Genomic DNA, 72,089 nt, shown 5'->3' with positions numbered 1-72,089 from the left:
TTCCGAATAGGGATCAACCCAGACCGACTACGCCCGGCCCCCATGCCACTCAAAGGTTTCACAAGTGACATTGTTCAACCAATGTGAGCCATCATTTAAAAGGCTCCTAGGACCTCAGCAACTATGGTCGACTTCCTGGTGATCAAGGCTCCCTCTTCATGTAATGTGATGCTCAAACGCCAAACCTTGAATAATTTGAAGGCAGTGACTTTCACCTACCAAGTCAAATGAAGTTCCCCATGGATTTGGAAGTATGGGAGGTTCATGGTGAGTAGGTACTTGCCCGAGAGTGCTACGCCTGAGAACTAAGGCACGAGATCAAGGATGTTGGTACGATCGGGGGAGTAGGCGAGGTATTCAGGCCACCCTTGCTGCCAATCTTGGCTGAGTGGGATGAGGAATCCATGATGAGCAAGCCCTTCGATAGGGCAAGCCAAACGAGACCTTAGAGCTGGTCTTGGCTGACCAACAAAGGCTCGAGCGAACGGTTCGAGTTGGGACCAAGCTGGCAAACTAAGGCAAGCCTTGAAGCTGCTTCTCATCAAGCACCAGGACATATTTTCCTGGAGTCAGGAGGAGATTCCTAGGATTGACAACTCTATCATCAAGCACTGTCTTAGAGTGGACTTGATTGCCCTGAAAGTCAAACAGAAGCGCTGGAGCTTCAGCACCAAGAAGTATGCAACCATAATCGAGGAGGTGGACCGTCTCCTGGCTGCAGGGTTCATCCAAGAGGCTCACTACCTCGAGTGGCTCTCCAACGTGGTCATAGTGAAGAAGGCAAGTGGGAAGTGGCAAATGTACGTCGACTTCACTGACCTAAACAAAGCTTGCTCTAAAGACAGCTTACCGCTATCGTGCAACGACTTGATCGTGGATTCATGGTTGGACACCCATTCCTCAGCTTTATGGACGTGTACTATGGGTACAACTAGATCTGGATGCGCCTAGATGACAAAGAGAATACAACCTTCATCACAAAATGAGGGCTCTATTGCTACGTGGCCATGTCGTTCAACCTAAAGAATGTTGGTGCCACCTACCAACAATTAGTCAACCATATGTTCAATAAACAAATCAATCGGAACATGGAGGTATATGTGGACGATTTGATAGTCAAGAGCAATAAGCCTGAGTAGCACTTAACGGACCAGAGATAAGCCTTTGTGGTTCTCTGACGGTACCAAATGAAGCTCATCCCATTGAAGTGCGCCTTCGGAGTGGAGTTGGGCAAATTCATGGGCTTTATGGTTTTTGAGCGTGGGATTGAGGCCAACCCGGAGAAGGTCGAAGCAATAGTAAGGATGCCTTTCCCCCGCAACCTTCACAAGGTCCAGAGGCTTGCCAACCGAGTGGCAACCTTAAACCACTTCATTGCTTGGTCGACCGAACGGTGCCTCCCATTCTTCAAGGTCCTAAGGAAGGCCTAGGAATAGGATACAGCCTGTGATGAAGCATTCACCGACCTGAAGAAATAGCTGGCCCACCCCCCACTCCTTAGTCAAACTAAGTCAGGCAGAGACTTGACCGTTTACTTGGTTGCATCGCCGCATGCCATATCCCTAGTATTGGTTTGTGAAGTGAAAGAAGGACAGCGGCCCATTTACTACATGAGCTGGGCATTCCATGGGGTTGAGTCTAGGTACCTGCAGATTGAAATGTTGGTATTCGCACTAGTAGTTGCCATAAGAAGACAAAGACCATACTTCCAAGCCCATCTGTTGAAAGTGCTCACTAACGTTCTCCTCAAGAAGATCCTACAAAAACCAAATACGTCAGGCCAGCTTGCCAAGTGGGCAATCGAGCTCAATGAATTTGATGTAGATTACCTACCCGCACGACGATCAAAGGGTAGGTGCTGACAGACTTTGTTGCAGAGTTCACCAGCTATTCCTTCTTTGTTGTAGAAATAACTGGCCCACCCCCCACTCCTTTGTCAAACTAAGTCGGGCAAGGACCTGGCAGTTATATGGTCGTGTTGCCGCATGCCATATCCCTAGTATTGGTTTGTGAAGCGAAAGAATGACAGCGGCCCGTCTACTACATGAGCCGGGCATTCCATGGGGATGAGGCTAGGTACCTACGGATTGAAATGTTGGTATTCGCACTAGTAGTTGCCATAAGAAGACAAAGACCATACTTCCATGCCCATCCATTGAAAGTGCTCACTAATGTTCTCCTCAAGAAGATCCTACAGAAACCAAATACGTCCGGCCAGCTTGCCAAGTGGGCAATCGAGCTCAGTGAATTTGACGTAGATTACTTGCCCCACACAACGATCAAAGGGTAGGTGCTGGCAGACTTTGTTGCAGAGTTCACCAGCTATCCGAGAGAAGTACAAGTTGCACCCCAGGGAAAGCCCTAGTAGGTCTACAAAGATGGCTCATCCTGCCAAGCTAATGGGGGAGTATGGGTGCATATAGTAACTGAACGTGTAGAAGAGCACAACTATGCAGTAAAGTTAGCCTTCAAAGCAACAACCAACGAAGCCGAGATAAAGCACTATTAGTAGAAATGCCAGTCACCCAACTATTAGGAGCTAAGGAAGTGAAGGTGATGGCCAACTCCTAGGTGGTCGTCAGTCAAGTGTTGGGATAGTTTTCCATGAAGGGATAAAAGGTGAAGAAATACCTCTAGCTAGTCTGCAAGGATCGTGACATCTTTCACTACTTTTAAATTAGACAAGTCCTAAGGGGAGAGAACGAAAATGTAGTATGATTGGCAAAGGCCACATCAAGACAAGAGGAGCTCCCTCTTCCCAAACACATCATGGTTAGAACGGTTGACACCCCGTCCATCGAGGTGGAGGTATCTATCACGGCCTCGGCATCTCCCAAGTGGGCTACAGATATCATGAAATTTCTGTGGGAAGGCGAACTACATGCCAACTTGGAAGAAGCACACAAAGTCAGGAAAAGGGTCACACGGTTCACCTTGTTGGAAGGGGTCTTGTACAGAAGGGGCTTCTCCAAACCTCTCCTTAGGTGCCTCTTGCCAAACGAAGCCTAGTACATTTCGACAGAGGTTCACGAGGGAATCTACAAGAACCACTCAGGTCGAAGGGCATTGGCTGAGTAACCTTACTTGCTCAAAGACGCAGAGAACTTTGCAAGGAAGTGCCCAAAATGCCAAGAGCATGCGCTAATGCCTCGCTACCCACAAGGGGACCTAACTTTGATCACCTCCCCATGGCCTTTTGTGTAGTGGGATTGGACTTGATTGACCCATTCTCGGCGGCCAGAAAAGGGGCAAAATTCATAGTCATGACAGTCAACTATTTCACAAAGTGGGTCGAAGTTGAGGCCTTGGTAACCATCACTGCTCAGGCCATCTTGAATTTCTAGTAGAAATTAATAGTTTGCCGATTTGACATTCCCTAGAGCTTCATATAAGACAATGGAAGGAAATTTGACTACTCACACTACCAAGAATGGTGCGTGGAGCTCAGGATCAAAGTCAAGTACTATCACCAGGACACTTGCAAGCCAAAGCAGGTTTTGAATGTTCCACTTTTTACTTGCTTAATTTGCAATCCAAGAAAGAATGTAAGCTCTCTCATCATGCTCATTTCAAATTCTTCCTGCATAGTCTTAATAAAAAGTTGGCACATATTTTCATTAGTAGCACCGAATATTATATCATCAATATAAATATGAATCAAAAGAATATTATCATTTTCGTATTTAATGAAAAGAGTTGTATCGATTTTTGCTCTTGAAAAACATTTTTCAATCAAGAAACCATTGAATCTCTCGTACCAAGTTCTAGGAGCTTGTTTGAGTCCATATGGTACTTTTGTGAGTTTGAAAACATGATTTGAAGAAATATGATTTTCAAAATCTAGAGGTTGCTCAACATATACCTCTTAATTTATAAAACCATTTAAGAAAGCACTTTTAACATCCATTTGAAAAAGTTTGAAATCTTTATAACAAATATATGCTAGTAGCATTCGAATAGTTTCTAATCTTGCGACTGGTGCATATATTTCATTATAATCGATTCATTCTTCTTAATTGAAACATTGGGCTATAAGTCAAGCCTTATTTCTAGTAATAACTCCAGATTCATCTTTCTTATTTCTAAAAACTCATTTTGTTCCAATAATAGTATGATTTTTAGGTATAGGAACAAGTGTCTAAACATCATTTCTTTCAAATTGATTTAGTTCTTTTTGCATAACTAGAATCCAAGATTCATCAAGAAGTGTTTCATCAATATTTTTGGGTTCAATCTGAGATAAAAAAGCAGTATGATTAGGGTTGTAAAACGGTCGGTCCGGAACGAAAAAACCGACCGGACCGATTGATTTGGTCCGGTTCGGACCGGACCGAAAAATATAGGGTTAGGGTTCGGTCCATGATTCCTTGGACCGAACTAGTTCGGTCCGGTCCACGATCCATGATTCTATGGACCGAAGTGGACTGGACCGACCGAATTAAAAATATATATTTTTATTTTATATAATTAATTATGTAATTTTCAACTAACCTATTTTCATTTATAATATAAAATTTTAAATATGTAATTACAAAATAATATTCTATTAATTAAGTAGTGTATATTATCAATTAATTATAACCAATTCACCATTAACTAATTACTAGCATCTACATTTATATCTAATTAAAGTTATTAGATAAATGTTTTGTAAAATACCTAAATTGTAAGTAAATATAAAACAATTAGTAAATTATAAATCAACTAACCTAATACGAATTCCCCATTATGTTTATATGTATATGGTATATATATTATAATTTATATATAAATATAATTTAGAATTTAGAATATGTACTATCTATGTATATATAATTTATAATATGTATCATTGACCATATAAAATTTCTTTTTAATGAGTTAATTGCATAATCTACATTAATAATTTATTTAATTTTAATTTAGTAATTTAAATAATATGTTTAATTGATTTATTTAGAAAAAAAAAGAATAAAAAAGAATAATTAGATCGGACCGAATGGACCGACCGAATGGGACCGGACCGAATGCGGATCGGACCGAACGGACCGACTAGATGTTTGGTCCGGTCTGGTCCGGAAAAATGATAGACCGAATCGGACCGGACCGAACCCGACCGGACCGAACCGTTTTCACCCCTAAGTATGATTGCAAATATTTCTAAGAGATGATCGAGTACTTACATCTCGTGAAATTCAGAATTTATTTCACTGGATGATTTTTCACAAATTTTCACTATTTGGTTGCATCTTGTATTAAATTTTAATGATCTTTTCTGATGTCTCCATGTTGAACTTCTTTTATTGTGTTCTCTTTGTTGAGATTGAGACTTTCCATATTATTTATTCCTTCTGTTTCTTCATCAATAGATTTCTTGGAGAGTAGAGAATTAGATTCATTAAATACTACATACATAGATTCTTGTACAGTTAAAACCTTTTTATTGAATACTCTATAAGTTTTACTATTAGTATAATATCCAAAAAAGATACTTTGATCAGATTTTGCATCAAATTTGCCTAAATTATCTCTATCATTCAAAATAAAATATTTGCATTCAAATACATGAAAGTAACTAATGTTGAGTTTTTTCTCATTTTAAAACTCATAGGGGGTTTTAACTAGTTTAGACTTTAGTATAATTATATTTATAACATAACATGCAGTACTTACCGTTTCGGCCCAAAAATAATTAGGCAAGTTATTTTTATTGAACACTGTTCTTATCATCTCTTAAAGAGATCTATTTTTTCTCTCTAGTACCCAATTTTGTTGAAGAGTTCGAGGAATAGAGAAATTATGAAGAAAACCATTTTTATCACAAAAATTTTCAATATTTTTATTAATAAACTCTTTTCTCCTATCATTTCAAATACTTGAAATAGTATAACCCTTTTCATTTTGAATTCTCTTGCATAATTTGGTAAATGCATTATGTGCCTCATCTTTATGAGTAAGAAAGATGACTCAAGTATATTTAGACTTGCAATTGTATTTGGTCCAAAAAGATCTATGTGTATCAATTACAGTGGTCTAGTAGTAAAAGTATATTTCTTGGTTTTAAAAGAAGTTTTTGTTTGTTTACCAAATTGGCATCATACATCACAAATTTTGTCTTTAAGAAAATTTGCCATTGGTAAACCTCTCACAAGATCATTTTTTGAAAAATTGGAAATAAGTTCCATGTTGGCATGATCTAATCTTCTATTCCATAGCCAACTAGTTTCATTTTGAACTGGAAAATAAATAGCATTTTGTGAGACAATTTCTTCAAATTTGATTGTATAAACATTGTTACTTCTAAAAACAATCAAACGAACATTGGAATCATAATCATTGAAAAAATGCACTTATCCATTTTGAAAGTAATTGTAAATCCTCTATCACATAATTGACTTATACTCAAAAGATTATATTTTAGACCTTCAACATGTAGAACATCTTCAATTATGAGAGAATATTCATTACAATTTTGAGAAAAGATTCATTACCAATGTTACCTATTCTCACGATCTTCTATTTTGAGTTGTTCTAAATGTCACGTGTCCTTTTTCTTTAGATCTAAAATCAAAGAACTTAGACTTGTCTCTTGTCATGTGTTTTGAACATCCATTATCTAAAAACCATTTATTTTTGCTTGTGGAGGACTTCATGTATACTTATAAAAATAATTAAAATAATTTTTCTCGGTATCCAAGTTCGTTGGGTCCTTCATTTATTAGTATTAGAATAAATAAGATTTTTAGGTACCTATATGGCCCTAATAGTCATTATATGCTTTCTTCTAATAGGACAAACATGATAATTATGATAATTTTTATTACAAAAATTGTAAATAGCATGTAGTATATATTAAGAACTTGAGTGATTATAATAGTATTTTTTTTTACAAAATTATTTTTATAAAAAGAATTTTGTAGGGGTGAAAACTGACCCATTTGGGGTGGTTTTCGGGCAAAACCGCCCCGACCGATGAGAGGAAAAACGGTGGACGGACCGACCGTAACCGGTCGACAGGGAGGAAAACAACCGGCCGTATCGACTCCGGCAGTTCTCTAGCGGTTTACGGTCGGTTCTAGGTTCCCCTTCGGCGGCGGCGTTCATCTGAGAGAGTAGAGAGAGAGAGAGTTGCAGAGGAGAGAGAGGGGGTTAGAAACGCAGAAACAAGGAAGAAGAAAGGAAGAAGACGATATGTAATATCTAAACGGCGCCGTTTGGTTTAATACCAGACGACGCTGTTCTAATTTTTTTCCTCACCTTATATACAAAACGACGTCGTTTGGTTTAATAACAAACGACGTCGTTTAATCTGGGTGTAAAATACAAACGTAGGATTAAAACGACGCCGTTCCACTTAGACGGAACATCGTCGTTTCATATTGATAAAATTAAAACAAAAAAGTATTATTACATCAGCTGATTCAGCGGTTTGAGCTGGCCTCAAATCACGACCGAATCGACGATAGGTAGTTTTAATAAAATGTTGCCGCTCGTCGACCAGTTCCTTGGCGATTTCGGTCAGTTCCGGCCTCCAACGGCCGGTCTGAGTCGATCACGGCCAGTTCTACGGTTTCTTGTACACCCCTAGAATTTTGAATGCTAGACTTTGATGTAGAAGAATTATTAAAGAAGTTTTTTTAATATTTGTATTTTTGTTTTGGCATGTATTCCAAGCTTGCCTAGGTACCCAAATGGCCTCAATATATGGGTCTAGGTACCCATATGGTCCTAATAGTCATTGTATGTTTTCTTCTAATAGGACAATCATGATAATTATGACAATTTCTATTGTAAAAATTGTAAATAGCATGTGATATATATGAAGAACTTAAGTGATTGTAATAGTATCTTTTTTTGACAAAATTATTTTTATGAAAAGAATTTTGAATGCTAGACTTTGATATAGAAAGATTATCAAAGAAGTTTTTATAATATTTGTATTTTTGTTTTGGCATTTATCCCAAGTTTTCCTTGTCAAAAACACATCTTTGACTACCAAGAATTTTTTCAAAATTTCTTTTTCCATTCTTAAAACTTTCAACAATATTTTTTAAATCAGTTATTTTCTTCTTCAACTCAAGATTTTCATCTTTTAAACCGATGTTTTCTTTTCTTAAAACATCAATTTCGTTTGTTAAAAAAGAATTTTTCTTTTTCAAAATAGTATAATTGGTACCTAATTTTTCAAGTTCCTCATATACTTCTTACAAAATGTTTTGCAACTCTTCATATGAAAGATATTCAATATTATCAAGATTTGTTACTTCAATGTCATTTTTAGCCATAAGACAAAAATTTGATGATTCTTCTTTACTTGCTTCACTATCTGAGATACTTGAATCATCATCTCATGTAGTTTTCATTACTTTTTTGCCCTTGTTTCGATCTTTCTTTAATAGAGGATAATCTGGCTTGATATGTTCAGGTTTATTGTATTTATAATAAATTAAATAGTCATTTTTACCTAAATGTTTCTGGAAAAACTTTTTTAATGATTTCCTTAGATGAGCTTTATTTTTTTTTAAATCTCTTAATTTTTTTTGTTGTCATTGCAACTTCTTCATCTTTGTCGTCACTTTTCTCATCTTCATCACTTTCACTTTTATGAGGAACAATTTTAATTGCAATGCTCTTCTTTGACTTTGCTTCTTCTTTTCCTCTTTTCAATGTGTACTCATGAGTGGTAAGTGACCCGATGAGTTCATTCACTACTTCTTGAGGTCTGTAGTTTCAAGAATCGTTGTCACTTTTGATTCTCAGCATTTTAATATAAAGTTGAAAATTTTTCTTACTATCTCCACCTTGGAATAAATTTTGCCGAGAGCTATCAAGTTGTTTATGATGTTAGTAAAACGAGTGTACATACTAGAAAATATTCATCACCATTCATCTTAAACATTTCATATTTATGAGTATGAATATAAATTTTTGATTCCTTGACTTGCAAAATTTCTTCATAAGTAACTTTCAAGTTATCCCAAATTTCTTTTGTTGTAGTGCAAGTCATTATTCTATTAAACTCATTTCCATTAAGAGCATTATATAATAAATTCATAGCAGTTAAATTCAATATATAAAGTCTATCGTCTTCACAATCAAATTCTTCTTCTTCCTTTTTGACCTTTACTCCATCAACCACTTTTGTTTGAATATAAGGTTCATTTACAATGCACTTCTAAATTTCTCGACCTTGAGCCTGAATGAATATTCTCACTCTAACTTTTCAGAATGAGTAATTGTCTCCACAAAAGAGTGGAGGCCGACTGTTTGATTGATTTTCACCAAATGAAGCTGCAATGTTAGCCATAAGATCTTAATTCAAAATATAGTTAATCTTATAACAGAGCCATTGCTCTGATACTAATTGTTACCAATCATAGGCAACACTTATGTCACTTAACAATTGTACCTACTAGACTAGTCAGCCACCTCTACATCGGTGCACCATCACCCATGGTCGGAGAGTCTTGCTTCGGTGACATAGTCACAAGCGAGAGTTCCCATGAGTGATCTACTTGTATAAACAGTACATATCAACTAGCTCTGATACCAATTATTGCCCAGATAACTAACACAAAAAGGAGTGTGAATTGGGTTGATTAAAAAATTAATAATTATAAGTCAAATATACAATATGAAATATAAACAAAATACGAACCAACAATAAATATAAAAAATAACGGTAAGAGAGAAGCAAACTAAGTATGTTAACGAGGTTCGGCCCTACTGCGTACGTCCTCGCCTCAAGCTACCCATTGAGGATCCTCAAATTCACTATTCAACCTCATTCAGGTGGAGATAAAAACCTATTACATTTTTGAACAACACTACTACAAAGGATCCGTGTGGAACACTCTCTACACTTACAATCACCTTACACGTGGTGATTCAACTATTTTCTGTGTAGAACACTTTCTACATGCACAAGGGTTATACACATACTTTTACTGATACAAGAGCTGATGGTGAGTAGGTTATCAGATAACACTCTTCATTAAGTGAAATAAGAACAATACAACGCAAACTATATCTCTCTCAAAATAAACAATAATTAAAACTCAATGCTTAGAGAAGCGAGATTAAAAGTTTTGAATGAATGTTGCACAACTTGCAATGATATGCGTATACTCTTGGTGTTGTGAATTTGAAAATATCAAATGATCTATTTATAGGCATATGAAACTTTATATTCAAATTTAAAAATATTCACATGTTTAATATAACATCATTCACTTTTCAAAAATTTCAAATCTAATTTTTTACTTTTCGCATATGACAAAATGAGTATTATTTACTTTTCAAAATTTTCAAACAAAATCAACTACATTTTACATAAGTCAAAAAGAGTATCAATCACTTTTGAAAATATTCAAATAAAGCATGCACATGTAAAGGATGACAATCAATCATATTTCAAAATTTTTAAATTTAATTTTCAAAATATTCATGCACATGTGGAAAATGTATTTAATGTTTTGTTATAAAATATTAATTTTGAACCTTAATCCTAATTTCTAATTTTTAAGAGATTCACAACATTATTCTATGAGATTTAATGTGAAATTGTTCCCTTCTTGCTCATGCCTGGTTCCTTAATGTACTTAACTCCATTGTGTAGACAACTTGAGTTTGAAATTTCTTTATTCTTTAAATTTGTTTGTTATCATCAAAATTCATGTATAGATATATAATTACACGAAAATTGAAACTTTGGGTTCAACACATAGTAACCACAAGCAACTGACCTGGCTCCTACCACCTCAAAGACAGTCAGGGCATGACTCACCCATGGAACATCGATTATCTGAAGAAATACTTCGCTTAGTAACGGAGAGCTTCACCCATGAATGAAAACACCATGTACTTGTAAATTTATCTAGTAAATGAAAATGCGTGGATGTTTGCCTCAAAATCTCTATCATCAAATTTGGAAAACCAACAAAGCTGAGTCCCTAGACTCATTGTAGTGTTTAGGCAGGACCTGGAGCATTTCAAACTCTACCTCATGGCCGGTCGAATACAAGTCTCTAGACTTGCCGAGCCCCGTGACAAAGAAAACTTGAGTCTCTAGACTCGCCATGAGTTAAGGCTAAGTCCTTAGATTCGCTAATCTCCCTTTCAACAAAACCGAGTCCCTAGACTCGTCGAGGAGTTGAGGCTAGGCCTGAAGCATCTCAAACTTTGCCCTCATGGCCACTCGGATACAAGTCTCTAGACTTGTTGAGCTTCGTGACCAAGAAAATTTGAGTCCCTAAACTCGCCACGGGTTAAGGCCAAGTCCTTAGACTCGCCAATCTCTTGTTCAACAAAGTCGAGTTCCTAGACTCGCTGCCGGGTTAAGGTCAAGCCTGGAGCATCTCCAACTTTGCCCTCATGGCCACTCGGATACAAGTCTCTAGACTTGCCGAGCCCCGTAACCAAGAAAATCCGAGTCCCTAGGCTGGCCATAGGTTAAGTCCAAGTCCCTAGACTCACCATAGGGTTGAGACCGGGCCCTGAGCATCTCCAACTCTGCCCCAATGGCCACTCAGATATAAATCTCTAGACTTTCCGAGCTCCTTGATCAATAAAATTCAAGTCCTTAGACTCCTTGATCTCCTGTTCAACAAAGTCATGTTCCTAGACTCGCCACTGGTTTAGGCCAAGTCCAAAGCATCCTGAGCCCCACCCTTCGGACAAAAAAGAAAAAGAAAATAAGCATTGAGTGAGAGTCAAAGAGATACACGGCAAACAAAAGGGAAGTTCTTTATACAAGTTGGCATTACAAGTCAAAAGAAATTTTTTTAGAAGGAAACAAAAGGACTACATCAAAAAGGTCTCAAAGCCCATACAATCTCGATCACTAGGAAGTAGGAGGAGCGCCCAGAGGGTATGGAGGGAACCCAAGTTTCCCAAAATTCTTGACAAGTGCATGCGCTTAGGGGTTTGGAAGAAGGGAGGACAAACTTCGAGTGTGCAGATCCGTCCCGGGATGCTCTAACAGATATTCACGTAGCCATTCGAGACCTTCCCTATAGTTGTACACCTAGGCTGCATCCCAAATGGCCCAAGTGTTCACGATCTGGAACCTAATCTCCCCTAGAGTACTTCGCGATAGTTGCCTGACTAGACTTCATGGCCGAGATCTCAAGGTCTCGAGCCATGATGTGAATTCTTGGCCCACTCGACCACAAGGGCATTAGCTTGGACCTTGGCCCACTGCTTCTATGCCCTTCAGTGCTGAATCTCCCGGTTGAGCTCAATGTGCCTAAACAACAACTTCGAGTATTACCTAACAGTTAAGGCCCACTCCCACCGAAGCTCCAAAAACCTCTTACGGGCCAAGTCCAACTCCGCCTCCCTCTTATTCAGATCCTTTGCAGCCTCAGCACGAGCATCCTTGAGGTGTCTACACTCCAATTGCCACCAGGCAATCTCCTTCTAAACCCCGACCAACTCTCGCTTCACGTCCTTCTTCTTAACCTTGTGCCTCTAGCCATCCTTTGCCAAGAGCTTATTGTGCTTCCACATGTCCTTAACCTCCTCAATCAGCCCGTTATTCTGCACGGAGAGGGTATCAAGCTTTCGGCTAGCCTGGTTGAGTTTATGGTGGCTAAGGCGAACTAGAGACTCGAGCACCCAGTTTGTTTCCTCAAGATCCCCACGCTCCTCAACAACCATGACCGCCAGTTGCTATGTGGCCTACAATGTAAGGGACCATTAGAGGCAGAAAAAAGAAAGGCTCAAAGGACAAGTGTAAGAAGCGTACTCGGGCAAAAATGGGTCATAATTTCCAAGCCTCCCACTTAATCACTTCGGCCCAGGCTTGGTTAAAACCTGGGCCAGTGGCCTGCCTCATCCTAGCCCTAGCATGAGAGAAAGGGTTGGTACCCCCCAACTGCCACAAAGTCCTCGGCACTTCCTCCACAAACGAGCTCGAGCCAAGGACCTCTAACCCTCCGACCTCCTCCAGCTGTTCAGGGACTTGCTCATCCTACTACTCGAGGATCTGCTCCTCTTGCTCAGGGGCCCGCTCCCCAACATGGGCCCTTCAGGCATTGAGGAGCTGGAAGGGGGATCTTCAGAGTTTGAGGCCCCTCGTCAGCTGCCCTGAGTGTCTCCCTCCCGCCCGGCAGGGGAGTCCACCTCTGACTCTTGCGAAGAATGCGTAGAGGATGGCCAGACTGATTCATTGTCATCACTTAGCTTCACAATAGAATGGGAACCTTGGCTGGCCTCCTCGAGACTCTCGGCCCCAGGGCCGGTAGAAGAAGAATTGGGACGTTCGGCCCCAACACTCAGGAATGCAGTATATGTGGCTTCTTCTCGGCTCCCAGCCCTAATGACTATAGGGGGCTTCGGGAGGAGTCGCTTACTTGAGCGTGTCTTTGAAAGACACAAACAAGTCCATCACCTAGGCCTCATGAGGGGTAGGGGTGATAAAGGTGTTGAAGAATGCATCTTGGAGATCACCAGCGCTGTCTTTCTCCTTGAGCAAGAACTTTGGTTAAACAGGTAGAGTGGTGGATGTGGTGCGCGACCCTTTCAAGAAGGACGTGCTCCCCAGGTTGAAGGGGTCAGAATCTCTGTGTGCATGGGATCCACCTAGCCTAGCGCAATCCCTGGACTCCCCCACTTGGTCTCAGGATTCCATGTCTTTTCCTTGGGACCCTCAATCCTTGCCTTTTGACCCCTATGAGAATGAGAGGGTCTGGATCCTCCAACTCCACCCTAAGGAGCATCTTCACCACTATGGGATCCGTCGGCCTCGCTTCTGGGAACCTCCCTAACCTCATCATGGCGCACCTTTGGTCGCTTCCCCTTGCTGCTGGAGGGACCAAAGGAAAGCTTCTAGCCCGAGACGACGGGATGTCGCCCAAGAAGTCCTAACTGATTACGTACGAGCGATTAAGCAAGGTCAAGTAGCTCCTATGTTGGCATCGGAGAGGGCCAGGTTCGTTCCCGAGTCGAGGGGATTGGTCGACACCCTGGATAGCACTATCGCTAGCATGGCTTCCTCTTGTTGAGTCAGGGTGATGGACAAGCTATTGTAAAGAGGGACAAACGACCAGATCTCCCGTATCAGGTACTCCTAGTGAACCTCCTCTCATTTGGGGTATTCCCACCATGAGACTAAAACGAAGAAGTATTTCCAAGCCCAATCTTTGATACTCGAGTGCCACTACTTGAGGTTGGCTATCTTTCAGCCAGGGACACGCACTTGGAAGAAGCATACACTCCCCTCGAGATGGTTGACGCGGTACACAGGCAAGAACTCATGAGCGGTCATATTGGGATACTCCTTGGTAGTCGAACTAAGTGCTTGCCGGTAGATAATGCAGCGATATACCAAGAGCTGCCAAGTGTTCAAATGAAACTATGTAGGGGCCAATCCCAGGAAGTTGAGGATGTCGCAGATGGGGCTACAGAGCAGGAGGTGAAGATCATTCACGAACATTAAGGGGTAAAGGGCCAGGAGTGACTCCATTCCGTTGGGATCCACGGTGTCTGTAGGAACCTCCAGGACCATCGAGGCAGGGATGTTGTATTTCATTAGAATCACTCGAAAATTGGCACTGGTGACCGATGAAACCCATTTCTTGCCGCCGAAGAACAGAGGTTTAGGAGTGGAAGAACTTTTTGGGGCTATGAAAACACTTGAGGAGTAGAGCCTCCAGAAGGCGATGGAGGAGTGAAGCTTGGGAGACAAAGGAGAAGGAAGGTGATAGGAAAGGGAGACTTAGAGGGCAAAGAAGGAAACATATCACAAAGAAAGGCTTGAGGAACAATGAGGAAGGAGACGACGAAGGAGAGCTTGAGGAACAAGAGAATACTTAGAGAAGAAAGGGACAACAATAGCAAAAAAAGAAGAAGGGGGAACCTTATATAGCCATGGGTGACTGACAGGCACATGGAAAATAAAGCGTCGTTTGACATTGATGATGCCAATGGAACAATTTGTGCATCCCAACTAACACGATTTAGCCTGGGAAAAAGAGGCCATGTCATGCACGTAGGGAGCACAAGCCAATGCATGGCTTAGGATGTGGGCCCCCCACCGGTCTAATCAACCATTGGGAAGATAGAGGGGTTGCAGGAACTAAGGCAAAACTTGCACTTATGATAGGGACAGGTGGCCTCAGGGAACTCAATTGATGCAGGTTAGCGCAGACATAAGAGGGTAGTGAAAGATGCATGGAGAACACGAACCAACCAGCAGTGCCGAACAAAAGGAGGCATTGGATCAGGCATAACCGTCGGGAATTGATGCAGCACTAGAAGCTCAAAGGCCCTCTAGCATTAATGATGAGACAAATAGTTGTGGGGTACGTATCCATGAGAGATGTGCCAAGATGCATTGAATTCCCATCATATTTTTATGATAAGAATACACGGGCTACTGTGAGAGGGGTTATTCTCGGGGCTAGCCCTAGCCCAACGGGTTCGAGCCACGAGGTATAAGGAGGTCTAGAGCTTGAGAACAAGAGAGGAATTGCACCAAAGACCCATCCAAAAAGCTCGAGTATTGAGCCCAAACTAGCCTAGGAAGCCTAGCTGCGAGGCAGCTAGAGGGCACTCCACGGTCGAGAACCACCAGACACCCAAGTGGCAAATAGGACCTTGCAAGCAAGGATGAGAACGATGCCTGTCCAAGAGCACTTGCGGCTGGACACGCCCAGGAATGGGGCATGCCTAATTAAGGACACGCCGAATTAAATACAACTCGGAGGAGGGCACGCTACAGCTATAGACTATGCCGCATTCACGCATTCATTGCTCATCGAGGACCAAACATGCAATGACGTGCTTCTAGGGGTGCTAGTAGTCGGCATGACCCTGCCTTGACACACTGTTGTCCGACGGAGGAGCTGATAGCAAGTCTAACCTGAGTACAAACTGACACCCCATGACCCCCCTATGAGGTCGAGCCTGAGTCAAGTATAAATACCCCTTGTCCTCGTTGAGGAGGGGTTGGATCTTCTTCTACACATACTTTGACACTTCATTCTCTAGATTCTACACCAAGAATACCCACTAACTTTAGCATCGGAGATGCTCCACGCCACTCTAGAGCTCTTATTTCTTCTTAGTTGCTGGTCATCAGGTTGGATTCATGTGAAACTGCTCGATCTGCGAAATACGACATTAACATATATAAAAGAGAGTCTTAATGAGCATTTATTGCAAACATAATAAAAAAGTTGAGAGAAATAATATTAAATTTTTTAAGAACTAATTTTATATATTGTTTAATTCTCTCTCTTTTCTTCTTTTTTATTTTTTATTTTTATTTTTTTACTAGCGTATCATTTTCCGGCTTTAAACGGAGTGATTTCATAGTGTATGGTGATTGAACCATGTCACGCCCACACTTAGTTCGGTTTGACCATATAAATTTAAAAGTTTCATCTTATTATCATAATTTTATCAAATCTTTGTATAAAATATAATAAATAATTTAATTTTTTTTATTTTTTTAAATTTTAAAATAATAATAATATTAAAATATAATATTAAAATTTTAATATTAAAATATCATATTCATCTTAAAACTTAAAATTTTTATTTCAAAATTCTCTAATTACCCAACCGAAGCTTAGCAGTCGCGTGCGTGACCAAACACCCCACGCAACAGCGCATCTACCCCCGCCGTCTCTCTCAAAACGACGGTTTCCATCCTCACCATCAAACCTATCATGTTTCCACTCTCTCTCTCTCTCTCCCAGGCTCCCAGCTGTAACCGCTCCACTTGTTCTTGGAGCTCCGGCTCCACGGAGCCCCAGTCTAATTGGTTATTAAAAATATATATTAGAAATTGAGCAACTATTTCTCATTTGGATCTCCAGCTTTCCTTTTCTTTGTTCGCCAGATCTCGAGCCGAGGAAATGTCCGGAAAGCCATGGGGTAACATCGGCACCTGGGCCGCCGATGCAGAGCTGGCCGAAGCGGAGGAGCGCGAGGCTGCCTCGGCGGCTGCGTCTTCTGCGGCGGAGTCTTCTTCCCATATCTTCCCCAGCCTGAAAGAATCGGTTAGCACCAAGACCAAGAAGAAGAAGACGACCTTGACCTTGTCTGAGTTCTACTCCGCGTCCTCCGGCCAGCGATCCGCAACCGAATACAGCCAAGGCTTGACCACCGACGAGATGAGCCGTCTCCCCACCGGCCCCAAACAGCGCTCCCCCGAGGAAATGCAGTACGGTAGGCTCGGAGGCGGGTTCTCTTCCTACGAGCGGTCCGGTTCTTTAACTGGTCGTGGCAGAGAGCGAGACGATGCTGATGGGTCCTGGGGAGGTGGTCCCCGGAGGTCCTATGGTGGATTTGATCAGGAACGGAGGGGTACCCCTCCGTCCAGGATTTCGGAATTCGATCAGCCGTCGAGGGCTGACGAGGTAGACAATTGGGCATTGACGAAAAAACCTATGCCTTCGCTCGATTCGGGTCGGCAGGATCGGTACGGGTCGCTTGGAGGCGGGTCTAGGGCCGATGACACTGATAATTGGGCGGTTGGGAAAAAGCCTGTTCCCTCTAGATCTTCGACATTCGGTTCAGGCTTTCGTGATTCGGCTCAGGAGGCCGATCGCTGGACTAGAGGAGGGGGAGCGTTTCGTGAGAGCGAGCGGGAACGGCCAAGATTGGTGTTGGACCCCCCTAGGGGGGATTCGGGTGTGAATGAGCCGCTGGTGGTGGCGAAGACGAATAAGCCGAACCCGTTTGGTGCCGCACGGCCTAGGGAGGAGGTTTTAGCGGAGAAAGGTTTGAACTGGAAGAAGATGGATTCGGAAATTGAGGCTAAGAAAGCGAGTACACCAACGAGTACACATTCGAGCAGGCCTTCCAGCGCGCAGTCAAGCCGGTCTGAGGGTCAGGGGCTGCAGCAGAGGGTTGATAATGTGGTGAAGCCGAGGCCAAAGGTGAATCCTTTTGGGGATGCCAAGCCTAGGGAGGTTTTGCTCGAGGAGCAAGGTAAGGATTGGAGGAAGATTGATCTTGACTTGGAGCATCGCAGCGTTGACAGGTCCGTGCGACTGCAATCTGTGTCCAATGTATTGCCAATTTTCCCGTAGAAGTTTCTTTGCTAATTATGATATATTATTTCAAGTGGTTTTGACGTAGTGACTGTTAGCGAAGCACTTAATGCTTAGGACGTTAGGTAGCATAACTTTTTAACGGTAATCGAGTGAAGTTGAATAAGATTATTTTGCTCTAAAACTCATTATCCGATGAGGCTCAAGTGTGCAAGGGTAAAGTTTGGAAGATAAGAATGTGATATATTTAATGAGGATGACTCTAAAGTTATGTTTGCAGCTACTTCGATCTTAAAAAGAAAATTAATTCTTGTATTTCTTATTTAGCTTGACCTTTTGATTCAGTTAAAACGGTTTAATTGACAAATTTGTGGCATTTCTTTGATAACTTAATATTTAGTTGTAATTGGTCTTGATATGGTAGTGAGTCTTACATAGTATTCATTAGCGTTATTATGAATTTGATGTCCTTTTAGTGTAATGATGTTAAGAAAGTTCCTTCACGTACTCTTGGGTAGTCCTTGTGTTTTTAGGATTGCGTGATTCTCGATACTCTCCCATTCCTTTATTTTTTGGCTTGCTCCACCGTTCTCATGTAAGCCAAGTTGAATTGATGAATGGCTCACCATGAGTATTCCATGTGCTGTCAATGAAGATAATTTAATTTTAAAAGTTTGATCTGCATTCCAGGTTTAATAGCTTGTTAGAATTGGTAATTGGATTTTGAACAATAGAAGGGCTTTTGAGGTTCTTTCTTTCTGTTTCTATTTTTTTTTTTCTTTTCCTTTTGTTTTGGGTGTAGTTTTGTTTGACAAGTATGTATGTTGATTTAATTGTCAATCCACAGATTTGATGAAACTAACTACAGAATTAGTGAATTGTACCTTAAGAACATCAAATGGAAGTCTTTTGGGAGTTAGTTACTTTATAAATCATGAGGCAACCTGATTTTTTTAAATGGAAAAAGGGTCCAAATATTCTTAGCTTAGAAAGAAGGGCTTTTAGGCCCGCTAGCAAGGTTGATTATATTAGAAGGGTGGTTTACAGCTATTGGATGCACAAGCGCAATCATGAAAGTAATACACTGATAGCTTATCAAACTTTGCCCGTAAGACTAGTCAAGGAAAAGATGTTTGATTAGTCAACTTTTTGTTTTTCTGTTAAGTCTATGTTTAATTTCATTATTAAACAATATTATAACTATACAACAATTTTATTGGTTCTTTTAATTAATTTATCTTTGTATCTGATTATGCCCTTATAGTTCCCAGTTCCCCTTATATACTTCTTTTCATGGTCTTGTGAGGACATAAGGCCATTTATATATTAATCTTTGCAGGGGCTTTTGTCCTCTATTTACCAGAATTTAAAGCAGAGTATGTCCTTCATTTATGGAAAATGCTTGTGTGCCCTCTCCCCATGCCCCCTCAAAGTGACCGTTGGTCACAAATTTTTTTTTTTTACTTAGTGATTAAGGAAGTGATTTTAAGTGTATTGTTATTTTTTTAAAATGTTTAAATATATTAAAAAAATCTGAAAAGAAAAATGAAAAAACAAAAAAAAAAGTGTGCATGCGGTCAAAATGAGCGGTGCACTCTGAGCGGTAGAGTAGCACCACTCTTCATTTATAGATAATTATATGTGCATCATAAGGAAAATATGCTACTTGATTTTATCAAACAATTTTCTATAGCTCCATCTCTGCCAGTTACGTTTGTGTTGTCTTCCATTTACTAGAACCCGTTTAGCTTATGCAGCTTTAGGTTTCTTTCAAGATCTCGTAAGTGGTGTATCACTTTGTCAAACTTTCCCTCTTGCTGATTTAGATTCCACTTGCTGTATGCCCACAGCTGGATGTCAATTTTTATGTGGTGCATTTCCTGTATATAATACATGACTTATGGATCTCCTATGAAGTTGTGTTTTAACTCTTAAGAGGAAAATATTGCAGGCTTGAAACAGATGAGGAAAGGAAGTTAAAAGAAGAAATAGATCACTTAAAGAAGGAACTTGAGAGAGAATCTACCATGGAAGCAAACAGTGAATCTCTACAAGGGTCTGGTGGTGATCAATCCAGTTTATGTGACATAATACTTCTCAGAGAAAGGGAATTGGAAACACTGATTCATGATTTGGATAGTAAAGTTCGATTTGGGCAGAAAGCTGTTGAAAGGCCTGGTTCCAGGCCCAGTTCTGGAGCAGGTAGGGTGGCTGGTTTTCCTGAGAGGCCACCTTCTCAATCTAGTTCAATCGAGGAAACAAGAAATATGGAATTCATGGATAGGCCTCGCTCACGGGGTGCAGGGGATGTGTGGGCAAGGCCTGCTGATGACAGAAGATCCTTTGGATCTGGCAGGGATAGAGGATTTATAGGCAACAGAGACTTGGATAGGTAAGGACATTTTAGCAGTAGCATTGCTTATGCTGATTCGATCTTTGCTTTTCCACTTTTAGCAAGTTGTTCTCTGTTCGGCTGGTGGAGTAACTTAAATGTTCAATTTTGACTCTTTGAGATGAATTTTGATGATTTTCTGAAACAAACGTTGTAAAGAATTAAAATTTCTATAAATTTACTGAAATACAATAGGAGTTCTGTAATTGGTTGTGGCAAATTAGTTGTTGCTTGTGGTGAACAGAATTTTATTTTATTTGGATAAAATGTTATCAAATGTAAAAAAAGAGTCCCAAGAGATTGAAAACTTTGGAGCAGTCAAGAAACTGATTGAGAATCATTTGCTCTCGAATTTGGAAATACCGAAATCCTTTTGCTGTTAAAGTATGGAAGCTTAGAAATGTTCAGAATTGCACGCACATTTCTGGCTTCAACATGTGTGCTTGATGTGTTTTGGAGGTAAAATATAGTTTGAAATGTCTTAAAATGCTACTAACGACAGTGAGCTTGATATTTTGGCAGGCCAAGGTCGAGGGATAGGTGGTGAACAGCAGTGTGTGGATTCATTGGATTGTAGTCTAGTTTTGACAAGCGGGAGCAAATAATATTGTCTCACATTTTTCTTGGTTTTATTCAGTTTGCTTCGGGAAGTGGAGCAGAAATTGTTGAGTATTGGCACTGGGAACTCAATGCATTTATCTGTTACATTTTGAAACTATGTAAAATTGCTTGTTTTTTTATTTCTTTCTGTTTTGAATTAGTGAGCCTGTTTTGTTCGTATGACAATTGTATTGGAAACTATGGGACTCAATAGTTTATTTTTGACAGCCACTCTGAGTGATATACAGTTAATTCTTCTAATTTTATTTTATCTTTTTAAATTTTGTGACTCAGGACTTTTGTAGTTTTGTTGTTTTACCGTAGATATTGTCTTCTATTGTAACGTATTTAGTTTCATTCGTTTTATGATACAAGGAGCTGCTGGATTTACCCTGTTGCTTACTCAGTCATACCACCCTAAATTCAAGTTAAAAAGATGACGGTTAGGACAGTGAGTTGAGATGAGATGAAAGTTGAATAAAATATTATTATAATATTATATTTTAATATTATAATTGTTTTGAGAATTGAAATGGTTGAATTGTTTATTAAAATTTGAAATATTTGTATTAATAAAATGAGATAAATTGAAATCGCTTCTAGCCGGCTTGTTTTCTGTCTTTTCCTCCTAAATTGAATCAGCTGCTACCACAAAATTAGAGTAATGTGAACTTGGCATGGTCGTATTCAGGGACAAAATTAAGGGCATTGGCATTTGGTTAGTTAAAATACAGAATTTTATCCAAAGAGTTATTTCTTTTTTTATTTTTTAATTTTTGATCTTTTAACAATTTTATCAAATGTTTATACAAAATATAATAAACAAGTATGACACTACAGAATCCGATTCTACCGACAAGGCAATTTTGCCCTTTTTTTCATACATTTGTTTTTAATATTTTAAAAAAATTCACAATATCAATAAAAAAAAAAGCCTTAACTAATAACTAAGTAAAAATAAAAATAAAAAATACTGTTGAAAGAAATGCTTGAAACACATTATCGGTATCCAAGAATTTCTCAATAAACAATTTAATTTTTTTAAATTACAAAAATAGTAATAATATTAAAAAAATAATATTTTAATAATATTTTATTCAACTTTTAACTTTTATCTTAACTCATCTCATTTTACTATCCAAACCGCACAACCTAGCCAAGCCGCCCTTCATTGCATCTCCTTTGTCTTTAAAATTCATTTCAAACATGATTTTTCATCTCTTTCCATTTTATATTTTGATTTTTTGACACGGCATTAGGATTTGATTTCTGGTTTGGCGTTGGAGATGGATTTAGAAGTTAAGCTTTTTGTGGATTAAGGATTCTAACTGGTAAGTTTGAGCTGTGGTTTGGAGTTGGATTTAGAACCTGACCGCCCTTATTCTTACCTTCCCTGGCCATACCCTTTTCAACATGTGTAGAAATGTAGCTTAAGGCTAGGATTTTGGGGATTCTAAAAATTACAAATATGCGTGAGGTTAGAATTATAGGGCTTTTACGAATGATTTATTATCTGGTCCTTTCTTTTTTTTTTTTTTTTTTGCAAGTAAATGTAAGATTTTCTTGATGGTAAAAGATATATGAAGACTTTCTGACCATATAGAAACTCTCATTTCTAATTCGTTATCAAAACATCCCCCAAAAACTCTAGTGAGAGAAGCTCCTTCTTCTCTCTAGAAACAAGGCAGTTTTCTTTCAGCCGAGGGAGGTGGGAGCCTACCTCCATCTCTCTATTTTCTGTCTATCTTAGTTTCCATTTCTGTTTTATCTTTTCCTCTGTTTGTAGCCTTTAGATTTCTATTTTCAATAAAGCGTCGGTTGGGTGGTGGTTTCGGTGGTCGAAAGCTCCACCTCCCGGTCAAGGAGCCCGAAGTCTTTCTCCATTATATCTCGCGATTGGCGGAGTGGTGGTTGCACGGTGGAGAAGGAGGGCATTGTCTACGTTTTTGGCTGTGGCATGGTGTGGTCTGAAGGGTGTTTTCTAAGTTTAACCACCATTTTATACTACATAGCTGGGCGTGGTGGAGAACAAAGAGTCTCCGGTGTGGACGGAGTCCGAGTGATTTGCCGCCAGAGGTGTTTTGGTTTGCTTGCAGGCTTAGATGTAATCCTGTGGGGTTTAAGGTGCCCTGTCTCATCCATGGAAACAGAGTGGTTTTCGGGATTCAGGCTGAGGTGCATGGGAGGTTAAGGTGAGCTTCTGGGGTGGAGTCCGAGCGTAACCCAGCGTGGAGACTCTCTTGGGTGGCGGCCGGAGTGGGGGAGATGCAGCTTTTGAGGTTTTTTATTTTCGGTTATGGTTTTGTTTCTAGAAATAAGTTATGTGCTTGGTCTCCGGTTTTGTTTCTGATTCCATTTCATCTAGCCGAAGTGGTGTATGGATGGTTTTGGTGGTGAGAAGCCGGCAACGGTGAGAAGCCCCTGTGACCTTGTTTCAAAATGATGGGCTGGCGATGGCGACGGGATGCAGAAAGTGGTTTGTTTTGGTTGGTTTGTTGTGAGAAACCCTTGTGCAGGCTACCCTTGCATGGTGCAGGCTACCTGTGCGTGGTGCAGGCTACCAGTGAGTATCCTGGGTGCTGACATGAACATTTGCACAGAAAGTGGTTGGGTAAAAGGCGAGTGAGCGTAAGGCGAGAGCATAGTGTTATAAGTTTGTTTTTATTGGTCTGTTATGGTTGTTTTAGTTAGTTTTTTTAATAAATAATTTTGAAATAGGCAAGTACCTCTCCTCTTTGAGGATGAGGGTTGTGAGTCCTCTCCTCTTATAGAGGGTGAAGGTTGGGTAGTTCCTCTCTTCCTTTGGAGGGTGAGGATGGTTTGTGTTGTTTTATCGTAGACGAGCCGAGATGAACACTTCTGTTTGACAGAGTCTCGCATCTCAGTATGGCGTCGTCATTGGAGAGTTTATAAGTTTTAGACACAGTCCGGCGCAATGAAAATTGTGTACGGGGGAGCGTACAACCGATGAGTAGTTGGCTTGTAATCGGGACTTATTACTCGTAATTATTGGTTACAGTTGTAACTTTCTTCATTCAGTAATGAATTGAAATCTATTTCCAAAAAAAAAAAAATTCTCATTTCTCCCCTTAAAAGGCCTAATAGGAGGAGTAGGGTAACTCCTTATAAAGTCCAGGATAAGTTTGTTCCTAAGCCATGTGAGATTTCTCAATATGCCCCCTGACGTGTAGGCCGGTATTTCCGATACCATCATCGTGGGTAGGTCGTAGGAACTCATCATTGGTCATAAGTTAGCCTGCTCTGATACCACATAAAAACACTCATTTCTCATCTTAAAAGGCCTAATAAGAGGATAAATGAGTATTTCTATAGCAAGACACTGATATGAAGAAACATGTGCAAAGGCATGTACCAGAGCATGTCAGACCTCGACAGTAGTTGTTAGACCAACAACTATTCTAAGAACTTCTTCAGAGAGGGTAGTAGTGAGCCATCGCTTTACAAGATGATCTGTCTTGCGCCATTTCACAAATGTTGGATTTTGCTATTCTGAATTACCATCGGCAATCAGTTGTGGTGGTGCTTGTGTTTCACCAGTCACAGAATCTTGCAAGTTGTAGCTTTCAAGGATATTTAGCATTTGTGTCTTCCATAAAAGGAAGTTTGTTGATGAAAGACGAAGTGACATAAAATTGGCCATATTTTGAGTCACAAGGTAAGGGTATTCAATGATGGTGTTGTTTATGAAAGAGTCTAAACTGGAAGCCATAGCTGCAAGGAAACAAGAATTCTCTTTATCTCCCCGTTAGCTCGATAACATGAAGACTTTATGAGAAACTCTATCTCATGGGATGAGATTAGAGGTATCATTGTATTTCCTTTTATAATAGATACATAGTGTGGCTATACAAGGTATCTACTAATTACAATAAAGCAACTAACGTATGACAGCTATCCAGTGTAACGTATACATTAAAAATATTAACAATAGACTTTCTTAAATTACAGAGATGTAATTCCATGCGTGATCTCCTTCTCATCAGTTATTAGGGATGCTTTGCTGTCAGTATATCCGACTATTCAGCACTAGATATGGATACAAGAAAATTATAAAAGCTATCCTCATTTTAAAAAAGGGTAGTTCTACGGAGACCAAAGTCTACGGATAGAATTGACAAATTATTACTATTTTTTTCCTTTAACAGTAAGCAAAAAAATTCTTAATTTTGAAGGAAAAAAAATTTAATACATTTCTTAACAGTTAAGAATATATATTTATATATATATAAGCACCAATATATATATATATAAGCACCCATTGGTGCAAATGCTTCAGTATACCTAGCATTACTCTTTAAATAATGATAGATACCTCGGAAAATAGTGAGGCAAAAAAGATTCTACTTGTCCAAGGAATGCTCCCTATGTTTAAATACCTATTATTTCCCTCCATATGCAAACACCACTTAATAAGTAAGGTATGAATTTCTACACAATGACAATATGAACGTTACCCTAAGACTTGTCCAACACTTAAATATATCAACCACTCTTCTAGGCACAACCCATGTTACACCAATCTGGTTAAAAATCTCATCCCACAAGAACCAACCTAGTCACCTCACAATGTAACATTAGATGATCCACATATTCCTTATAATTGTTACACAAGAAACACTAATTTGTAATAATGAGACCCAATTTCTTCAAATTGTCAACGGTGAGTATTCTCTCAAATGATGCAATCCAAACAAATAAAGTAATTTTAAGAGGAACCTTACATTTCCAAATACCAGTCTAGGGAAAACAATGATCATTATGAAATCTCAAAAGGGCCTAAATAGGATCACATGGAGAATTCGGTACTCCCACCAAGAGTCCAAATCATCATATCCTCCATAGCATTACCAAAAGCCAAAACATACAAAGAATAGAAAAAATCGGCAAAAGCTCCAAGTTCCATCTTGAGCTGCTCTCCAAAAAATAATATTCCATTAGATAGAGCCATTGAAATACACCAAAAGGTCAGCCACCAAAGCCTCTTTGTCGAGGACATATTTAAGAGCCTTTGCACTACACCAAACATCAAACAAAAAAAAAAAAAAAACCACCATGGCCCCTCCTAATCTCAAATCCAAAAAAGTTAGAGAATCTCTTACAACCCAAACCAATATTTTTCAATAATTCCACACTAGTAGGGGTGTAACCGGTCCAGTTTGATCTGGTTTTGGAAAAAATTTAGGACTGAATCGGTAACACTGATTTTATATTTTTTTTAAAACCGATAACGCACTGGTTACCCCCTAAACCGGTACTTCTGGTTTTACCAAGTCCAGTTTTCTAGTTTTAATATATTAAGTATATTATTATTACTAATGTATTTATAAAAAAAATATATTGAGAATTTATTAGACAATAAAATGTATTGAATATATATATTTTATATTTAAAACATATGATCAAATAAATATTCATGTTTAAGATTAAATGTTATGTTATAAATTATAATATATTATTTTATACATAATTATATATATTATAACTCGTCTGATTCGGTATTGGAAAACATAAAATCGATTCTGGACCGGATTTGACCCGTTTTTAAAATGAAGAAACCGATTCCAGACCGAACTGGTCGAAAGGTAGACCAAACTAACTAGTCTGGTTCAATCCATGCTAGTTTTCCAATTTTCTGATTTATTTTTACACCCCTACATGTGACAAGTTCTCTTCAATAGAACACCAGCCCCCCTTAAAACTCCTATATTTAAAATTGAAAACTACTCTCCACAAAGTCTATTTCTTGGTGATACATCCATAAACATTCTTGATAATTTTCCAAGAGTTTTTTATTGAAAATTCTCATTTACACATCTCAAACCACCACAAGTTACTAGAAAACAAAATTTTTCCCGACAAATGATATGGAACTTAACTTTTTCCCCAATACCTCCCCAAAGGAACAAATAGAAGAACTTCTTAATACGAGAAGCCACGAATGCATGCAGGAAAAGGAAATAGAGAAAGAAAGTATATTAGGGGGTTAGATAAAATGCTTTTGATCAAAGTTATTCTACCCTATAGAAAAATAAATTATTTTCCATCCTTTCAATCTTCTTTCAATTTTTTCAAATACCTGTCCCAAATAGATTTGGCCTTGAAGGTAGCCTCCAATGGGAGAATAAGATATTTCATAAGAAATGAAGAAACCTTACAGGCCGAAATGCTAGCCAAACACTGAACATTAACCATTGAACCCACAAGAATCATTTCGGACTTCAACAAAGTCACGTTCAAAATCGAGACAACTTCAAAACAAAGCAATAGAACCTTCAAGTATTGAATATGACCAATATCCAGCTTAGAAAAAGGCAAGGTATCATTTGCAATGAGGAGGTGAGAGATATTGACACCTCCCACTGAGAAGCTAGGGAGGAAGCAACTATCAACAGCTGCACCCAACATGTGACTAAGAGCACCCATAACAATGATGGAACGAAAAGAGAGAGGGGGTCCCATTGTCTTAGCCCCCTAGAACTATTACTTGAGATCCATTCAACAATACCGAAAAATAGGCTGTAGAAATATAATACATAATCCATAAGATCTATCTTTCTCAAAAATCACACATCCCAAGTAAGTAACACAAAAAGTTCAATTGACATTGTCATAGGCATTCTTCATATCTATTTTGCAAAACGATACCTAGCACACCTGCTTTTAGTCTACTATTTAGACATTCATTAATAGTGAGAGTAGAATCTAAGATTTGTCTTCCCTTAACAAAGCCATTATGAGGTTTGGAAATAATACTATTTATGACAATAAGATTATCTTACATACCCAATTAACAAGACTAATGGGACAAAAGTCCTTAACTTCAATTGCCCCAACCTGCTTCCGTACAAAAGCAATACAAGTCACATTAAGACTTTTTTTTGAGTTTTCCAACAAAGTGAAATTTGTAAAAAACTTTCATGATATCCTCTGTAATAACCTCCCAACAATCATGGAAGAATGCCATAGAGAATCCATTCCGGCTTGGAGCTATATCCTTAGCCATCCCACCAATCACTTGATAAACCTCAATCACCTCACATGGTCTCTCCAACCAACTAGAACTCGACTGGTCAATGGATTCAAAAGCCATACCATCAAGATTAGGTCTTCAAGGGAAATGTTTAGAAAGAAGACTTTCATAATAATTGAAAATATGACTCTCAATAACTTCATGATCTGAACAAACCTAACCATCAATATGAAGCATCTCATTAGCATTATTCCTATGGTGAGAATTAGCCACCCAATGGATGAATTTAGTGCATGTATCCCCTTCTTTTAACCAAAGGACTCGCGATCTGTTTCCATTAGATTTCTTCCATCAAAAGAACCCTATCTAGCTCAATGGTGAGAGGTCTTTTCCATAAACGCTCCTCCATAGAAAGAGGGGAGACCACTTCCCTTCACTCCAAAACCTATAAATTCTAATAAAGTAACTGTTTTTTACCATCAATATGCCCAAAGACATCTGCATTCTACATCTTCACAAATCCTTCTTCAAAACTTTGAGTTTATCAACTAAAATAAAACTCAGTATGCCCTTCAAGGGATATGAGGACCACCACGATCTCACATTCTCCACAAAGCCCTCAACTTCCAACCACACGTTTTTAAACTTGAAATATCTATTACCCTCATGAATGCCCCCACAATTTAGCACAATAGAAAAATGGTTCGAACAACCCTACGTAATCTCTTTTGGAGTATTGTAGAATAATAAGCCTCCCACGAAGAGGATACCAAAAGGGACGAAGCTCGATAATTGGACCATGTGTACGTTCCACCGGGTAGAGGTAAATATAGTAAATCTATATCAAAGATAAATTTAGAAAATTCATTCATTGCATGGCTAATCCAAACTTCTCCTGATCTTTTGTTGGGGAATCGAGTGATATCAAGATCACTACTAACACACCAAGGTAAGTTCTATAAACTACATAGACCAACTAACTCATCCTATAAGTCATTCTTATAACTGTCTGCAATGGGTCCATTTACTCCAACAAAAGGCCAAAATAAACACATCCTCCACATTCATAAAACAACAAGAAACTATATGGTTCACAATACACCTCAATATGCTCAACACCCCGTATCCCAATGAGAACACCCCCAAACTCTCCATTGGAAGCAAGGAACTCCTAACCCACATACAAACATCCCCACAAGCTTCTAATGGTGCATTTATTAATAATCTCAAGCTTATTTTTATTTTTTTGCAAACAAACAATGTCCACTTTCCATTGATGAAGAAGATCCTTAACTTGAAGACTCTTATCAAGATCATTAGGACCCTGAACATTCCAAGAAATGATTTTAGATTTCCTGGAGAACAAGCCACCCTTCCCTTAGATCTTCCTTGATCGGCAATCCCCTCTAGTGTATCATAATTAATAGAATTAGTAAGACACTTAAGCTCTCTATCTTTTATGGAAGCAGGTTTGGGAGAGAGAATACGACCCGCAATGACAATAAATAAACTCCGAATTGATCCTCAAACCCCTCACAATAGACCCCTATAAACTTCTGAATTTCCTTCACTTTTTGGATTATCTAATTCGAGGGTAAGTCAATCTAGAGGACAAAGATGACAAAGCACATAACGACACATGATCTGCCTCAGCCTCACTAGTCATCAGTTGTAAATTGAAATGATCCTATTCAATCGCAAGTTAAGGACACTAAGGCACTAATTCTTGCCCACAATCTCCCATCCCAACCTCAACACCTTTTTCTACAATAGGAACACACTGAAAGTTTGGCAAGATTAGTACTGCTATCCACCAGAGTATCCAAAAAAAAAGTACAAAAATACTCCTTACAACCTGATATTGAGATACCCTCAATAGGAGATATAGATGAAGGGGGAAACAATGACACTCAAAGTTGAGAGACCTTGGGGGCACAATTGTGTTTTCCTCTTTCTACAATATAGTCAAGACCTAAAGATAGCTCCCTAGTGTACTTTATCACATAACTCACACTTTATCACCCAACTCGCATGGCGGCAACTTTACAAAATGGGTAATAGAGATGTTACTCGATGAGGAAGAGGTCTCCTGTAACACATTCTTTAGAATCTTGTTCAGTAGTGAAACAATGTTGGAGATTAGTTCGGAAGCACTCGTCGATCAATTTTGGGCTAGGCCCTGCAACAAAGGATCGCCTAGAGATTAGTTGGGCCTTGCAGATGAAGATGTATCTCCATCAAATGGAGAGGATCCAAGTAGAGTTCTCACATGCCACACGGTCCATGTATGATTCTACGGCCTAGCCCCCACCAAATCCTTTCCTTTGCCACTACAAGTTGGCCCCTTAATAGAAGGCTTGGGAGAAAAGCCCAAAATAGTCATCCCAGAATAAGTCAATTGGCTCGAGTTAGAAGATGAGCTTACGAGCAAACCTAGACATGATCCCACTTTTAAAAAAAGACAATTGATCTTCTCCTTCACTTAGGCTGCATTTGGATGTTAAGCTGAAATGAGTTGATCTAAATTCTTTATAAATAATAGTGAATTGAGATGGTTAAGTTAGTTTTGTGTGACCTAGTTAAGATGAATTTAAGTATATTTGGATGTTAAAATGAGTTTAGATGTATTTATAGGAAGTTGTAAAATTATTGAGTCCCACCATTAATTATTAATATTCATAGCTTTGTCTCCACTTACCAGTGCCAAACCTACAAGCAAAATAAAAGAAATGAAAGTAAAAAAAAAGAGGGGGGGGGGGGGGAGATTGCACTTGCTAATGATCAAATTAATTTTCTTGATCCCACAAAAATGAAAATGTTGGTGGGAAAAGACAGGATTTTTCATTGGAAAACGGGAAAGGACAAAGATTTCAAATGGAGGGAACATAAAATATTGTCTCACGCATAGATATGTCAAGTGGGGTCCAGTCAATGGTAGAAATTTGAGAAGTTGTGGGACCCAATTATTAATTTCATATTTAAATGACTTTCAGAAGAGATGAAACTTGCATTTGGATGTTCAACTCAGTCTAAAAATTAAGTGCATTGGACTGAATTGTGCATTCAAACGAAGTCTTAGAGTAACTTGGCCTTCATTGTCAATAGTACACACTTCTCAGAGTTTTTGACACAACTCCCTAGGGAAGGAGAACGACACCAAACATTGCATGAGAAGTAGACCTAGTACGTGTCGCTAGAGTAATTGGTATACCAAAACTAGTATCCGAAGACAACATGCCACCCATCCCTGAGCCATCATGATGACAAGAGTTTCCTTGAGAAGTCAATAAAGGCACCAGCTTAATCAACATGGCCTTATACTACACTGCAAGACTCGAGGGAGAGCTAGACGAAGCTAAGCTCTAGTCCATGCTTCAATCTCTAGACAAAAATACATTTTGGATTGAAGTATATTTAGTCAACTACATATTCTATATAGTATGCCTTGGGATTTATAATTGAGGAATTAATGTTTAGGTTTGTGTTAGCAATACTTCTATATGTCAGAACCAATTACTAGCAAGAAACTAACTCATTGAAGCCATGTTGAGAGCTAGCTTTTTGGCCAATTGATTGGTATAGTTGTGTAATGTTAATTTGCTGTGAAATTATATATGTGTGTGCGTGTATGTATTTATATATATTAACATCTTTGTGAGTCTCCATTATTGGATTCTCACATTCTTTCTCATTTCTTTTTCTAGATTTTCATAATTTTTAACTTGGATTAAATTTTTTAGTTGAGAGTCAAGTTATTTTCATTTTCTCATGAGGGCTTTTCATGTGTTCTCGAGGATTTTGACTTGGTTTCTATCTATAAGTTTTAGAAGATGGAATCAGATTCCTTCATTCTAGAGAATCCGTCATCTAAGGAGAGTCAAGTAAGCGTTGATGAGGATTTCAATACTCGTGTGCACAAGTTTCTTGCCAATAATGAGAAATCTCAATCATTTCTTTTTCAAAGGCATTCATTTGGTGTAGAAGGCTATAGATGTGTCCTGTATTTTTTTTTTTTTTTGCCAAGGAAACATTATTTCATTCATTTATAAAATGGATAGTTACAACTTCTTACTTGAGAAATACAAGTCAAATTCTAATTTTTCTAGCTCCCCAAACACATAAATTTCTTTGTGGTTGACAGGATCTTGTTCAGCGCCTCCAAACTAAACATCTAAGAAACAAATCTCTATCTTAGAATACCGTCTAAGATAGAAAACAAAGCTCCTACTCCCTTGGAGTGGAGCACATACTTTACAGACCCCTAGTCCTAGAGACAATGTTTTCTATTTTTTGATTTTATTTTTATTTTTTCTCAATACAACCTAAAACAACAAAAGTACATAAAAAATACACGAAAAAATCGAAAGAAAACACAAAAAATGAAGCTATCTTGGCGCGTGAGGTACATGCGCCGCCCTAGGAAAATGACTATCAATAGATTTGAAATGACTAGTGACCTTGCACCCCAAAATAGCTGCGCGCTGTGGTAGAAAACCTCTTGGACGGAGGTGCGTGGCTCATGCACCGCCACTTTCGATTAACTTCTTCGCCTGTCTGAAATATCAGTGCCTTGGAAATCTTGTGGTGTGGAGCTGAAGGTCTACGTTTCGTCCTCCTCGACTTGAAAAAACCAAAGAAACCAAGAAATAAAATAAAGGAAGGCATAGAGAGAAAAGGGAGGGAGAAGGAGAAGAAGGAGGAAGCTCCCCCTCCTTTGAGCAAGTTGGGCATTGGATTTTTAGAGAGAAATTGGACCTTCTATCTCTAAGTTTGGAAAGGAAGATATCTACAAAATATCCATGTGTCATGTACTATTGAAGCTGTTGAAGTGTTGATTTTCTAAGTTGCTTCTTCTAGTAATGCTAGAATGTCTCTTTATTTTGTTTTCTCATTTTGATTGCGTATGTATTTAATTTTTTTTACTTATTAATTAAGAAAGTGAATATTAGTGTCTTGATTATTTGTTTATATTTTTTAAAAAATATTTAAAAATATAAATAAAATGTTTTAGAAAGTCTGTACTCTTTTTTCTATTAGTTTCATGGTGAAAGGGGTCACTGTTAAAGAGGATAATGAGGCTTACACTATAGTGTTTGGTAGTAAAGACGTAACTTAAACTAATTTGATTTGCATTGAAATTGGTAAGATGAAAGGGTTGAATAATTGAAAAATTGGATAAGAGTGAGATAATGGTATAATTTGTAAAATTTTGCTTTTAATTTAACGATGAAAGAGTAATGGAGGAGTTGCTTAATCTCCACAAGTCGGTATCAAAAAGTCTAATTTTAGTATTTAATCCTTATAACATATGTTACTTACAATATTTAAAGATACAAGGATTATTTTATAATATAAATTTTTAATCCTTATATTTTAGTCATTAAGGTCTTGTTTGGCAATAGGGATATTCTAATCACATCTTGAAAGTTCTCACAATTTTTTTTATAAATATTATTCAAATATAAAATACTTTTTAATTTTAAATTTTTAAAATTTACATCTAATCATTACTTAATTATTATCCAAACACAAAATCATATACAATTTTTTCAAACTTCTAAACAAACATAAAAGACAATAAATTTTTTTTAAATTTCAAAAAAAAAATTAAATACTTTTTTAATTTTATAATATTTTTATTTAATTTATTATCATTCTTTTTTCAAAAGTTAATAAAATATATTAACTAAAGGTAAAAAAACCAGTAAACCGGTAAACTGGACCAGACTGGTGGGTTTGGTTCGGTATCGATTTCATTTTTTTCAAAATCGGTCAAAGCTGATCCAGTTCTAGTTTTCTTTTTTTTTTTCTAACACTGGACCAGAGCAATTCATATATATATATATATATTTTAATTTTTTTATATTATATATAATTATATATAAGATAATTTTATATTATATAATAAATTACTAATTAATATAATATTAAGTTTTAAAATTCTATACAAATAACTATATAATATCACTATAGTCTATTGTATTAGTAATTATACTAATAATCCAATACTATATGACTAAATATTATAATATACTATAATATATCACTATATGATATATTATAATATATCACTATAGTTTATAATACAATTATAATATGTATTATAATATACGACATCATATTATCACTATATATATACTATAATATAGTATAATATATCAAAAAAATAGACCAGAACTTGTAAAATTAGAAATATTAATTTAGAAATATAACTGATAGGGTATTGATTTTTCAAAATTTTAAACTGATATATATCATTCGGTTATAAAGTAGGTCTAAAATTTGACCGTTTACATCCCTGATTTTAATTCAAATTATTCAAAAATAATTAAAAATGTGACGCAATAAATAAACGCTGTAATGGCTGATGTCATTTTGTATAGTTCGGGGCAGCAGGCATGGTCAACCTTTTCCTCGGATTAAAATCCTCCGAGTCTCCGACAATGGCTAGAGCAGTAAGTTTCAGATTCCGGGGACAAGCAGGCAAGCATATCGTGACAACTCTCAAGATTCTCATCAACACCGAGGTATAATTTCGATTTCTTTGCAGAAATTACTCGATTTAGAATCAGCATATTAGGTTTTTAGCTTTATCTTCGTTCCTAGATAGAATAGAATCAGGAACCGTAAACTGAAAAATTGGCTATTTCTTTGCATTTTTTCCTCCACTTTTCTTACTTGTATATGGTTCCAATCTCGTATATTTTGCTGCATTAAGCAGTTCGATGCTCAAGATCCCATTTCAATGTATAATATTTCTTCGCTTGATGAAAATGTCAGATAGAAGTAATAAGGGGATTCAATGCGCTGGTTGAGACTTTTCGGTAGGAGATTGGAGGGTTCTTGGTGGGGTGTGAAGACAGCAACAGTCGGAGTTGTTTTGGTTGCTTCATTACTTGGTTCATCATGGGGTTGTCACATTCCAGCAATTTATAACTTCGGCGATTCCAATTCTGATACAGGCAGTGTCTCGGCAACTTTTGGTCGAGTCCCCTCTCCCAATGGTCGGACTTTCTTCGGTAAACCTTCTGGTCGCTATTCTGATGGGCGTCTAATCATCGACTTTATAGGTATGCAGGTGGCGCGCTTTTCTCGGCTGCTCATTTATCTTCTAATTTAGAGGATATGGAAGGTTGTGTGTTTTGTTTTGTTTTGGTTGGAGGAAGGAGGATAAGGGAATAGATAATGCTGCTGTAATGGGATTATTATTATTATTTTATCTCTGATGATTATACCTCGAGTGATGATTGTCTGTGCTAATTTCCGATCTAATGCAGTGTCATTAACAGTTAAATACAATACTTAACTTGTTAGCCATTTTCTGCAGCTGAGAAGTTGGGACTTCCGTTCTTGGGGGCATATCTTGACTCTATAGGACCAAATTTTAGACATGGAACAAACTTTGCTGCAAGTGGGTCTACAATCCAGCCAGCTGATGCCAAATTATTTGGGGCTGGTTTTAACCCCTTGTCTCTGGATATACAGCTTTCACAGTTTGAACAATTTAAGGAGCGTACTAAGGACCTATATAACCAAGGTTAGGAATACTTATTGCTGATTGTTCTTGGTGTAAGAGATAGTTTACCATATGGTCCCGTCATTTAGTGAGAAGCTTTTTCCATTTTGGATTTTTATTTAACATTAGTCTATATATGCTTTTTGGTATTTCAGCTGAAAGCCCTTTGGTCAAAAGCAGCCTCCCAAAACCAGAGGAATTCTCAAAATCCATTTACACACTGGACAGTGGACAGAATGATCTTAATTTTGCACTATTAACAACAACAGAGGAGCAAGTGCGGGTATCCATACCCAATATAATCAATCAGTTTGCCCTGGCCATCGAGGTAACTTAACCTATTACGTTTACAAATTTTCTAAGGGAGCCCAGCCTTTCTTTCTGGGAAGGAGGGTGGGAGAGTTGACCAAGAAGCATGTAAACTGAACTGAACATGACTCAAATGATTATTTATGTCATTGATAACAGGCCACTTCTTCGTTGACTTAAGTTTCAGCTAAAAAGAGAGTTCTAGTCCAATGGCTACCAAAGAAGTATGAATTTCTGGACAAGGTTTTTAAAGTAAGGATGCTATTTAGTATAAGTTGGAGTCTCTTTAGCATAAAATTGTGAGTTGAAAGCATGGATCAAAAGATTTTACAAACTATTAATATACAAGGGTTTTGTTTTAACCATAAATTTTGGGAGTGCAGCTTAAAGATTGGGGTTCCTACTTGTCAAAAAAAGATTGGGGTTCTTACCCATTCCTATTGATATTAATGAATATAGTTCCTCTCAACTCTTCTTGCTACATCTGGCTCAAACTAGATTTAAAACTTTTAAACCATCGTTGTACATACAACTCTTATATATGTATGTGTATGGTGACTTTAATGGCCTAAGTTTTCATGATTTCCTTGTTTCTAATAATTCGAACTAGATAGGTGCTCCACCTGTATACCTTCTTGTATACTTGGACTCTGTCTTTTATCATTAATACTACCATTTACTTATAAAAAAAAATATGTATGTGTATGGATTAGACAATAATAGAAAATGGTTTAAGATCTAATAGTTATATGATCAGTGGGATCGTAAATAGATCAAGGTGCTACTAGATCATACAATCAGTACTGGCTCCCAAATAATATCATTATATTGTAAGATTCTGGTTTAGATCTGTTTTGATTTAGGTCTAAAATCTAGTCATAAGGTATTAAAATTCTGATAAAGATTTTACTCACCATGCTTCTTTATGTCCCAATAAACATTAAGCGTGTGTAAAGGAATCATTAACAACACCAATTCTCTTATCCATCCCTCTGATAGCAGAATTCTTACCCTAAATGCTGTGCTTGAATGCGTTATTTTTTGGGAATTAAACTTTTTACACACAAACTACAACTTGTTTTTCAATTTGCACTCCGAACTACCAAATGTTTTTATTTTCATCCTAAACTACCTGTTTTCTTCCATTGTCACCCCCACTTAAGAACTGACCACATGACTAATTTGTCATCCATCTCAAAGGTTACATCTTAACAACTAGGGGTGACAATTGAAAAATATAAGTAGTGAAAGTCAAAATTTTTGCTAGTTAGGAGTGCAAAGTGAAAAACATGTAAATTGTCCCTTCCTTTTTTTTTTTTTTTTTAAAGCATGTGCATGTGGAAATTATCAGATCCATTATGTATCACTAGCGCTAATCTTGTTCATAGAACAAAAGCAATCAGTTTCCTTTGAACTTTAAATCAAAGTGTTGCTTACATATCAATGATATCATTCTTACCATAATTGTTTAAACTTAAATTCCTATCAACTTTAATAAATATTCTGCACATAATATCTTTTCATGTATTAAGAGCAAAAGGTGGGGTAGAGTACCGATATCTTTATCACTATTTAATGTAAGTTAAAGCCCACAACTTGACCAGTGAACCGTTTTCCTTGTTTTGTACATGGGAAAATATTTTAGAAACTCTACCAAGATGGAGCAAGAACATTCTGGATACATAATACTGGTCCCATTGGCTGCTTGCCTGGTTTTGCTGTAAAGAATCCTCCAAAGCCTGTTAATGCTGACCAGAATGGCTGCATAAAGTCCTACAATTTGTTGGCTCAAGAGTTTAACAAGCAGCTTAAAGATAGGGTGTTCCAATTGAGGACCCAGCTCCAACATTCACTGCTCATCTACGTTGATATCTACACTGCTAAATACACTCTCATCAGTGAGGCGAAGAAACAAGGTAACTTTTACGTTTTTTAGAACTTTTGATTACGAGGACCCATGATTCGAGGGCCTACAAAAATCTTGGATGCACAACTTCACCTGCTAGAGCCATGCATTAGGTTCTTGAATCATGTCTTCCACTTGGAGCGACCCAAATTGGTATAAAATCTTATAAGTTACTTCAGAAGTTAAATATAAATGACCTGTGATGCCATTGTACTACTTGACTGTCTCTTCCATGCGACAACAGTGGTTTATTCAATTTTTTCTTTATGGGACTACAAGGATTTTTTGGGACTACAAGAGAAGGAACTTTACTTCTTTTCTTGTTCAGTATGCCTAAATGGAAAACTGGGTTCACTCAGCATTTGTGAATTGCAGGTTTTATTGGTCCACTTGCGTACTGTTGTGGGCATGTAGATGGTGCTCGATGTTGGGAAACATCGATAGTGAATGGAACTGAAGTTTTTGCAGATTCTTGCAATGATCCTTCAAAATACATTAGTTGGGATGCCGCACATTATACTGAAGCTGCTAATAAATGGGTAGCTAACCACATTCTGGATGGCTCACTCTCAGATCCCCCAATTCCCCTCACAAAAGCATGTCACAAGCCTGATTCTCCTAACTGAGGCATGCAACCATCAAGTTCGTCCTTTTGTTTGAGTTCACAATTGGTGCCATTGAATATTCGATTCTTTTGGGGAATTAAAGGGTGCCGTTTTTATATTTATTTTTTGCTGGATTTAAAGGTGTTAATAATGGCACTGCTACCGTGCTACGTTTTAAATGTAATTCCAGTTAGGTCTGCGCAACAATGTGAGTGCACTTGGTGTCAAATGTCAATGTTACTTAACATTGGGGAAATTTATGGTAATACAACTTGGTGTCAAATGTCAATCTTGTAGTTTTGTACTCGACTAGAAAATTTTCGGATCGTACATGAAACACGACATTGTTTTGTCGATCTTCACGTATAAAAAGTTTTCGCCTATAAAAACATGCTTCTGAAAGTTGAGAGATCAGACAGCAGATAGTATATAGCACAACACACATATATCTTCTATATATAAAAAGTGTGTATGAAACGGAAAATCTTGTTTTAACAGTTTTTCTTGTTTTTCCGTTAAAGTTAACACCGTTTGTTTTAACGGTTTGGCACATAAAATGAAGACATAAATGTTGAGAGAGATAACATTCAATGTTGTTATATGATTTATTAATCTCAATAATTATAATACTTAATAGTTTATATAATAATAAGTAATTAAAGATTAGTTATTATATTTTTCTCTTTCTCCTTAACATATGCACGTGTATTAAGTGCATAAGACGTGAATCCCTAAGTATAATATATGTATATTATACGTTTCATTAATTCAGATTATTGAGTATTCCAAATTTAAAAATCTCATATAATATATAATATAAGTGTGTTTAATCAAAGTGTTTTATTTTTTCCATGGTAGTAGGACGTAGCTTCCGCTAAGTCATATTCCATACATGGGCTTGCTATGATAGGCACGTGATAAAGGTCGTGATCCTTGAACTAATCAAGAAAGAGTAAATTCGGCCAACAATTTCAAAATATATTTTATGATTTATATATATAATATATAGAAAATATTATACCACAAATTTTATAAAAAAATTATGTTTTAACTTTATGTTGTCCCTGATCGACTCAACCAACAGCAAAATAAAATTTTAATGTTGTCTATATTAATTGTCTACAGGATGACATAAATTGATGAATTATAATACAAACATTAAACGGCACATATTTTGAACTACCGTTTGTGTTAGACTTTTATTAAATTTTTTGTATACATCTTTGCTAAAATTATAGATGTTATAAACATGTATTGGATTATATGATATTTTGAACTAATTTTTTTATTTTCTCCAATATGCCTTAAATTATTAAGTGACATCAATAATTTTTATAAAATATATATTATTTTTTACAAATAATTATTTCATAAAATTAGACAAACGTGCTTTGCACGTTACTCCTACCTAGTATATATATATATATATATATTTATATATATGCAAGGTGTGAATTTCCTTGTAACGAGATTGCCAGAGTTGAGGGTATTGAAACTTTGGGTTTGAGTGATTATTTTTTATTAGTAAATTTGTTTAAGATCGTCAGCGTAAAGACTCCATTTTCACAACGGATACAAGATCTAAACAACTTGTTGCGGGGTGCGATGGACTATTGGGTGAGACCCATTGACCGGGTCTGGAGATGGAGTCGTCCTTGGACACTAAGAAAGAGTGTGGAAGTAGTTGCGGTTTTAAGTTCTCTGGTGGTTGGGTTCTCAATTTTCATGGCAATCGGACGCCGTGGAACTCTTGGTCAATTCCCATTGGCTAATTCAAGTCATTGTGATTTTCCGGCGATATTCAACTTTGGTGATTCGAACTCCGATACGGGAGGCAAATCTGCAGCGTTTCGTCGGATTCTCTCTCCCAACGGCGACACCTTCTTTGGTAAACCTGCGGGGAGGTACTCCGATGGACTAGTCGTCATCGATTTTATAGGTGAGTTCTCCTGATTTCCCATTTTACCAATTCCTTCGGGAAACAAAAAGGATTTTTGTAGTGTAAGTCTGAAAATCAGAGGAGCGATGTGTTGGAACAATAACCCATTTGACTTTTGAGGGTTTAGGACGATTATGCTCCAGGATTGAGTTTGTGCAGCAAAAAAAGGCTAAATAATTTGATGAATTTGTATGTTTGCTGTGAAACATTGCTTGTTTATTCAATGCACGTTCCGTTTCTGATTGATTGATATGCTTTTAATCCATGTAATGCATTAAAAGCCTCGTTTTTACTAGTCTTCTCGTTGTGTAGCATGGTAAGATAAAAATGATTAATCCAAAATAGATCATGATCCCAATTACTTCGTGCTGGCTTATAAAATATCAAACCTAGTGAATCTGGACCTAGGCAGAAGACTAAATCCAATGGTTGCATTCTCCACATGTATTTTGACTAGTACACTATGTTTGCAGCTGAGAAGCTGAGGTTACCTCTCTTGAGTGCATATCTGGATTCTATGGGGACAAATTTTCGACATGGAGCAAATTTTGCTACAGGAGGGTCTACAATTCAGCCAGTGGATATGAGAATCTATGAGATGGGTTTTAGCCCCGTCTCTCTTGACATACAGCTTTTGCAGTTTGAACAATTCAGAGCTCGCACATTTGAGCTATACAGGGAAGGTTAGATATATAGTTATTATGAAGTTGGGATATGTCTTTATGCTTTTGCTTGATCAGACCTAGTTACTAGTTTCTGGTTATCAGGTAGAAACTCATACACCAAAAACAGTCTCCCAAGACCAGAGGACTTTTCCAAGGCACTATACACGTTGGATATTGGACAGAACGATCTGCATTTTGGGTTCTCGTCAATGACGGAGAAACAACTGCTGGAATCGATACCAAATATTATCAATAAATTTTCTCAGGCAGTGGAGGTAACAAAATTGATTTTTATATAGCTCCTTAACAAATTATACGGTATTTTAGGACGAAAAACAAGGAGTAATCTTCAAAGTAGGCATTATTTATCAATCATTTAGATCATCGAAATGCGAGCTGTGACTTATATGGAGTATGCCATTGAGAGCACATTTGATTGTATTGATTTTGGACTTCTCTAATCTGCAAACCTTCTCAGGGATTCCTTGCAATGTTTTAACGCACTCAATTTTGTAATCAGCAATGATTTGTGTCATTTAAATTGTGTGGTGCTGTCCTGATATGCTGTTTCAGAAACTATACCATCTTGGAGCAAGAGCATTTTGGATACATAATACAGGTCCTATTGGCTGCTTGCCTTATTCTGTTACTTATTATCCTCCAAAGCCAGAAAATACAGACAAAAATGGCTGTGTGCTGTCCCACAATAAGATAGCCCAAGAATTTAACAGGCAACTCCTGGTGAAGGTGTCCCAACATAGAGTGCAACTTCCTGATGCAATACTTACTTATACTGATGTTTTCTCAGCCAAGTACAATTTGATTTCTGAAGCAAAGAAGCTTGGTAAGCTTTAAATATGATCTTTGGTTTTGTTTCATTATGAATACACAAAAGACAAAAATAATTTAGCTTAGCCAATATCATGTTCATTTTATCCTGTAATATCATTCATTTTTTAGTTTTTGGTGTTGGGGGTTTGCAGGTTTTGCTAATCCACTAGGATTCTGTTGTGGGCATTTTGGTGATCCAAGTGTTCAATGTGGGGAAAAAGCAGTAAATGGAACTGAAGTTTTTGGGGTTTCATGTAGCAACCCTTCAGTTTACATTAGCTGGGATGGCGGACATTATTCTCATGCCGCCAATAAATGGATAGCCAACCGAATTCTTGATGGCAACCTCTCTGAACCTTCTATCCCCATCACTGAGGCCTGTCGCAAACCTGCACATTTGTGACCATGAGCCCAAAGAGTGCAGTTCGAGCGATTGATACGTAATTTTGGTTTGTGTTTCTGTTGATAAGTTCTCTTTTTCCCCATAACAGAGTGAGATGATGTAAATTGAAGTTGGGGACATTTGAAAACTTCTTATGGGTCTTCATTGAAATTGGATAAATGCTAGTCCCTTTTTTTTTTTTTATACAAGCATCAGGATCAAAGAGAGGAAGAGTTGCTCTGTTTGCACCCTGGGTTTTCTCAGAATCTGTGCTTCGAAGTTAGATATGGTATTCTACAACATTGCAGCTAGTAGTCAGCAACTCAGTGTTGGAATCTAAGATTGAAAAAAGAAGAAGAAGAGCATAACAGCTTTTGTTTTGCGTATTTGTTGAACGCATCAACATGTAATCTAGGCGGGAAGTTGCCCAATATAGGGAGTATGGTGATCTCATATGGGCCACATTGGTATTCTGACTGCTGTTTTAATTCGGTGTAGGCTTGTAGCCATGCAGTCTATATTCTTCTAAATTCCCCTAATAAGAGTAGCAAAGCGGCATGGTAAGCTAAATTCTGATCTTCATCCCTATGATTCAAAGTGATGAGGTGGTAACTTGCACTTCTGTGCTCTCTTTGGTCTGCCCGATTCTCTCTTTTGTTGGTATTGAATACTTTTTATTTTTCAAGTATTGTTGGTATTGATTATTGAAATTTTCAACGTATTCCTGTAAAATCACGAAATTATCTATCAATTTTTTTGAACAAATAGTAACGATCTTAATTATCAAGATTATGAAATGAATTAAATGCTTTAAAATAAATAATCAAACTTGCAAGACATGACGATTGGTTACAAAGGAAAACCCTTTAAAGAATTTTTTAAAGGTAAAAACCCTACGGGACAGTCAAACTCAGGAAAGTCAATCTTATTATTTGAAAAACAATTACAAGAAATCATCAATTACAAAACCTTTACAATTCGACTCTTTTACTTGTTTAGACAAACGACCCATTTGTCTTCTACGCAGTAGCAGCCAGAACTTCTGGCGATCTTCAAATGTTGACTTCCCTTCTGGAACTCCAGAGCCTGAAATCTAATCGATGTTTCTTCACACTTAAAGCATGATCACACTCAAGAAAAGATGAAAAACTCAATGAAAATTTTTAAGTGAATTTTCTATCATAAATGTTTAGAATATACTCTCTAAAATTCGTAGGTTAAACTCATTGCTGAGATATAAAACAGAATCCCTTTAAATATAAATTCTGGAAAGAGTTCTAGTCACAGTAGAACTCTGTTGATGGGTAGAGACAGTCGCGAGAACATTTCCTGATGGGTTGCTGATATTTCGCGATAACTCTTCATTGTAATTTCTTATCTGTGTTTAGCGTTGGGTCTTGAAAATTGCATAATCTTATAGATTCGAAAATCATGTAACTGACTTATCTAAACAATCTTATAAACTTATAGATAAACTCAATATTTTTAAAGATAAATTTATCTCTTATTACATTCATCCAAATTTAATCAAATAATGATAAGATAAATCTTATCATTTAGTCATTTAATTTTAGCCAATTTTTGCTTTTACAATCTCCCCATTTGGCGGATTGGTGTCAAAACCAACCTGATGAATGTCTTGCATCTACAATATTTCCCTTTGGTGGATCGGTCACAAAACCAACTTGATGAATGTAGTGTGTACCTAAGACAAAAACAACCAACATATCAAGATCTCATAAAGAAAATCTTAATACAGTAATGAGAAGAAATGACATAGAACATTCCTTGAAACTAGAATCAATAATAATAAAAGGTTAGATGTAATGTAAACCTACAAAAAGAGTGTTCTAGTCATAATCAATGATCATGTTCAATACTTAGTTCTCCCCCCCAATATTCTGCTACTCTCCCTTTTTATTTTCAGCAAACTCCCCCTAAATATCACAATATGAAAATTTTAATCATTTGCTCTTCCAATACTCTCCCTTTTTGTCACTAATATGACAAGACACAAAATAGAATAAATATCACTTATATGTGCCAAGATGAAGACTCTAAGAAAGACATGATGAACAATTCCCATGTATCTCAACTTTTTATGGATTAAATGAACCTAATGTATGAGCATGAATATATGTCAAATAATGAGCAAATGATTAAAACAACTTAGTTGAGACAAAAACTCAAACACTTGGTAGACATACCATGAAAACCGAATGACAAAGGCCAAGAACCCACCCAAAAATCGTCCTCAATACATACATGAAATAATCTCAAGTGAACAAATATGTCAATGCCCACTTTGCCCAAACAAAATCGCAGCCTCAACATCACAAATCAACAGTCAAAATTCCAACTTTCAGATATAGAGGTGTCAAAATCTAAAACTGGAAGGAGAGAGTGATTGGAATAAACTCAAAATCTTACCGTGACTTATCGTAAATATATGATGGAGAGCCTTTAGTCAAGAAATTCAGAACCAAGTATTTCTTCCAAATAGATCGTATAAGATAAGAATGCGAAGAGGAGCGCTACGACATGCATATGTGAGGTGCCGTGTGTTGGATGAGTATTATGAGGCACTGGGAGCATTTGTAGAGACCGAAGTCACTTTAAGTGATGTTGTGCGAGGCATGTGCTAGAGGGTCTCTCTGGGACTCAAACATGGATATAGAGCAGTGTTCTACTTGGATTTAGTCAAACTAATATCACCCAGATTTATATTACTACCCAATATCCACCCAACTTCCAATAATATTTTATTTTTTGTTACTTTATTTATTTTATTTAATAATGAGAAAATAAAAAATAATTTAATTTAATTTATATATATATATATTTGTATAAACAATGAAACAAGTAACATGCTTAAATGCATCTTAGTTTAAACACAATGTTACTTACAAAACAAATTTAATAGAGTACATCCTCTTATTTGTAACAATCACTATGGATGTTTACTCCTCATAAGATCATCAATGTCAAAGTTCATGTGAGTGTGTGAGTGAGCAAACTTATATGAGGTAGCAAATTTTTATTTTTTTTTCTTCAATATATTTTTATAATATCATCCATGAGTATTTTCTTTTTATAGATGCTACCAAGAGATTGTCACTCACCTCAAACGTCAAACTTTGTGCTAGGGCCTAGATACATGAGCAACTTCTCCAAATACTAGTTTGCACAATCCATTTTTTATGTCTATTTTTGTTGCTCATCTTTTTTCATAATGATTAGATTAATGATTCTTTCTATAAAGACTTAAGGAGATAGATCCGTGTAGGGTGTTAGTTTTTTTCCACAATGATTTAAATCCGAATTTTTCTATACGGATCAACTCTTTGTGTTTGGTAAGGGGAGAACTCTTTATTAATGTACTAGGTTCAACTGGTATTAGTCAATTTAAGGCATGGACTCCCTCTATGGTGAGCATCTCATTAAACAATATGAACATTAATTATTATATGCATACATATAAGTTCTTCACAGTGCTTTGTAAATGAACTTTGCCAAGATACTCCATAGAGTTAGTATATAAAGTGAATTGCACAAAGTAGAGAGATGCATAGGTTCAGGAATTTATTAAGTGAGAACACAAATGCTCAAACTTTATATATCAAACATGCACTTTCCTTAAAAAAAAAAACTTTGAACCAAACCAAAATTTTTTATTTTTATATTATATTTTTCTTATTTAAAACTGAAAAACAGAAACATAAAATCCAAATAGAAAAATAAAATGTATGTCCTAGACTAATGCAATAATATAAAAAAATGCAAGAACATGCAAGTAGTCCTATTGATTAATGTGACATGGCATCTTCTTTGACCAACAATTTTGCTTTAAATTTTGACCTATTCTTTTCATCAACACCACTTTGTATGATCTTTTCTTTATTTTGAAAGTAAAAATCTGCTACTTCACCAAGTTTGAGACTTAAAAAATTCATTTGTTGACTCATATCACAAACTTCATTCTCTAGACTTTTTCTTTTCCTTTTTAGATTTCTTTCACCTCCCTTTTTCTTCACTTTATTCAAGTTAAAGTAATTTGACCTTATATGACCAACAACACCACAATAATGATAAGTAGGAATAAATTTACCATGCAGATTTTTTGAATAAACTGGCTTAGGTTCAACATGATTTTGAAAACTTACTTTGACTTCCTTTAACAAAAACAATACCTTTGGAAGTTGTGCAGCGGATGATGAGACCAGTTTTTCTTTCCCCTTTGAAGTCGTGTACCCTAGGCCAGTTCTATCACTACTCATCTTTTGAACACTCAACATCTCTTCTAATTTTTGTGTTGATGTTTTTTCTTGAACCTTTTCCAATTCCTTTTCTAGTGTAATTTTTTGATCCCTTAATCTTACTATTTCAATATTAGAAATTTTGAATGCTTCAGACAATTTATTTTTCTCACTCTCCATATCAATGAATTTCTTGTACAGCTTCTTGTTGAATTTCTTTAATTTGATCACTTCTTCACACACATCATTGTAAACTTCTTGTAAACTCAACTCATGATCATCCACAACTAGAGCAACCTCCAAATCACTATTGTCATCATCACTTTCAGATTTTGTTAGATCAATATCAGAAAAATCTTTAACAATAGTAGAAAAAGTCACAAAAGTATTATCATATTCAGATGATGAACTTGAAGTTTCAGATGATGAATTATCACTAAGTGTGACATTCATTATTTTTCCTTTACTTTTCTTAAAATTTGGACATTCAATTCTTATATGACCATAACCAGAATATTCATGACACTTTACTTTATCATTATTATTAGATTTTTTTTCCATTTTTCAAAATAATTTTTCTTTACAAAAAATTCTTTACCTCTTTTTTTCTTTCCACTAGACTTTTTATTAAATATGAATTTTCTGAACTTTCTTACTATGAAATTTATATCCTCATTGTTAAAATTTTCTTCATCAGAAAAATCATCTTGATCCTCTTTTATTGTTTTGAGAGCAATGGACATACATTTTCTTATTTGAGGAAATGAGGATTCATACGTTTGTAAGGAACCGACCAGCTCTTCAACTTTTATTATATCCAAATCCTTACTTTCTTTAATGGCAGTAATCTTAGGTCGAAATCTTTTCGGTAGAGATCTCAAAATCTTTCTCACGATCCTTGAATCCTTCACCTTCTCACCGAGATTAAACCTGGAATTCACAATATCATTTAGTTTAGCATAAAAATAATTAAAACTTTCATCTTCCAACATTTTAATCTCTTCAAATTTTGAGGTTAGCATTTGTAATTTCAAATTTTTTACTATTTTTGTGCCTTCATGTGTAACCTCTAAAATATCCCAAACTTATTTATCAATCTCACAGAGATTCTTTTAAATTCTTCAGGAGATACCGCCATGAAAATAGCGTTAAGTCATTTCCTATTCAAATTGTAATTGCTGATTTTTTCTTTTATCCAAGCATCTATAGATGTCTCGGGTTTAGTCCATCCTCGTTCAACCGAGTGCCATACACGTTCATCTAAAGATATGAGAAAAGCCCTTGTACGAACTTTCCAATAAGCATAATTTTCCCCATCGAAATATGGTGGAACGTATAATGATATCAATATGATCTACAAGAGCATGGATCACACTCGAATGAGTAAACCACGCTTTGATGCCAATTGAAATTCCCAACGTACCCCTGTAAAACTACGAAATTTTCTATCAATTTCCTTGAACAAATAGGTTAGATCTCAATTATCAAGATTATGAAACGAATCAAATACTTTAAAATAAATAATCAAACTTGCAAGATACAACGATTGGTTATGAAGGAAAACCCTTTAAAGAACTATTTAAAAGTAAAACCCTACGGGGCAGCCAAATTCAGGAAAGTCAATCTTATTATTTGAAGAAAAATTGCAAGCAATCATCAATTACAAAATCTTTGCAATTCGACTCTCTTATTTGCCTAGACAAACGACCCATTTATCTTCTAGCGCAGTAGCAGCCAGAACCTCTGGCGATTTTCAAATGTTGACTTACCTTCTGGAACTCCATAGGCTGAAATCCAATCAATGCTCCCTCACACTTAAAGCATGATCACACTCAAGAAGAGATGAAAAACTCAATGAAAATTCTCAAGTGAATTTTCTCTCATAAATGCTCAAAATATACTCTCTAAAATTCATGGGTCAAACTCCTTGCTAAGATACAAAACCGAATCCCTTTAAATAGAAATTCTGTAAAGAGTTCTAGTCACAGTAGGACTCTGCTGAAGGGTAGAGACAATCGCAAAAACGTTTTCTGACAGGTTGCTGACATTTTGCGATAACTATTCACTGTAGTTTCTTATCTGTGTTCAGCTTCAGGTTTTGATAATGGCAGACTCTTATGGATTCGAAAATCATGTAACTAACTTATCTAAACAACCTTATAAACTTCTAGATAAACTCAATGTTGTTAAAGATAAAGTCATCTCTTATTTTACATTCATCAAAATTTAATCAAATAATGATAAGATAAACCTTATCATTTAGTCATATAATCCTAGTCAATTTTTGCGTTTATAATTGATTATTGAATATGACGGGTCTTATGAAACTGTTTTCGGCTGTTGTTGTGGACACTATGGATATCACAATTATTACTTACCGTGTATATGACTATCTAATGCAGGATGATAGTGACCATGCATGGGGACTAAAATTGTTGAGGTTCCTTGTAGAAATTCTTAGAAGTACATCAATTGGGCCGTGCATTATATTCCACGCTGCAAACCATTGGACAGCCAACCAAATTTCAGACGGCTCCCTCTAACACCCTCCAATATCAATCACCGAAGCAAAGCATGTCACAAGGCCAAGAGAGAACTGCTAGCAAGGAAAGAGAGGCTCGTTCCATGTTAGCAGTTCGTCTTTGTTCTATTGGGACCATCCAGAGGCAGCCAGCGGGCTCTAGCGTAGGAGAGGATTGACAGGTCCAATACATGGAGTAAGGGTTTTGGGTGGTCTAGCAGAACTTGGCTAATGGATTGACTTATGGGCGTAACAAGACCCCACTGAAGACAAACACAATCCAGATAATACAAAGAAATATCATCACCTTGGTATTGAATTGGGATCAAAGTTTTAATGTGATTCCTGCATGGATTGCACTACAACTGTATGAGTAATGTCATTTTGGGGGGATGGATTTTTTTTTTTTTTTAAAAGAGCTAAAGATCACTTATCCAATAATGACCCCGTCCCAATTTTATTGATAAATCTTTACTTATGACGGAGGAAAACCGTGGTTACATACCGACACATGGGTTACAAGATAAGCAAGAAAGATTTGGGGGGTGTGGTTGTCCAGCTGCAGCAGTGTGCTATTTCAAATCGTTCTATTCTCAAACTCGTAAGCATTCTATGGAAGAAATAAAATCAGCCAAGGACAATTGGTGTGGCAATGAGCACAAAATTGCCACAAAGCAGAATAAAGAAAAATACTTGCTTGAAATAGTATGTCCCTTTGTTTGTCCTATCCTAGTTCCAAAATAACTGACAGAGACTTGGAGTCTTGGACTTCTCAAATTGCATCAATGACCGAAAGCACTAATCCATGATTGTGCCAAACCCCACTATTATGGACGTGGTGGCATTAGCGGTTTTGGGCCTCCATATTTTCAAAAAGATGAAAATATTTTGTGGAATATTTTCTTGACTATTTTGTTCGCTATACATTGAGCTTGGAATAGGGGTGCATTCGGTCTGGATGGTGTTTTTTGGATCAGATTGAATCCCTTCGATTTACGATTTTTTTACCCTGGAACGAACTGAACTTTCAAAGGAACCTGACCAAACTAGTCCATACTAGTCCAATCTAGTTGGTCCATAGGATCTAAATGGCGCTGTTTAGATCCTACTTCACTCTAAATGCCCATAGCAACTTGTGAGTTTACTCGATAGATGCTTGATAGGCCGTGTGAATCACTATTCCCAGTGTTCACTCAAATTCTGCTCAACATACCGCTCGAGCCAAGAAGAACAGAAAATGAGGGAGAAAGAGAGAGAAATAGAATTGAAGGTCCTTATGGGACTCTTTATAAGTATGAGTGTATACTACAAAAAAAAAAAAAAAAAAGTAGAAATGAATAATTAAAATTTAGGGAAAATGTTTAATGAAACTAATATTTCTTTATTAGTATTTTCTATTTACATATATGACATAAATTATCACATGATTTATGATATATTATTAATTGATAGCATATATTATTTAATATTTTATATAGTCAATGATAATAAATTAGATGAAAATTACATCATTAACTTATATCATTACTATATAAAAATAACATATTAAATTATTAAAAATATTTTAAATATATATAGTCCGGTCTAAAATTTATAAATCCTGGGACAAAACTGAACTTCTTTAGTTTATAATTTTTGGGACCAAGGCCGGCCCCTCTTGTATTCAGTTGGATCTGGTCTAAAAAGAAATTATCGATCTGGTCAATTTTTCGGGTCCAGATCGAATTTTGTACACCCTGAGCTTTGAGACCAAAAAAACCCCAAAATACCATATACGACAATTATTTTGCCTTGATAGCCACAGTTTTTATTCAGAAGGAAATTGCAGAAAATCTTGTTACTGTAAAAGTAATTCATATACTGATATCATGGATATCTTATTAGAGATATTCTATTATTTAATACCTAATTTAGGTTCATAACACTCACACTACTCTGGTCAAAATGGATTTGGTGACATAGTGACTGTTCACATCCTTTGACGATGGAATTGCTTTGTCCTAGCTCTCTTGTTAGATGAATTTAATTTCCTTTTGTTTCTCTACTTCAATTTTATAAGTTTTGAAAGCTTCTAATGGCTCAGCCTTTTCATTTAGAAGGTAGAAATACATATACCTTGTATGGTAATCAATGAATGAGATAAAATATCTCTAACCATTTAGGCAGGGAGTTGGAAAAGCTCCATAGATATTAGTGTGTATGATTTCTAAAATACTCAAACTTCTTGTGGCAATTTTAGTGGTCTTGTTGGTATGCTTTCCCTTTATGCAGTCTACACAAGTCCTAAAGTTAGTAAATTCAAGAGTTCGTAAGACTCCATCATTCACCAACCTTTTAATTCTCTTTATGGAGATATGCCCCAATCTCCTATGACACAACATATATGAATTCACATTTATGATGCTCAGCTTAATACCAACATCAATATGCAAGGATAAATAAGTATTCTCAAAATTGGGATCTAACTCAAATTTAAATAAACCATCAACTTGTATTCCACCACCAATATAAACATTATACTTAAAAGTGTTGAAAGTAGAATTAACAAATTTAAACTCAAAGTCAATCTCAGTCAACTTTGAAACTGAAACTAAATTTCTAGAAAAATTAGGAATAAAAAGAAATTTTCAAGATCTAAAACAAAAATAGTTTTTAAAAATAATTTAAAGATCCAAACAGCCTCCATTTGTGAACTCATCTTATTTTCTGAATATACATATTGTTCACTTAGTTTCGGCTTCCTTGTTTTGAGAAATCCCTGCAATATGGGTTTTGTAGAACTAGAATCAATCCACCATGTGTTTGATATTTTGTGTAGCTTCTACAACAAAATGGTTCATGACATACAAGAGATAGGAGATTACCTTTCTTTTCGAGCCATCTCTTAAACTTTTGGCAATCCTTCTTCATGTGTCCTTTCTTTTTGTAGAAGAAACAAGAATCTTTATTGCCAGTTTTCTTAAATGACATATTGTGCTTATGTAGTTGGGCATCCTTGCCTTTCTTGGTTTTTCCTTTAATATGAGTGGCCACATGAACACTTTCAGGCCTCTCATTTTTCAATCTCTCATCTTCTTGAACACACATGGTCAATAATTCATTAATTGACCATTCATCCTTATGTGTTGCAAGAGATTTTGAAAGAATTGTATTCATAAGTGAGAGAATTCAGAATGAAATGTATCAAGAATGACTCAAAGATCTCCATCTTTAGGGACTTAAGTTGAGCTGCCATGTCCCTCATTTGCATAATGTGCTCATGCACACCTTTAGTACTATCAAAAGTTTTATTTAATAGTTTCTTCATTAGGGTGCCTGCTAAAACCTTGTCAGAGCGAATTATTGTTCCTCTACAACCTTCAGGAATGATTTAGCTTTATCAATTTCAGGGATAGAACCCCAAATGCTCTTGTTGATGTGAGATTATGCAAATGAGGGACATGGTAGCTCAACTTAAGTCCCTAAAGATGGATATCTCTGAGTCATTCTTGGTACATTTCATTTTAAATTGTCTCCCTTCTGAATATAGTTATTTCAAAATCTCTTACAACACACATAAGGATGAATGGTCAATTAATGAATTATTGACCATTTGTGTTCAAGAAGAGGAGAGATTGAAAAATGAGAGGCCTGAAAGTGTTCATGTGACCACTCATACTAATGGAAAGACCAAGAAAGGCAAGGATGCCCAACTACATAAGCACAATATGTCATTTAAGAAAAATGGCAATAAAGATTCTTGTTTCTTTTGCAAAAAGAAAAAGCATATGAAGAAGGATCTCCATCTCTTAACCTATGAACTTTATGATGATCTGTGTCTTATGTGTTCATATCTCTTTCACTCTAAATTCAAGTTTTAGAAATCCTAATATGATTGAAGCAATCATATCAACATTGCAGTTTTAAATTTCATGTATCTTTGGAGATAATTTTGTTGTAACCCAAAGCTCACCAACTGAATTGAACCGATAGAAATTAATATATTATTTTAGCTATAATGTGCCTTAAAACATTTGATATCCTTTTGCTAGTATTATTGTTAATCTGCAACATGAGTTCATACTCATCATTTTGCATACAAAGCTATCATTTAGATAATTAAAAACAACATATATAGCAACTTTATTCATATTCATAGAGTGTGTAAGAGAGGTTTCAGGTGCAACGTTCTTGATACCAAGAACACTAGCCCAGATGCCAAGAACAGAACCAAGTTTTTCCGCTTACTTGAGACTCCAAGAATTACAAGTATAATGCAGTCACACACATAAAATGATAAGCAAAGAACAAATGCAAGAACACACAAATTGATCAAATGAAAGATTCCATCATGAACCTTAATAGAGAACTTTCGAGGAGTTCTCAACCTCCAAAATCAAACTTCCAAAATGATTCAAGTTGCCTTTTACAATAGTAGCTTTTGCTTTTATAACCGCAGAATTTTGAAGTTATAAAACACAATAATTAAAACTCTAAACACACACTTACTCCTACGCTTAAAACACCCTGTTTAACTAAAGCCCAAAACACAAGAAACAACACACGAAACGACGTACTCATTAACCTACAACCAAACTAAATGGCTTACAACACACTCATCAAAACTCATCGTTTCATTAAAATACTTTTCCCAACTACACGTTGTTATGCCTTAATCTCCTTTCTCACAAAAGCCGTTAAGTTCGTTATTCTTTCTTCTGCTAAGCTACTACACCACACTTGTTACTCAACACTCACATAGACCAATCAGCACTTAGCCACCTTCCTCTTCAAACCTTGGCCCCAAGCATCGTGACATCAAGTTTGCCAAATTTCTTGAAAGTAGAGAATAAGCATTCAAATAAAACACCGAAAGATGGGGAGAACTCCCAAGTGAAAATTATATATGCAAATTAATTGTAGACATATTCTAAATAGTTAAAATGGCATCATTATTTAAGATTTTACTTCTACACACATGTATTCCACGTACAGTGAAATAATGTGACTAGAACCCATCCCAAGGCAACAATGAACATATTTCCTTTTCCTGGAACAAAAGTAGAAGTAGGTGTCTTTTGTATCGAAGTGAAATAAGAATGGCGTCAACAATACCAAGAACTTATCCCTGCCCCTGAACTTTGCTCGAGAATGTAGGAACCCAAGCCTGTTATGAAGCACCTACAAATGCCCTTGACATTATGATTTTGATAATAGCCGTTCCAATTACTGATCAAAGTCTTCATCCCCTTGCAGTTTTTCTTCTTCTCGTTGTTGTAGTAGTAGCAGCTGCTGTGGTTCTTCAAGTGGATGCTGATTTTTTTTTTTTTTTTAAAAAAAAAAAAGAGGACGGTATCCTAATTTTATTAATTGCTCTCGCTTATGGTGGAGGAATACTGTGATAACAAGTAGGATACATGGGATTTACATATGATCCATAAAAACCATCACATGCATCAAAACCAATAAAAATTACCAATACAATAATCCAAATAAACCAATCTAAAAATGCCTATATGGAATAAAAACCAAACAAATCAAACATAAACAGAAACATACATATACACGAACCACAAGGAACTAAATTTGGATAGAAGAAAGTCCCAACTTATCAACCCGAATGATTTCTTTTAGAAGCCATGATAAATGTGATTTTATAAGTCTTGAGTTGTTTGATTCTCTTACTAAGTATGTATTTGAATATGATTGAATTCTCTATGACTCTGAAATTTGTGATTGAAGATGGTTTTGAGAAAAATTTTCAAAAATTTCTTTTATGTCAGGCGGAATTTTGTGGGTACTTTGATTTAAATATTTGACTTTGAACATAATTGAGTACATAGTCATTTTTCTTTTATTCCATTTTACTTATGAAGAGAAGAAGTTGAATTAACTGGGTTAGGAAAGTTCAATCTTACTTTGCTCTAGCCATTGATGGATCCTTGAGACGAAATCCTAGTTGATACCAAATATTAGAGAAATGATCTAGGCAATTTTTTTTTTTTTTTTTGGTCATAACCAAAAAGCTTTCCTAGCCATCCTAAGTATCATGCCATCATTGTATGGTATATTTCCATAGTCAACCCCCTTGAGCCTTATTTTACATAAGTCTTTATTTGTTTTTTTTTTTTAACTACATAAACCATTCTCGTTCTAACCTAAAAAACCATGAATTTACCTTTTACAGTTTGAGAAAATACTTTGGTGGAAATTTACAAAAAAAAAAGAAGAAGAAGAAGAAGAAGTTATTTTAAAGAAAATTATCCACATTATGTTTGCTCTATTTGATCAAAGTGTGAAAAGAAAGAAAGAAAGAAAGAAAGAAAGAAAGAAAGAAAGTGAACGGATAAAAAAAATGCTGAAGTGATTGAAAATTTGAAAAGGCTACAAAAATTGAGGTGGCTGAAAAAAAAAAGAAAAAAAATTCAATAAGTGGAGTATGTATCGCTTCAGATTTTGTTAAAAGAGTAGCTGGTATTATTTTTTTGATTACAGCAACAATAATGTCACCAGTATGAGTGTATAGTCAAGAAAGAGTATGGTTTGAATCCTGTGGATATCTCTTTTATTGTTCTTTCTACCAAGTATTTTTCTAGTTTGCTTTGATTTCCTATATCTATTTCTTTCTTAGCCCTCACCCTGTGGCCTGTCATTACAACCTGGTTATAGACCTTTTGATCTTTAATTTTGGTGTTGACTACATTAGTGGAGAGGATTTCTGAAAATTGGACTTATAGGGTTAAGTTTTGAGAGAATTCTTATGATTTTAGTTGTTATACTTTTATCTAAGTTTGCAGGTGATTTGAGATTAAATTGACTATATCACACACATACCCAAGGTCTTACCTTTAGGTTGAAGTAAACACTTAACTCTTACTTAACAAATTGCTAAAATTTTGATTGATTTTCTTGCTATCTTTGATGTCAAAAGAGTAAGATACTAGTGATGAAATCTAAATTCAAATCATGGCTTAGTGAGTGGTGATACTTCATTATGGGGTCTAGTTGATATTCTCTATAGTAATATTTTATTTTATTTTCTTTTTGTTTGAGGACAAACAAAGTTATAAGTTTGGGGGTGTTTGATAACTTGCATAATTTAATATATTTTATCACCCCTTAACTTTAAAATTTAGTCTAATTTTATTTATTTTCATTGATTGTAGGTTTTATTATTGTTATTTAAATTTTATTTTAGATTTGAAGAAAATAAAAATCTAAATTTTACCGGTGCTTTTTAAGGATAAAGATCAAGTTTGATTTTTTTCAAGACATTAAAGATAGAAGGGAAAAGTTGATGAAGAATGGCAAATCGAAAAAGATGCACACGTTGAAAAAAAAGAAAGAAAGTTGAAGGATTCTAACTACATGTGGACTTCAAGCTTAAAGGTAAAGAATTTGAAAAAAAAAAAATAGAGAGAAAAAAGGGGCATTCAAAATTCAAAAAGAAATAGACCTGGACATGGGATTTTATCTTTTCACCTTATTTTATCTATCGGACAACGTGCATGAATGTGAGGATGAAATGAGAGTTTAACACTGGGGTCTTTCGGTTTGACTTGGTCTTCATAGAATCAATACAGCTGGATTTGACTTGGCATGCAATTGTTTTTTGGCTTGGCTCTTAGAAGACACAACAGAGGGACGGCAAGAAATTTTTTTGGTTTTGGAGGACGTTGTGTCTGAGAAGCTGCGATTGCAATGAGTATTTTTCAGTGTTCATTTTCCTTCCATTATTCTTAAAAAAATTATGGCGAATTCATTTATGTTGAATTTAATTTTTATGATGAACTAAATTTTCTTTATTTTAGGAAAATGATGTAATCTAGTTCCAAAATATGTTTGATTTTCTATGCTAATTTGAAGTAATTCTCTTTCATGTTTGTTTGATTTGTTTTGAGCTTATTGCTTCTAATTAACTAGCCATTAATTAGATGATTTTAATCTTGTAATTTGCTATCAAAAGAGGAAATAATATGATAGATCGTGCATATTTCGGCATATGTAAATATAGAGATCGAAAGACTTGTATAAACTTATGTAGTATTCAAATCATTTATCTTATTGCTTTCTTACTTTATTAATTTGTATACTCTTATGTAAAATGATGAATAAGAATAATTTCTAATTGACTATCGAAAGATGTTTTTGGATAAATTAGAGATTTGCTAGCAATCAAGAGAATTAAATTCAATTAGTTAGATGAGTAAAACATAGTGAGAGATTAGATGAAATCGATTTCTTAGAAGTTTTATTTCCCATTGATTTGATCTTCGAACAATATCTTTCTTTTCCTTTGAGTATTTTCTTTGAATTAATTTTATTTTAAATTGTAATTATAAAAATCTTAGTGACTTCTCTAGTAAAGTCGAGATTAGTGTAATTTTGGTTCTTGTCAAAAGTAAGTTACCAATCATTGAGGACGATACTCTTCTCATCACTTTATTATAAAACTACGATACTGTGCACTTGCAGTTTTGTACCGATCAAGTTTTTGATTGCTTCAACTCCGGAGTTGTAGTTTGCTGCATCTTTTCTTTAGAAATCACAGAATCCGTCTTTGCTACCATTGACTCTAGCCTCCCCACTTCATTACTAAGTGATGTAACCTACTGCAATGCTCCCAAGGCAAATACATAGTAAAGAAATTCTTCACTAACAAAAGGTAAATCAGATTCACAAACAATAGAGTTATTAAAATTATAAGCTTGAGATGAAGTGGTGATACATTGTTCTAGGTGATCAGCTAACATATCTTCTTGAAAGGCTTTTTCTACACATTTTTTAATGACATCTACCCGAAAGTAAGTACTTGGATCTTTTGAAAATTTTATGGCTTGGTAAATGTTGAACATAACCTCGTCCTTATTAACTCTCAATGTTAATTCACCCTTTTTAATATCAATTAAAGCCCTTCACGTAACCAAGAATTAGTAAAACTTTTTCATCTGCTTCCTTATCTAACACCACAAAATCAGCAGGAAAAATAAATTCACCTTTACCAATACATCTTCTATAATTCCACTTGGATACTTGATGGATTGATCTGCTAATTGCAAAAAAATGGTTGTTTGTTTCATCTCTCCAAATCCTAATTTCATGCAAATAGAAAGTGGCATAAGATTAATGCTAGCACTAAAATCACATAAAAATTTATCAAAAAATGAATTTCTAATAGTACAAGACAAACTGAAACTCTCCGAATCTTTTAATTTTTGAGGCAATTTCTTTTGAAGAATGGCATTGCATTCTTCAGAAAGTTTCACTGTTTCAAACTCCTCAAACCTTCTTTTTTTGGAAATGATGTCCTTCATGAATTTGATATAGTTTGACATTTGTTCCAAAGCATCTATAAAAGGAATATTTATGTGAATTTTCTTACAAATAAATCATGAATTCCAGCAACTTTCTTAGTCATAGTTCTTTTAGTTGACCATTGATAGTTGTTTGAGGCCATTTCTTTCAAAAGAGAAGTAGCACCCTCAGTTGTCTTTGACATCAAAGTTCCACCAAAAGCAACATCAACTATGTTCTAGTTTGCCCATTTAACCCATTATAGAACATCTGAACTTGCAACCAATTTGACAATCCATGTTGAGGGCAGCGTTGAATCAAATCTTTATACCTTTCTCACGCTTCATAGACTGACTCAAAATCATTTTTCTTGAATTAACCAATTTCACTCCTAAGTTGGACTGTTTTTGCAGGTGGAAAGAATTTAACAAGAAACTTTTCAGCCATATCCTGCCAAGTAGTGATGCTTCCCGGTTTTAGAGATTGTAGCCAACCTCTAGTCTTGTCCCTCAAAGAAAAAGGAAACAATCTCAGTCTAATGGTGTTTTCAGTAGCACCATTAATCTTTACAGTATCGCAAATCTCCAAAAATATTGTCAAATGAATATTGGGATCATCAAGTGGCGATCCGCTAAATTGGGCTTGCTGCACCATACTAATCAAGGCTGGTTTGAGCTCAAAGTTGTTAGCATTAATGGTCTGGCGTCTTATACTCGAGTAGTTGTCATTCACAACTGGTTGTACATAATCCTTCAAGTTGCTTGGCAGTGCATCATGTTGTCTGTCAGCCAATGCTAGTGTTTTATTTTTTCTTCGTGATCTGAGAGTTCTTTCAATCTCTAGATCAAAAGGAGTAATGTCACGAGATCTAATACGGCGCATCCAACGTCAAAAACACATTTGTAGAGCAAAAAGTAAATTAAAATAAAATACTAAATTAAAACCAAGATTATTTTGTATTGATATTGGCAAAACTGGAAGTGCACAATATCGTAATTTTATAATAAAGTTATGAGAAGAATATCGTCCTTAGGGATTTGTTGCCCAGATGACTAACACAAGAGGGGGGTGAATTGAGTTGTATTAAAAAAAATAACAATTATAAATCAAATATATAATATAAAATATAAACAAAATATGAAATAACAATAAATATAAAGAGTAAGGGTAAGAGAGAAGCAAACTCAGTATGTTAACGAGGTTCGGCCCCACTGCCTACATCCTCGCCTCAAGCTACCCCTTGAGGATTCCCAAATTCACTATTCAACCTCCTTCAGGTGGAGATAGAAATCTATTACACCTTTGAACAACACCGCTACAAAGGATCCGTGTAGAACACCCTCTACACTTGCAATCACCTTACAAGTGGTGATTCAACTATTCCCCGTATAGAATACTTTCTACACGTACAAGGGTTATACACACCCTCTTTTTTTTATACAAAAACTGATAGTGGGTAGGTTATCAGAAAACACTCCTCAATGAGTGAAATAAGAACAATACAGCACAAACTATATCTCTCAAAATGAATAAGGATTAAGGCTCAATGCTTAGAGAAGAGAGAATGAAAGCTTTGAATGAATGTTGTATGCTCTGGATGTTGTGAATGTGAAGCTCTCAAATGATCTATTTATAGGCATATGAGACTTCATATTCAAATTTAAAAAGATTCACATGTCAAATACAACATCATTCACTTTTTCAAAAAATTCAAATAAAAGGTTCTTCTTTTTCAATTGTCAAAGACAACATCATTCACTTTTTCAAAAAAATCAAACCTAATATTTTACTTTTGGCATATGACAAAATGAGCACACTTTCCTTTTCAAACAATTCAAACCTAATCTTTTACTTTTTGTATATGACAAAATGAGCACACTTTACTTTTCAAATTTTTCAAACAAAATCATCTACCTTTTGTATAAGTCTAAAAAAGCATCAATCACTTTTGAAAATATTCAAATAAAATATGCACATATGAAAGATGACAATCAATCATCTTTAATATTTTCAAAGTTCAACCCTTTAATCAAGGCATGCACATGCAAAAGATGACAATCAATCATCTTTCAAAATTTTCAAATTTAATTTTCAAAAATATTCATGCACATGTGGAAAATGTATTTTAATTTTTTATGATAAAATATTAATTTTGAGCATTAATCCTAATTTCGAATTTTGAAGAGATTTACAGCATTACTCTATAATTTTAATGTGAACTTGTTCCCTTCTTGCTCATGCTTGTTTCCTTGATGTGCTTGACTCCATTGTGTAGACAACTTGAGCTTGAGACTTCTTCATTCTTTGAATTCATTTGTTATCATCAAAATCCATGTGTAAATATATAATTACACAAAACTTGAAATCTTGGGTTCAACAATCTCCCCCTTTTTGATGATGACAAATACTTGATAGAACCTGAAACCTGTATTAATACTTAAGCTCCCCCTGAGAATGTGCGTTAGTTTTTCAAGCAAAAGTATAAATATAATTCCAAGCATATATAACAAGTTTAGCAATTTAAACAGTGTTAATGTTCTAGTCTAACACTTCTCCCCCTTTTGGCATCATTAAAAAGGATCCGCAACAAGTAAATAGACTGAAGAAAACGGTGCGTTAGTAGACACTATAGATAGTTGAAAAATGGAGCCGTCCGTGACCCGACAAGTGCTACAAAGCCTCGAGGCCTAACTCTATGAATTTAATACGGCTGAAGATTAAACAATCGCCTGATGTTGTTGACAAACGGGATTGAAGGCTCCAAGTTTCTATAAAACAATGATCATTTTCATCTATCGGATGCCAAAAAAATAATCGCTTCTTGACTTGAGTTCTGTTTTTCCACAACGATAGAATGGCTGAGCAATTTTCTTCCACTAATGTTCCAGACTTGAATCAGGAACCCTTGACGCATCAATCATCAATCTTCTCTCCTAAGGCCGTTAATAACATGATAGGAGCAGTGAACCGTTTTTCTAGTAAGATTGATTCTGAAATTATTGCAGAATCAAGAATGCTCAGTAGTCAATATGCTGCCTCTGTTACGATCATGTCTCGGAGGTTAATGGCGAGGGTGAGTGAGATTGATCATCTTAACATGCAAATATTTGAGTTACGACAGAAGCTTGCTAATAAGGATAGTGAGAATAAAAGGCTAAAGCAAGAAAACCAAGAGTTGAAAAAATTTGCAGATTGGTATGCTCATGATCTGCAACCACGAATAGAGGAGCTGGAACGAGAAAGGGTTCAGATACAAGGTCAACATCGGCAGATAACAGTAGAGGTTTATCGTTTACTAGAAAAATAGGGACAATCTACTGTTAATCTCGCTGGCTTAGTAAGAAAACTTTTGACAATGTGTGTCCAGCATATCTTGTATTTCTTTTGACTAAATAAGATTTGAAGAGAAAATAGTTTGTCTTATTCTTTATGCTATCTCTATAAAATCAGTCCTGAAGTTCATCCAATCCGCATCAAGTTTTCATCTCATCTCTATAACTCATCTGCATTCCTTCAGCATTCTCATTTTAAGCCTTCTATTCTTTTCTCAATGGCTCATTCTTCTAACATTTCTCTAGATCCATCCATGAGGCATTCTGCATCTCAACTTTCTGTCCTTTCTGCAGCTGCTATTGGTGCCATATTGCAGCAAGAAAATAATAATCTGACTAATAAGTCAGATTCTGATGCTATTTATGACTTGGTGAGTCTTGGGACTCGCTACTCTTCCTCTATTGTTGCTTTTTCTCAGCGGCTACAAGCCAAAAATCATGAAGTTGAAAGGCTCAAAGAACAAATTGTTGTACTTCAACGAATTGTTCAAGAGTCTCATACAAGGGAAGGAATCATTCGGCAGAAGAATAAACAGTTGAAATCTTTATTAGATTCTTCATTCCGCTTGCCGGTTCCTATGGATAAGAATGACATGATATTGTATGAAGAGAATGAGCGTCTCAAACATGAGGCTAAGAATCTCAAGTTTATGTAAAAGTATTTAAAAAATCTATCTCTATTTTTATTGATTCTCGTCTATCTTTTAAGAGATATTCATAGCATGCATCATACCTATTTCTCTTCTGATCATACATAATCTATCTTCTAGTAAAGGCTTTGTGAAAATATCTACTAACTGATCGTGTGTGTTTGTGAATTCTAGTACTATATCGCCTTTCTGCACATGATCTCGAAGAAAATGATATCTTATTTCAATATGCTTAGTTCTAGAATGTTGTATTGGGTTCTTTGAAAGATTTATAGCACTTGTATTATCACATTTGATTGGAATGTGATTATACTTGAGTTTAAAATCTTCAAGTTGTTGTTTCATGTAAAGAACTTGAGCACAACAACTACCCGCAGCAACATATTCTGCCTCAGCAGTAGATAGTGCAACAGAATTTTATTTTTTACTAAACCAGGAAATTAATGCATGACCTAAGAAATGACATGCTCCACTAGTGCTTTTTCGATCTATTTTACAGCCAGCATAATCTGCATCTGTGTAGCTGATTAGATCGAAAGATGTGTGCTTAGGGTACCATAACCCTAGGTTAATTGTACCACTAAGATATCTAAGAATGCGCTTAACTGCAATTAAATGTGATTCTTTTGGAGATGATTGAAAGCGTGCACATAAGCACACACTAAACATAATATCTGGTCTACTGGCTGTTAAATATAATAAGCTACCAATCATACATCGATATATCTTCGAGTCAACTGGCTTACCGGATTCATCTTTATCAAGTTTAGTTGATGGGCTCATTGGTGTTCCAATTTCCTTAGCATTTTCCATCCCAAACTTCTTCAGTAATTCCTTAATATATTTTGATTGATTGATGAATGTCCCACTTTTTGCTTGCTTAATTTGCAATCCGAGAAAGAATGTAAGTTCTCCCATCATGCTCATCTCAAATTCTTCCTGCATAGTCTTAGCAAAAACTTGACACATATTTTCATTAGTAGCACCGAATATTATATCATCAACATAAATCTGAATCAAAAGAATATCATCATTTTCATATTTAATGAAAAGAGTTGTGTCGATTTTTCCTCTTGAAAAACTTTTTTCAATCAAGAAACCACTAAGTCTTTCGTACCAAGCTCTAGGAGCTTGTTTAAGTCCATATAGTGCTTTTGTGAGTTTGAAAACATGATTTGGGGAAATATGATTTTCAAAACCTGGAGGTTGCTCAACATATACCTCTTCATTTATAAAACCATTTAAGAAAGCATTTTTAACATCCATTTGAAAAAGTTTGAAATATTTATAACAAGCATATGCAAGTAGCATTCGAATAGCTTCTAATCTTGCGACAGGTGCATATGTCTCATCATAATCAATTCCTTCTTCTTGATTAAAACCTTGGGCTACAAGTCGAACCTTATTTCTAGTATTGACTCTGGACTCATCTTTCTTGTTTCTAAAAACCCATTTTGTTTCAATAATAGTATGATTTTTGGGTCTAGGAACAAGTGTCCAAACATCATTTCTTTCAAATTGATTTAACTCTTCTTGCATAGCTAGAATCCAAGATTCATCAAGAAGTGCGTCATCAATATTTTTGGGTTCAATTTGAGATAGAAAAGCAGTATGATTGCAAATATTTCTAAGAGATGATCGAGTACTTACACCTTGTGAAGGTTCTCCCAAAATTTGTTCCACTGGATGATCTTTCACAAATTTCCACTGTTTGGTTGCATCTTGTATTAAATTTTGATGATCTTTCCTGATGGCTCCATGTTGAACTTCCTCTATTGTTTTCTCTTTGTTGAGATTGTGACTTTCCGTATTATTTATACCTCCTATTTCTTCATCAATAGATTTCTTGGAGAGTGAAGAATTAGATTCATCAAATACTACATGCATAGATTCTTGTACAGTCAAAGTCTTTTTATTGAATAGTTTATAAGCTTTACTATTAGTAGAATACCCGAGAAAGATACCTTCATCAGATTTTGCATCAAATTTGCCTAAATTATCCCTGTCATTCAAAATAAAACATTTGCATCCAAATACATGAAAGTAACCAATGTTGGACTTTTTCTCATTCCAAAGCTCATAGGAGGTTTTATCTAACTTAGACCTTAGCATAACTCTATTTATAACATAACATGCAGTACTTACCGCTTCGACCCAAAAATAACTAGGCAAGTTGTTCTCATTGAGCATTGTTCTTGCCATCTCTTGAAGAGATCTATTTTTCCTCTCTACTACCCCATTTTGTTGAGCAGTTCGAGGAGCAGAAAAATTATGCGCAAAACCGTTTTCATCACAAAATGTTTCAATATTTTTATTAACAAACTTTTTTCCCCTATCACTTCGGATACTTGAAATAGTATAGCCCTTTTCATTTTGAATTCTCTTGCATAACTTGGTAAAGGCATTATGTGCCTCATCTTTATGAGCAATAAAGATGACCCAAGTATATCTAGAGAAATCATCAACAATAACAAATGCATAATATTTTCCTCCTAGACTTGCAACTCTATTTGGTCCAAAAAGATCCATGTGTATCAGTTGCAATGGTTTAGTAGTGGAAATATGTTTCCTAGTTTTAAAAGAAGTTTTTGTTTCTTTACCAAATTGACATGCATCACAAATTTTGTATTTAAGAAAATATGTTTTTGGTAAACCTCTCACAAGATCATTTTTTGAAAGTTTGGAAATAAGTTCCATGTTGGCATGACCTAATCTTCTATGCCATAACCAACTAGTTTCATTTTGAACTGAAAAGCAAATAGCATCTTGTGAGGTAATTTCTTCAAAATCAATTGTATAAACATTATTATTTCTAAAAGCAATAAAATAAATATTACAATCATGATCATTCAAAATAATGCACTTATCCATTTTGAAAGTAACTGTAAATTCTTTATCACATAATTGACTTATACTCAAAAGATTATGTTTTAGACCTTCAACAAGTATAACATCTTCAATTATGAGAGAAGATTCATTACCAATTTTACCTATTCCTACGATCTTCCCTTTCGAGTTGTCTCCAAATGTCACGTGTCCTTCTTCTTTAGATCTAAGATCAAAGAACTTAGTCTTGTCTCCCGTCATGTGTCTTGAACATCCACTATCTAAAAACCATTTGTTTTTGCTTGTGGAAGACTTCATGCATACCTATAAAAACAATTAAAATGATTTTTCTTGGTACCCAAGTTCTTTGGGTCCTTTATTTATTAGTATTAGAAGAAACAAGATTTTTAGGTACCCATATGGCCCTAATAGTCATTGTACGATTTCTTCTAATAGGACAAGTATGATAATTATGACCATTTCTATTACAAAAATTGCAAATAGCATGTGACATATATGAAAAACTTGAATGATTATAATAATATCCTTTTTTGACAAAATTATTTTTATGAAAAGAATTTTGAATATTAGTCTTTGATATAGAATGATTATCAAAGAAATTTTTATAAGGTTTGTATTTTTGTTTTGGCATATATCCCAAACCTGCCTTGTCAAAAACACATCTTTGACTACCAAGAAGTTTTTCAAAATTTCTTTTTTCATTCGTAAAGTTTTCAACAATATTTTCTAAATCGGTTTTCTTCTTATTCAATTCAAGATTTTCATCTTTCAAAATGATACTTTCTTTTCTTAAAATTTTAATTTCGTTTGTTAAAGAAGAATTTTTCTTTTTCAAAGCAGTATACTTGATACCCAATTTTTCAAATTCCTCATATACTTCTTCTAAAACATTTTGCAATTCTTCATATGAAGGATCTTCAATATTATCAAGATTTGTTACCTCAATGTCATCTTTAGCCATAAGACAAAGATTTGCTGATTTTTCATTGCTTGCTTCACTATCCGAGCTACTTGAATCATCATCCCATGTAGCTTTCATTGCTTTCTTGCCCTTGTTTCGATCTTTCTTTAGCAGAGGACAATTTGGTTTGATATGACTAGGTTTATTGCATTTATAACAAATTAAAGTATCATTTTTACCTGAATCTTTCTTGGAAAACTTTTTGAAGGATTTCCTTGGAGGAGTTCTATTTTTCTTCAAGAACTTCTGAATTCTTCTTGTTATCTTCGCAACTTCTTCATCTTTATCTTCATTTTCCTCATCTTCATCACTTTCACTTTCATGAGGAACAGCTTTAAGTGCTAAGCTCTTCTTTGGCTTTCCTTCTTCTTCTCCTCTTTTCAATGTGTACTCATGGGTGATAAGTGACTCGATGAGTTCATTGACTTCGAGTTTCTTGAGGTCTCTAGCTTCAAGAATCGCTGTAACTTTTGATTCCCAACGTTTTGGTAAAGAGTTGAGAATTTTTCTTACTATCTCCACCTTGGAATAAACTTTGCCAAGAGCTGTCAAGCTGTTTATGATGTTAGTAAAACGAGTGTGCATACTAGAAATAGATTTATCATCATTCATCTTAAACATTTCATATTCATGAGTAAGAATATAAATTTTTGATTTCTTGACTTGCAAAGTTCCTTCATAAGTTACTTCCAAGTTATCCCAAATTTCCTTTGCCGTAGCGCAATTCATTATTCTATTAAACTCATTTCCATTAAGAGCATTATATAATAAATTCATAGCAGTTAAATTTAAAGTATAAAGTCTATCGTCTTCACAATCAAACTCTTCTTCTTCCTTTTTGACCTTTACTCCATCAATTACTTTTGTTGGAATATAAGGTCCATTTACAATACATTTCCAGATTTCTCTACCTTGAGCTTGAAGAAATATTCTCATTCTAACTTTCCAAAATGAGTAATTATCTCCACAAAAGAGTAGAGGCCGACTACTAGATTGACCTTCACCAAATGAAGCTGCAATGTTAGCCATAAGATCTTAACTCAAAAGATAGTTAATCTTATAATAGAGCTTTTAGCTCTGATACCAATTGTTGCCCAGATGACTAACACAAGAGGGGGGGTGAATTGAGTTGTATTAAAAAAAATAACAATTATAAATCAAATATATAATATAAAATATAAACAAAATATGAAATAATAATAAATATAAAGAGTAAGGGTAAGAGAGAAGCAAACTCAGTATGTTAACGAGGTTCGGCCCCACTGCCTACGTCCTCGCCTCAAGCTACCCCTTGAGGATTCCCAAATTCACTATTCAACCTCCTTCAGGTGGAGATAGAAATCTATTACACCTTTGAACAACACCGCTACAAAGGATCCGTGTAGAACACCCTCTACACTTGCAATCACCTTACAAGTGGTGATTCAACTATTCCCCGTATAGAATACTTTCTACACGTACAAGGGTTATACACACCCTTTTTTTTTTATACAAAAACTGATAGTGGGTAGGTTATCAGAAAACACTCCTCAATGAGTGAAATAAGAACAATACAGCACAAACTATATCTCTCAAAATGAATAAGGATTAAGGCTCAATGCTTAGAGAAGAGAGAATGAAAGCTTTGAATGAATGTTGTATGCTCTGTATGTTGTGAATGTGAAGCTCTCAAATGATCTATTTATAGGCATATGAGACTTCATATTCAAATTTAAAAAGATTCACATGTCAAATACAACATCATTCACTTTTTCAAAAAATTCAAATAAAAGGTTCTTTTTTTTCAATTGTCAAAGACAACATCATTCACTTTTTCAAAAAAATCAAACCTAATATTTTACTTTTGGCATATGACAAAATGAGCACACTTTCCTTTTCAAACAATTCAAACCTAATCTTTTACTTTTTGTATATGACAAAATGAGCACACTTTACTTTTCAAATTTTTCAAACAAAATCATCTACCTTTTGTATAAGTCTAAAAAAGCATCAATCACTTTTGAAAATATTCAAATAAAACATGCACATATGAAAGATGACAATCAATCATCTTTAATATTTTCAAAGTTCAACCCTTTAATCAAGGCATGCACATGCAAAAGATGACAATCAATCATCTTTCAAAATTTTCAAATTTAATTTTCAAAAATATTCATGCATATGTGGAAAATGTATTTTAATGTTTTATGATAAAATATTAATTTTGAGCATTAATCCTAATTTCGAATTTTGAAGAGATTTACAGCATTACTCTATAATTTTAATGTGAACTTGTTCCCTTCTTGCTCATGCTTGTTTCCTTGATGTGCTTGACTCCATTGTGTAGACAACTTGAGCTTGAGACTTCTTCATTCTTTGAATTCATTTGTTATCATCAAAATCCATGTGTAAATATATAATTACACAAAACTTGAAATCTTGGGTTCAACAGGATTGATAACTTACTTTTGATAAATACCGAAATTATACTAATCTCGACTTTATCTAGAGAAGTTACTAAGATTTTTGTAATTGTAATTTAAAAAACTTCTAGGAAATCGATTTCACCTAATGCTTCACTACGCTTTACTCATCTAACTAATTGAATTTAATTCTCTCTGTTTGTTAACAAATATCTAATTCACCCAAAAGCCTATTCGATAGTCAATTAAAAATTATTCTTGTTCATCATTTTACACAAGAGTATACAAATTAATAAAGCAAGAAAGTAATAAAACCAATGATTTTAGTACTACATAGGTTCGTATAAGTCTTTCGATCTCTATATTTATATATGCCATTTGAGTAATGCTACATACAGTCGTAGAGTGTGTAAACGCTGCTTAATCACTTTGAAAAATAGTGGGGTTCACGATTAAAAATTAGTTTTTCTCATGTGTGTCCCATATTAATTCACTTTTTTCAAAGATATTATGCGACGCTTGTACAACCACGACTGCAAATATCATTTCTCTGCCAAAATATCCAAAATCTATCATGTTATTCCCTCTTTCAATAGCAAATCATAAGATTAAAATCATCTAATTAATGACCAGTTAATTAGAAGCAATATGCTTAGAACAAATCAGATAAACATGAAAGAGAATTACTTCAAATTAGTATAGAAAATCAAGCATAGTTCAGAATTAGATTACATCATTTTGCTAAAATAAAGAAAATTTAGTTCATGCTAATTAAATTCAATATAAACGAATTCACCATAATTTTTCTAAGAATAATGGAAGAAAAATGAACACTGAAAAATACTCCTTGCAGTCACAGCTTCTCAGACACAACGTCCTCCAAAACCAAAAAAATTTCTTGCTGTCCCTCTGTTGTGTCCTCTAAGAGCCAAGCCAAAAAACAATTGCATGTCAAGTCAAATCCAGCTGTGTTGATTTCGTGAAGACCAAGTCAAACCAAAAGACCCTAGTGTTAAACTCTCATTTCATACTCACATTCATGCACGTTGTCCGATAGATAAGGTAAGGTGAAAAGATAAAATCCGTCCAGGTCTCTTTCTTTTTGAATTTTGAAAGCCCCTTTTTTTTCTCTATTTTTTTTGTTTTTTTTTTCAAATTCTTTGCCTTCAGGCTTGAAGTCCACGTGTAGTTAGAATCCTTCAACCTTTTATTTTTTTTATTTTTTGTTTTAACGTGTGCATCTTTTTCGATTTGCCATTCTTTATTAACTCATCCCTTCTATCTTTAGCGTCTTGAAAAAAAAATCAAACTTGATCTTTATCTTCAAATAGCACCAGTGAAATTTAGATCTTTATTTTCTTCAAATTTGAAATAAAATTTAAATAACAACAATGAAACCTAAAACCAACGAAAATAAATAAAATTAAACTAACTTTTTAATTTAAGAGGTGATAAAATATATTAAATTATGTAAGTCATCACTTCCCAACTCACCTTGTCTAACAAGAAAATCAACAGCTTGATTACATTCACGATATTGATGAACCACCATGAAATTCATTCTGATTGAGCTGAAATATAACATATTTTATACATATTGAGCCAACACATTTTAATTTTTTAATTACATTATTATTGGATTTATATGGAAAAAATGATTGAGATGTATAAATCTGAGTTGTGATTTAAATTGATAAATAGCATGGTTTTTAATTAATATTATAACTTGTGATTTAATTAGACAATATTCCTTTACATACATAACATATTTTTGATATTTTATTTATTTTTTATTTTATTTTTAATTTTTATTTTTAAATTTTTTTTATACGCTAATAAATGAAAACGGGACTTTGACCTTTATATGTATTTATTCAAATGAGACTTTGATCTACATGGAGACTTTTGAGCTGGACGGAGATGCACTATTTATTAGATTGGAGACTTTGTGACCTAAGGCAAAACAAAAAAAAAAAGATATTATTTTATTCCTTTGGAGCTTCATTGATCGCCACACGTAACATTTGATTTCTTGGGGCAATTTCAACCACAGACTTCTCTTGGAGCTGGGCATTTTTGGAGCGCAGGATATATTTTTCTTCTGGCATTCACCTAGCGCCGCACAGAGTATTTTTCCTTTTGGGGTATTTCACCACGACACGAACATATATTTACTCTGTGCATTCACTCACACTGCAATGTCGTTGAAGAGCTCATTGAGAGGTCTAATTGCTGCTATAATCTAGCCTCCTCTACTACTTTCAATCTCTATCTTCGTTTATTTGGTTTGATCTTTCTATTCCATACTTTTTATTTAATTTCAATTTGAAGTTTATGGTATATTTTTGATATTTTTAGATTAAAAGTTAAGCATTTTATTTGCTGTTTATTTTATTCTATGTCAATTATTTTTCTTGTTTATTTAAACTTCTATTAAATATACATTACAATTACATTTTAGATTAATTTAAGTTTATTATTTAATTTTTAGATTAATTAAAATTATTCAGCGTAGTTGAATATTTAATTGTTAATTTCAATTTGTTAGTCTTTTACGTTCCATTTCGACACTAAAAAACACCTAAAAGTATGAATCTAATATATGACTAGTGTCATTTTTATTTTCATTGCAATCTTCCATTCGTTGTACATACCACCACTTTTATTTGTGAAACTTTTCACAATTTTGTATGAGTTTAAATTTAAACAACTTTTCTCGAGGAAACGATTTAGGAATTTTATTCTCAATTATTACACGACATTCTCCTGCACTTGGGATAACTTTTGTGCTACTCATTTTTGGGTGAGTCACATTCCCTCAATCTCTAAAAATTATAAGTCATTTGAAAAATCCCATAGGTACCACAAAGTGCATCTACCCTTCCAAAACCTTTAAACTACAATTCGGGAGTTACTCTCAATAATCACATTAAAACAATGTAACCTTTTGTAATGCTGAATTCCTTTCAAAATTGCTTTTAATTCAGCCACATTATTTGTATCGAGACCAAAGTGACTAGAAAAAGTCCCTCCTCATCAAGAGGAGGAGGATGCTGACTTAATCGCATTTGTAGATAAAAAATGTATCTATGGACAATCCAATCATCTGTGATCTTTTCCATTGCATCTCCAATCAAATTTTTATCTTCTGCCCTATGCTTTATGTCTTGGACGTCTGCCACCTTGCTGATTTCTAAGAAATTAAGATGAAAGTCAAAAATAAAGTAGTTAACCTATAAAACTACCCATGAAGCTGAAGAAATTCAATTGCACCTGGCACCACAAAAGTATAGCAAGGTAATATCACATTTTCTGCAAAGAAATAGTTTGGGAAAATATTTAACAGTGCAATTGATTTAGGAAAGCCATGCAATTATGTGATTGCTTAATGGTTGTAGAGATGAGATTTGTTTCGCTTACATGAAACAATGTTAGTGCGCAGGCATTTAGCATTGTTTTCTTGTGCTTTTTTCTCCAAATATTTTTAAAAACATGAAGAGAGAAAAATAAAAGATACAATTGTTTTTAGCGTTGGGGAAGAGAGAGAGAGAGAGAGAGAGAGAGAGAGAGAGATCTTGCATGGTTTGTTAGTTTCATGGAAGTTTTTTTTTTTTTTCTTTTTTTTTTTTTTTTTTTTTTTTTATTCATGTAACTTCTTACCACATTTGTGAAACATTGAAGAAGCCGTGGGAGATCAACAAAAACAACTCCAATCTCTCTCATGGCT

At 35.4% G+C, this 72,089-nt stretch overlaps 3 protein-coding genes and 1 non-coding gene across 5 annotated transcripts; all 4 read left to right on the top strand.

Moving 5' to 3' along the window:
- Positions 1 to 16,598: 16,598 nt before the first annotated feature.
- LOC122310883 (eukaryotic translation initiation factor 4B2-like) lies at positions 16,599 to 21,257 on the top strand. Its single transcript, XM_043125118.1, has 3 exons — positions 16,599 to 17,974; positions 19,936 to 20,376; positions 20,899 to 21,257. The coding sequence occupies exons 1-3, from the start codon at positions 16,845 to 16,847 to the stop codon at positions 20,921 to 20,923; spliced, it is 1,596 nt and encodes a 531-aa protein (XP_042981052.1). The 5' UTR covers positions 16,599 to 16,844; the 3' UTR covers positions 20,924 to 21,257.
- A 13,080-nt stretch (positions 21,258 to 34,337) lies between these two features.
- LOC122308743 (GDSL esterase/lipase At3g27950-like) lies at positions 34,338 to 38,586 on the top strand. 2 transcript variants are annotated; one of them, XM_043121949.1, is made up of 6 exons: positions 34,338 to 34,494; positions 34,748 to 35,037; positions 35,295 to 35,504; positions 35,639 to 35,811; positions 37,438 to 37,708; positions 38,074 to 38,586. In XM_043121949.1, the coding sequence occupies exons 2-6, from the start codon at positions 34,770 to 34,772 to the stop codon at positions 38,322 to 38,324; spliced, it is 1,173 nt and encodes a 390-aa protein (XP_042977883.1). In that variant the 5' UTR covers positions 34,338 to 34,494; positions 34,748 to 34,769; the 3' UTR covers positions 38,325 to 38,586. The 2 variants fall into 2 exon arrangements, with proteins under 2 accessions (XP_042977883.1, XP_042977884.1); XM_043121950.1 differs by having other exon boundaries at positions 34,355 to 34,494; positions 34,752 to 35,037.
- A 1,176-nt stretch (positions 38,587 to 39,762) lies between these two features.
- LOC122311970 (GDSL esterase/lipase At5g14450-like) lies at positions 39,763 to 42,837 on the top strand. Its single transcript, XM_043126773.1, has 5 exons — positions 39,763 to 40,242; positions 40,716 to 40,925; positions 41,010 to 41,182; positions 41,481 to 41,751; positions 41,891 to 42,837. Exons 1-5 carry the CDS (start codon positions 39,909 to 39,911, stop codon positions 42,139 to 42,141), a joined length of 1,239 nt encoding a protein of 412 aa, XP_042982707.1. The 5' UTR covers positions 39,763 to 39,908; the 3' UTR covers positions 42,142 to 42,837.
- Positions 42,838 to 58,462: 15,625 nt separating this feature from the next.
- On the top strand, positions 58,463 to 58,569 carry LOC122312082. Its single transcript, XR_006242996.1, has one exon. It is a non-coding gene; the product is annotated as a small nucleolar RNA R71 (small nucleolar RNA).
- The last annotated feature ends 13,520 nt before the right edge of the window (positions 58,570 to 72,089 follow it).

Source organism: Carya illinoinensis, chromosome 5 (genome assembly GCF_018687715.1).
Source record: "Carya illinoinensis cultivar Pawnee chromosome 5, C.illinoinensisPawnee_v1, whole genome shotgun sequence".
Taxonomy (NCBI): domain Eukaryota; kingdom Viridiplantae; phylum Streptophyta; class Magnoliopsida; order Fagales; family Juglandaceae; genus Carya; species Carya illinoinensis.
This window is presented reverse-complemented; position numbering and strand designations above follow the sequence as displayed.

Coding starts and splice junctions, on each gene's coding strand:
- LOC122310883 (XM_043125118.1), top strand. CDS start 16,845: ATGTCCGGAAAGCCATGGGGTAACATCGGCACCTGGGCCGCCGATGCA. Junction 17,975..19,935: donor GAGCATCGCAGCGTTGACAG/GTCCGTGCGACT, acceptor AAAATATTGCAG/GCTTGAAACAGATGAGGAAA. Junction 20,377..20,898: donor GGCAACAGAGACTTGGATAG/GTAAGGACATTT, acceptor ATATTTTGGCAG/GCCAAGGTCGAGGGATAGGT.
- LOC122311970 (XM_043126773.1), top strand. CDS start 39,909: ATGGACTATTGGGTGAGACCCATTGACCGGGTCTGGAGATGGAGTCGT. Junction 40,243..40,715: donor AGTCGTCATCGATTTTATAG/GTGAGTTCTCCT, acceptor CTATGTTTGCAG/CTGAGAAGCTGAGGTTACCT. Junction 41,752..41,890: donor TTCTGAAGCAAAGAAGCTTG/GTAAGCTTTAAA, acceptor GGGGGTTTGCAG/GTTTTGCTAATCCACTAGGA.
- LOC122308743 (XM_043121949.1), top strand. CDS start 34,770: ATGCGCTGGTTGAGACTTTTCGGTAGGAGATTGGAGGGTTCTTGGTGG. Junction 35,505..35,638: donor TAAGGACCTATATAACCAAG/GTTAGGAATACT, acceptor TTGGTATTTCAG/CTGAAAGCCCTTTGGTCAAA. Junction 35,812..37,437: donor AGTTTGCCCTGGCCATCGAG/GTAACTTAACCT, acceptor AAAATATTTTAG/AAACTCTACCAAGATGGAGC.